Here is a 60963-nt window from a genome sequence, read left to right on the forward strand (position 1 = left end):
GAAGTGCATATGTGCCTGAAAGACTGCCTGTTTTTTTCCAAGTATAACAGTGAATCTAATAAAAGACTTCACCTCTCATGACAAACTTTGCTTCATTTTCATTACAGTACACAGTTTTCTTTCTTTCTGCTAGGCTCTCTTACACTAAAGAAACTACTGTTTGTGTACAACATCTATTTAAAATTGTTTTAATATTATCCTAAGGTGGGGGGAAAGGGAGGGGCTCCTCTACTATAACATCTTTCTCTCCCAGAAAACCATGACAAGTCATTAATTAGCAATGGATTTGTCTGGACCGAAACTGTGCTGGAAACAAATTAAAACAATAGATTCAGAGTACAACATGTTGTTCATGTGCTTGCCATACGCTCATGTTGCAAGAGCTGCCAGGTCTACACGCAGTTATTCAATATTAAAAGAATATTATTCAACTTTTACTGAAATCCTCTGTGATTTCATCAGCAAGATGGGTTTCTGTAATCCAGATGGGATCAGTGACATGGTTTAATAACAGAGGCAGCTCTGGAAATCAAGGTGATTATCAGTGTACAGGCCACTCACTCTGTGCCATTCATTCGGCTCTGCCAAACAGAACAGGAAGAGAAACTGGCATCTACTGTGTACCAGCAGCAGAGATATTTTGTTACTTTATTTATTGACCTATTTATTGATTTATGATGGGGGGGGGGGCTTTAGGGGAAGAAAACTGTCTTTTAAAGCCTGGATCTATAAAATCAACATGTGAGGATAGTTAGACACTGTTCTGCGAACATTTGTGTCAGACAGCAAGAGCTTCTGCTGTTTCTTTGTCTGTAATACGTCTTTAAACACGGCCCTTTTCAAAACTGTCACTGCTCTGGAAATACAGCAGAATGTGCTTTGTTTACCCACTCTGAGCAACTCATATACTGTATTTGGGTGCAAGTGGTTAAGAGTGATATACATAAAATGTCTTCCGAATCAGAAGAGTCTGGAGAACTTTCTTACCAAGAAATTACAAGTTTTAATTAAAAACAAGGGCTGTGCTACATTGTCCTGGAGGAAAATAGCCCCAGAAAAGTGACAGAAAGAAATACATTTAGAAGCAAGGTGGGGTTAGCACAAACTATCAAAATTAGAAGACAGAATTAAACATGAAACTGCCCTAATGCTATCAGAGCTGTACATCCAAACAGCTCATTTCAATGGCTCAGATGAATAGACTTATTTTAAAAGGGAAAGGCTCTCAAAGCAGTAAGTATTTCTCAAAGTGCATCATCACAACAGTTGTCATGCCATGGAGGAACATGCTGAGAGCAACAGGGGCCACATGCTTCCAGTCCTTTTCCACCATGTGACTGAAGTCATGTTTGCGACATACACCAAAACTGCAGATAAAGAAGAAAGGGGACGGACCTGTGCTTTTGGCCACATGATGGACATACACTTCAAACCATGCAACAGGGAGGAGTTTCAGGACCCTAGGGAAAAAGAGAGCCCATGAGTGAGTTGCTATAAGAACTCAACCAGCCTGCAGCCTGCTCTGAACCATGGAGGCTTTGCAAAAGCATGACACTAAAAAATGCAGTAAGTGAACAAAATAAAGAGAGGCTACAGGACAGGCAGCAATAACTGAAATGTTTACAGATTTTGTTTGTTCTTAAAGCACAGGAGCCAGAAACAAATGTTCTTCCTTGCTGCTGCTTCTCCAATCTCTCCTCTAGGAGAAACTCCATCCCTTTGCCCTTGGGCATTAACATTGATGCAAATGAATGAAGCTATTTCCCATCTTTATGCCTATTTCTTTTCCTCTCTTTATCTCCTTGTTCTAGTCCCTCAGCTGTGACACATTCTCCATCCTTCTGTCCACAGCCCTCAACCTTAGGTTATCCCATCTTAGGCTGTGTCCACACCTCTCATCTTCCATGCATCTGTCCAAGCCTCTTTTGCACCCAGGTCCACTCCTTACCCTTCTCCTACTTTAAGTCTCTCATTCCTCTCCCCAACCACCTCTTGCCTCCAGATTCCCTCCCTCTCCATTGGACGCCTTCCTACCATGCACATCTTTCTTCAGCAGAAGGCCCCCTATCCAGACAACCAAGACACTTAGCTGTTGGAAAATACAGGAGAGAAGAGAGAAACTAACTAAACACGGGACCTCAATTAAAGGTAAGAAGTGTTGGGCTCTTGTTAGGAAAAGAAGATTTAATTTAACTTCCTCTCAAAGGGGCTTTCATTTTCCAAGATATTGGTCCCATCCAAGGAGCAAGACAAATTATGGAATTCAAGAAGCCATTTCCCAGAATGATCCACCTCAGTTCAAGGAAGCACAAGAGAAGAAGCAGGCATAGCCCCAGCTGCAGCAAACCTTCCCTGCCTCTAGGTCCATTGGGATGGGACCCTGTAGTTGGATAAGCTGACTTGGATGTTTTACACCAAAATACTAGGGAACCAGGTCCTACACATTTAAAACAGATATTACGTCTTCAAATGGCTTAAACCAACTCATGTTACAAGTTTTGCTTGTCTTGTAACTCTCACAGGGACTCAGAACTCCATTTACATTTTTAGAAAGTCAGCCCTGGGCTTTTCAGTTCAAAGTTATTTAGAATCAAGTGGTTTAAAACTGATGCTGAGAGGTTTGTTTGTGACTGTTCAGCTTTGCTGGTGAGGGCAGTGTGAAACCTTGCTCCAAGGCCTTTGTTGCCCTGCCTCTGCTTAGAAAAGCCTCCAGGCAACTTTGCAGTTTGCGGAGTACCTGGGGAACTCCACTCTCCCTCTGGCTGCTTCTGCAAAGTTCAATTCCTTTTTCAACCTATTTCTTGTCTCTGCTTCTCTTTCTCCCACTCGCACTTGGATTCCTTTGGTGCTGTCCCCCAGTGCAGGAGGATGAATGCTGTTCTGATAGCATCTAAGGGATTTCTATTCTGTTTCAAGTGAAATGTTTAATATGAAATCACCAGTGTTGCTCCACTGATATCCACAGGCTGGTGGGGAGGGAACGGAATGGATTAAAAAGGAGATGCAGGTGAAACCCCAGACTAGAATAAAAAAGGAGAGTAAACACTCAGTTACACTTTCACACTAAACGTTACTGGTCAAGGCAGAAGTTAAACCATAGCCAGAGAAAATAGGAAATCTGAGAGACAGATTAAAGCAGCCTTACATGCTGTAGGTATTAGATGAATACAATAACTCTGTATCTGTAACAAAAAGGGCAATATAACTACCTTTGATCAGCAAGATGGTATACAACATTCTTTCATGTTCTTCAAAGGCAAAAAGATATTTTATTTACCTAACATCACTTATACCATTGTTTGCTCTCCCAGAGCAAGATCTAGAAGCACTTCTGCTTGTGTGGAGCACAGTGAAAGATAAGAGCCCATAAAATAGTCAGATGATCTGTCTCCTAGCCATATGTTAGCCTGTAGATAGGAACAGAACAACAGAGGGGATTTAGACCAAAGTCTGCAAGCAGAGCAGACATAAACCAGAACCAGGTGTGCCCCTATGGGCTGATCTCCTGTAGTGTTGATCCTTCTTCAATACTGTGTTGACATCAGTGGGCTTTTTGTGTGAGCATGCCCAGTTGGCTCTTTTGGAAGTTATTAATGTGGACAGCACGCTGTTGAGAGGTGTATGAAAGACAGGACTTTCTGCTGGATTTTTGGACTTTTCAGCTCTGCATGGAGCTGAAATTTGCTGTGTTCTGTGTACAGCTGGATTCAGAACAAAGATCACAAACTCTGATGTCCTTACTTGGGCTTAACTCAGCTCTTGCCCATGCAAAACACTCAGGATTTGGTTTTGTGGGTTTTTTTTTAATAAAATGTATTTACTCTTGGAGAGATAAGTTAAATGAATGTATGAAGCTTACTATGACATACCAGGATGATAGCAAAAAAAAGGTAAAATAATAGGGAAATCTGTCAGGGATTTATTTTGAGAACATAGTGCCCCCCTGTGGTAGTGTGTGTGTTCAGATGTCTGCATGGCTCGCCATCACTTTTAAATGATTTTATTTATGCAGTAGTGCACATAAAACCTAAAGATCTAACTTGTCCTCCTAACCCTGACTTGTTCTGCTTTTTGTGGGATTAAGTCAGGTTTTCGGTGTACTCCTTAATAATTTTAGTTTCTGCAGATTTTAAAAACAATGCAATTTGTATTTTCTGTACACAAGCTGCAGTTATGTTGCCACATGTGTTTCAATTACATGCTCTTGTAGCACCCCTTAGTGGTGAAACCACCTCTTGATTTATGGCTGCACGAGATGGAATTTCAATCACCAGACAATGTTTCTATTTTTCAGTGTGACACAGCAAAAGGAACATGCCTTGAAACACCTGCACAACGACATCCCTGTAGCACTCATCAGCTTCACCTGCTCGATTCCCAGCAGAACACATCCCTGCCACGCTCAGGTCCGTCCCAAGGGGGAGGCCAATCTACACCTCGCTCTCATGGATCCCAAAAAGGATCAGCAGCTCTGGCCTACATTAGCATTTAAGATTTGATTTTGTTCTCTTAGTTTCAGTAACAGCAGTTCAATATACAGCAAGAAACATCAATTGGCCTGATTAAAGCTTTCATTCACTTCCCTACCAGAAATCTGTGCTATCTCAAATGCCCTATTAACACTGAGTAACTAAGTAACCTGCATTATCATGCTGTACTTATGGTTGAAATCCAACAAACAGATTTGGCAAAAGAGGTCTCTTTTTCTGCAAACAGTCATTCTGTTTCACTATGGATCCAGTCAAAGCCCACCGAAGTCAATGGGAATCTTTCCCCCATCTTGCTTTGCATGATGACAGTTCATTACTTTTTAGAGCACACTAGCAGAAGTCAGATTAACTTCCTTAAGGAAACTGAAGCAGTTTTAATACTACTTTATGATGCATCTTTCTTTTTCAAGCAATTATATTAGCCTGTACATCCTTGAAGGCAAGAATTACATTTTCCAGCACTTGCAGTGTTACCATATTCTCAGTTACTCAGCAGTGATAATACTAACCAGCATTCTTTACACTTGTGTTAATAAGCCTTCCAAGAAAGAGGCTTCACATCTTACTATCTCTGATGTGGGGTGAATATTCTTATCTGTGCAGCTGGACACAGATCCCCAGAGACCCACATGATCACCTCTGATCACATAATGAATCTGTGCAGCATCAGAACGCAGCCTAAATCACTTCACTCCTCATCGTCCAGCTCAGGCACAGTCACTCTCGCTCATCCTTAAGTAGTATTTTGTCTACCTCAGGCAATTCTGCCTTTGGACTTCTTCTTTTAACAAGCATTTTTGCATGAATATGCTTTCACCATTGTTTCTTTCCCCAGGCCACCTGTTTGTTTGAAGGTAGTGAACAGAGCACTGACATCTATTTATTTGGTTTTCATGTAGCTATTCACTAAGGACATTTCCCCAGCACAAGCTCATGCTGTGCTCACAATGCAGCAAGGTTTTGCATCAGGAAAATGGCTCCTTCTATGTCACAGCAGCATTTCAGCAAAGTCTCTGTTTGCACTGAAACAGGTCTGCCCTTATCATCTCTGACAATGGAAAGAGTCATTATTGGGCCCCACAGAACTTTGCCATCCTCAACATTGAGAAAGGCTCCCTGGGAAAGCCCAGCAGATCTTTAAGAAGTTCACAGGGAGTAACAACCCTGAAGGTCCCTTGGTACTTCAGGGAGGTACAAACTGCACTAGGTCTACCTCTGCTAGATTTTACACTCCCCTTGTGCTAGCAAGGCTATCCAGCTGGGACCTTGGTGTGTAAAGCCACATTTGACCTTGCCTCCCATGCCTTCTCTCTGTACCATTCACTTTCAAAGTGCACAGAGTGGCAGAGGGAAGAGAAGGAGCTAGAGGAATGTAATAGTCCTCCTGGGCCAGCTGCCTTTCCTGTGCTTTCCTTCACTGTGCGAGTAGGCAGTAACACTAGCCAAAAATGTTTTCATTCAGCATTCTTTCTTGGCAACCAAAAAATAACATTTTGGGGAAGTAGAACTATTTCGCAGGTTGTTTCTTTTTTGGTCCATTTGCTATAGTTTTTCATGACAAATGTCCAAATTCCCTCAGATTTGAAACGTCAGAAGTTTAGACAGTTTTGGTTTGAAATACTATACATATATAAAAAATATATATGTTTATATATATACATTACAGTTACCCTTGTTTTTGTTAATTTCTGAAAGCTAAAGTGCACCCACATCAAAGCAGGAAATTTTGATTATTTGTTATCATTCTCCTTTCTCAAGTTGCTGAGTAAGCTGGCCAGTGATTTGACTGTAAATCACACATACTGCTCTAAAATGGGCACATAAGTGTGTAGGTGTGGATTTAGGTACTTAGCTTTAATATCCAAGACTGAAAATGAGGTTTAGAAAGCTCTCATTGTCTCACGGCTGTCCCAGGAGATGCAGGGGGATGTCAAGGGGCAGCTTATTCCAGATGTCTGCCATGCTTCTGCTGCAGCCACAGACAGTGACTGATGTCTGCCTCACTCTGGAAAAATCCTAGATGTAATACTGAACTCTGCCTTCACCCCCAGAAACCCAAATATATGAAGAAATATGCTATCATGGCTTAAGGACCATGCATAGGCTCTGCAAGAATGTTCATATCCAAGAAGGTTCCTTGCAAAAAACCAGCCAGTTGGCCCTTTGCACACAGATGATGATTCATCCATGATCCTTGAACTGGGAAGACACAAGGACACAGCAGAATATCCTGGGAGACCATCTGCAGTCTCGCTGCCCTTCTGCTGTGTTTTAGAGGACTGACATTTTCTGACGTGCGTACTGCAGTCTCTGTCAAGGCCAATCCCATCAGCTGCTCCCTCAGCAAAGCACTCCTCGCTCCTACAGCTCCTTCATGCTGTTACCACATACCAGCAATAAATTTTTCAGGCAAGCTGCCACATCAAATTCTTTCTCTTGTGGGTGGTCCTTGAGAACAGTAGGGCCCTGTCTGTATTACCAGTCTTGATAACAGACTGTTTACAACATTAGGATTCAATGGTTTAGATTTTTTTTCCATGCTGTAAATTGCTTGTCTAGACAGATTTGCAGCTCCAATCTTTTTAAAAGTAAGACTTTGACTCAATTACTGATGTAATCCACTGATGGAGTACATCATATTGTTAAAAGCAGCCTTGCACTGCATAGTTCCCATTTTCCTTAATCTAGTAGTCTTGCAAACAGACTAACTGCATTTTTTCCTAAAAGACTGTCTCCTTTGCCTGAACATGGGACTAGTTCAATAACTGAAATCTGTGTAAATCAAAAATGTGCTGTTTGCATTTCAAGACTGTAAATTGTTTTAGCTCAGAATCTGTTTATCCAATAAGCAGAAATATTAAAAAAAGTGAGGAGTCATAATAAAAAAATAACCCACAGCTGTGTCCTGGCCTACCTGTTCCAAAGCCCTTAGCAAGTGGTCATACTGACATACCTAAAAGAGGCCTGAAGAAATTTTCTGTAAGCTGGGGCCCTTTACTGAATCTCATATTGTTCAGGCAGAATTTCCAGGCAGTCCAAATCACCTATCCCTTTAATTTAATGCCACATGTGAGTGACTGCACGCATGCAGAGTGGCAAAGCAAAAGAACAAAATGCAAGCGAGCGTGTGAAAAGAAGAAAATGAGACGGTTAAAATGCTTTGTGTACCATCCTGCGCTTACACCACTTGGAGCAGCCCACTCTGAGATCCCGCTTGCTTCTTGCCACCGACACGACCCCTGGTTAAGTGCTTTTCTTTCTGACGCCCGCTCCACACGCTGATCGCTCTGAAAAACAGGGGGCCGCTTGGTTCCCCGAAGCCTTGCAGGTGAAACCTCTCCCGAACGAGCCCTTCCTGAGGACAACTGCGGCACGAGGCGCGCCCCACCACCCGCCATGTCGCCGCTTCCTCTCGACGCCCCGGCGACGCGGCCGTTGGGCGGCGGCCCCGCACAAAATGGCCGCTGCTGGCCCTCCATGGCGGCCGGCCCCGCGGCGGCCTCGCTAGGGGGAGCGCTTCTGCCGGGAGAGGCCAGCGCGGGGCAGCGAAGTTTCCCGGGGAGGACCTGCGCCGCGGGGACAGCTTTCTCTCCGTCTCTCCCGGTTGGAGCCGGGGCATGAACATAGAAACCCGACAGGATTGCTCTCTTGGTGCTTAGCAGTTATTCTGCTATTAATAAATTAATCGGGCGGTAGCACAGCCTCCCCGGCCTGGAGGCGCGCTGGTGGGTCAAGCGAGGGGCGGTGGGGGTTGCAGCACCCTGCGCGGTTTTGCCCTCAGCGAGCGGCTCAGGTCGGGCGCTTCACCTCAGCTTCCCCATCGGTGAAACAGGGCCAGCGCTGCATCCTTTTGCAAAGCCTTGGGAGCGTCCCCGTGCTGCGGGAAGAGCGGCATGTTTGCACTGCTGCCAGCAATGTTTCAGTGCTGTGAGGAAATGCATCCCGTCCCCATGCCGAACAAAATAACGAGCCCCAAGGTCAAAACATGGCTTCTCTAAGGGGGTGACCAGGCGAGAGCAGCGAGTAACAAGATCCTCCTGTGCTCCAAGGGAAGCAAATCTGCGCTGAGCCGATTGCTCAACTTCAGTAACAGCCTGCTTGGCTCACGCGGCATGCCCAAGCATAAACAAACGTGAGACAAGAAATATGGTAATGTCGCTTGTCATAGATTATGAGACTTTTAAACCTTGGAAGGGGGGTCTCCTTTGCTCACTAACCTCTGCTCGTGCCAACACGGCGTCTGCGTGCCTGGGGTCCCTGCATATCAGGTAAGCCGGTGTTCATCTCCAGTGGCAAACATTTAGATATTTTATCGTTGCAGGGAGGGTGAAAGGGTGCTCTTTAACCTGAGGTAGGTAACTCAGGTGAAAATCTAAGGGAAAGCAAGTAATGTGAGCCCGAGTTGCAGAGAGGAGAGGGCTCTGGGGGTGCTGCTGCTGCTTCGCCCAGCTGCAGCTACTCACATGTGTAAATCAAACATATAAAGAGCTGCTCACTGGCAAGGTCTCAGCACGTGTTTAGAGGGCAAAGGCAAGTGTGCTGCATTTCATGTCATAGCTGCAAAGGTACTGCTTGAAAATACACATTCACGGAGAAACGTGCAGTTACACCAATGGCCAAGGCAAACCCTGCCTTCCACACCTAGGCCTGGTATTGAATGAGTTTTTCCCCCATGGACTTCAGCTTTTGTAATATTTGTCATATATTATATCCCGAGTTATTTGTTGAACAGCTGCACAAATATCACATTTAAGAGAATATAATCACTCGAAAACACAGTCTTTACGAAATGATGAACGAACCATTCCTATTCCTTGTTTTCCAAATCAGCAGTGTTAAAATGTCCAGCAGAGATGTCTCATTTTCACTTGCAGATGTTTTCTACATTGGGTGGTAATAATCAGTAGTAGTTTTATTTTAAAGGTATTTTATATAAGGCTACGAAATACAAGCAATATGTAGAGGCCATTTAATTAAAAAGGCTATGAAATGCAATGAGCATATAGCACAACAGAGTTTTTCAGGTATTTTTACAAGCATGGAAAGAAATATTTTCCTGTTCCAAAGTGGACAATGCAATGGTTTTGTGACTAGACACAACCTAAGAGAAGTGAGTTAGACAACATTTTGAAAGGACTGAACTGATTTCATGCTCTAAGAGCCAATGAAACTTTTGCTCCTGAACCACAGAACTTTGCCCACTGCTTTTATTTCTAATGATGATTAAGAACACCCAAAAGAAACATCTTCCTTGGTTCTTCCTTAAAAGACAGCAGAATGATCTTGAAATACACATGCTTCCACATGCACAAAGTGGATGTTAAAAATTCCACTTACAGACAGTTAAAAATAAATTTCTTCTGGGTGCCAGAAGTGACATTTATTAAGCTTTATCTCCTGCAGATGTAATTGCAGGGGATAATCTCAGGGGAATTTTGGAGAAAGGTCCCGAACAGGGCTTGCCTCCCATGTGCTCGCTGCCAGTGCTGCACTACAGTGCTCCCACCTCTCAGTGCTTTTGCTACCACCCTTCAGGAGTCTGGCTCCGATATTATTTCTCTCCAAAGACAGTATTTCATTTTTTAGCAGTTAAAAGGCACAAATAAAATCCCATCTTGAGAGAGAAATGATAATGCTGCCAGTGACATAATTGTACCAAGATCCATATTTGTTTCTGTTTCCCTTAAAACACCAAATTCCAAAATCTTGTCATTATGTAAGAACTGGAGCTTATGCTGTTAAATATTTATAAAATAAATGCTAGATTTTTGTGCCTATAGAGAAAGCATTGAACATGCAAATTTCAAAGGTTCAGAAAACAAACAAAAAAGTACTTGCTATATATTAAAATCTCATGATTTTAGCAGTGAGGCAGGCCTTTTTAATGCTGGGGTTTAGCAATGCTTGCCTGCAAGTGACCTATTTCTCCCTTCCTCCCCAATTCTGACATGAATAAATATAAGTGTATGAGCAGCCTCACTGTATTTAATGGAAGGACTGGGTGGCCCATGTGATTAAGGTGATTGTCTGCAGACTTGGACCAAATCTGCTTGTATAATAGGAAAAGCAGATATTCTTTTACAATCATTTTCATGATTTTAGTTCGGAGATCTCAGCACAGTCCTTAATTGTTCCTTGTACGAATTACAATAACAAGTATAAGAGACAGGTGGAGAAAGTTGGGACTTATGATCCTGTGTTATAAGTCTATGTGGTGTCACCTATATTTGTTACTAGATTCAGTACAGCACACAGGAATTTCTGGAGTCAGTAGACTATGTTTAGTGATTCACATCCATTACATGTAGCAAATATTACAGAGACTTTGCCAGGTCATATCTGGTCAACCAATATATACTTTTTTGAGTAAGGCCTTTGCTATCTTAATGCAGCTTTACAAAAAAGCTTTTTGGAATGCAGAAATAAAATAAGCCTGCAAAATGCTTACATTAAAATTAGATACATTAAACTTCCTAATTTGTAACAAACTGAAGTACAGCTGAATAGTTATCTACCGTTGTCTTCTGGTTTCATCCAGGAAAAGAGAATTACTGCCTACCTTTTGCTGATTCTCCTGCCTCCTCCAGCTCATATCAAATACTGTAGAGGAAGAAGGCAATCATAGGATCTTGACAGTAATGCATTTTTTATAGCTGCAGACTTCCAAAACCTCAGTGTGTACATTACCCTCCTCTTTGTCTCTTTGTCTTTTCAGAAGAAACCAAAGACAAAATACTTTCTGAAAACAAAAATACACTATGAACAAGTTTGGAAATAAAGCATATGGTTGTTTTATTTGTGAACATCAAATAAGTGCAGGTATCTGTAGCCTCCAAGCTTATGTTAGAATAGTAACAGCAGCAGCAGCAGCATTTCTTAAAACCTATCTAGAGCCCGTAGAAGTCACTGGAATATCTCTTGCAGATTTTATGGTCTTTGGAGAGGGATGCTAATAGATTCAGTAGATTCACTGGATCAAATTATCCTTGGTAAGTGATCTGGACAGAGTTATACCTCAAACTGATTTGGTTCCTTACACACACATGCACAGAGGCATTGCAAAATGCATTCCACTGGGGTTGTCAATTGCACGCCTTCCCAAAAAATGACTCTCTTAGGGGTTCCTCCACCTCTTCTTCAGATACCTGGTAAATGCATGCAGGACTGTTTCTTGAAGTCTGTCACTGTGGAATACCCATAAAGGGATGAGCTGCAGGATGCATGCCTTCAAAACAATCAAGCAAAAACAATACAAAGACAAAAGGTTACAGAAGCCTCTTGAAAGAAATTAACTCAGGGTCCACAAGGTCATAGAAAATAGTAAATGCAAAAGCTTCTACTTTATACTTTTAGTGTGAATGTTTCTCTTAGAAGAAAATGTTCATTTTTCTCAGTTTTCAGCAGATTTGTTCTCTTCCCAATACTTTTATTTAGTGCTCATCACAGCTGCCATATATAAATATTCTATTTTCTTAGCTTGGTTTCCTAAGAAAATGAAGTTCATGTGACAGCACAGTCCTTTTTTTACTTTGTGCTTTCTTTTCCCCACTAACTTTCCCTCACTAATAGCTTGAATCTGCTGGCCAATTTCTGTAAAGGAGTAGGGGTCTCAAATGTATTTCCTAACAGGGTCATGAAAACAGGCAGCTGGAGAAAGGAGAAAGACTAACCAGAGAACAGACTTGAGCTCGGCTCAAGATGCAAAAGCATAGTAAGCCACACTTCGCTGAGGGCCAGTGCATGTTACTTGCATCTTCATAGTTTCTTGGTGCCTTATTAGCCTTAACAATTTATTCAACATTTCTCATTTGAAGCCTAATCTTAAGGTCTTTGAAGTTAGTGAATAGACCCCTACTGCCAGTCAGCCTTGGTCCAGCCTTGGGGACCTATTTACAAACTATCAAATTCAATTACCAATATTTCATGGGCTAAGCATCCAAAAATCTCATCTCCAAAGGTGACATAATCCAGTGATTCACTAACAAACTCTTCTGCCGTCTTTGTGATAAGACTGGGTTTTTGGTACATTGTCATTGGAGTAGAAACACCATAAGGAGCCACTACCTAAAATAAGAAATCAAAAGAATAGTGTAATGGGATCAAACATTTTCATAAGGGCTTTCATTTCACTGTGCAGAATACCCCAGCATCTGACAAATTATAATAGGCACTTGCAGTGAAATGGTACTGCAGTAGAATAAGAAAGAAAACCTATAGTTCCACACAGGGAGAAGAGAAAGCTTTGGCACGGGCACCCTTCACTAAGGGTGGCTACACACTACAGGTTTGAGCATCCCAGACCGTATTCAAGGATTCATTAAAATGAAAGCAAATATGGTAAGATATAGTATCACCTGTATGATAATTCCCTTTCTCTTATATTCTGCTTGTAGTGCTTTGGAAAAAGTGCATATAAAAGCCTAGAACAAAAAAAAAAAAAGGAATTTTGTTAGCACAGGAACCTGTAAGTACTTGTACATATAGTCACAAGTATGTGCATAGGTGGTCCTTACCAAAAATGACCAAGCATCAAAAAACCTAAGTCACAGTGCAGTGGTGAAAAATCTATAAATGATCTTTTCAAGACACATCTCTGCTGTTCTGCATTAGCAATGACAGGATTGACTCTATCTGCACTAGAAAAGACATAGCCCAACACTAGCTCAAGGCAGACTTGAAACAACTACTATGCAGGTTGTACTGAAAACTTTGTCACATTTCATGAAAATCCAGAAATATAAATACCAGAGTCCTCTTTATACTAGATCTTGGCACTGTTGCATGTGGCTCTCTTCTTTGGCTGAAACATACCCTCCCAATCCAAGGTTTATGCTGCTGTTTTCTCTTGCAGTAAAAAGGAGCGAAACCCAACTCAAGCCTTAAGTGTATACCTATTAGCATAGCCTACAAATAAGATTTTTAAAGTAATGTATTTGAGGATTTTGGTACATTGTCATTGGGGTAGAAACACCATAAGGAGCTTGTTTGTTTTCTCCATCTTCAGCCTTTAAGGTTCATGTTTCCAAGTTTTTTCTCCATACCATGAAGAGCGACATATACTAATTCTTTTGTGTAAAAGTTGAGTTTCTGATATAATGAGTCATTTTAGAAGCTAGACCTTTGAGAAATATTCAGGAACTTGACAACCTTGAATCAAACCTCAGTAATCAGATGTACAAAAGCCATATTAAGGAGAAAACCTGATGGCATTTCATAGCCATCATTTGCGAGGTCTTACAATTTTAAACACCAATAGTCTCATGATATGACATGAAACAATAATATGCTGATAAGTTAAATAGCTTCCTTTCAGGGCACTGTAAAATGAAGTATGTTTTAAAAGTGCTCAGAAACAGATACCCAAGAAAAAGAAAAGTCAGAAGATGACAACCAATATAGCATATCATTTTGAAATTAAGAAACTAAAATTGCATGGTTTGAATGTAGTTTTGAGTACTATGAGAAACTTATTTTAAAAAGAGAAAAGGGAAATGGGAAACTAGGAATTTTATCTTTTTCTTTCCTTTTTTTTTTTTTTTTTTTTTAATTAACCAAGCTGAGTTCTAGCTATGTTCAAGCAAATATCATTCCTTAAGAGTTTTTCATTTGAAACAAATCTGAGCTGAGTGGAACATTCTAGGAGTTTCAGTGAAAGGCAGTAACTCCCTATTTTGATAAGCTCTCAGGTTTTAATTCAGAATAGTATCTCAAAATGAAATCTTAGGAGTCAGGCAACTCACCACCCACCAGACAGTGATTCTTCTCTTCATTCCATAACTAAAATCTATCAACAGTCTTGTGCATCTACAGTTTTGAGTAAGCCAGATAAGTCAGCCCAGTAAAAGTCATCATTGCCCTGAATCAAGACATATTATGAGCATTGGTATAATACTGTTAAATTACAGGCAAAAATCTTCTCATTATGAGCTATACCTTCAGCTGGATTTCAGTGGTATAGCTTCACTAATTCCTGGTCCTCAGCTAGTGCAAATTCACATTGCTCCATTATTTCAATGGAGCAACGTTGATTCATGCCATCTGAGAACCTGGCCATATGCTGCTGATATAAACATTTTAGTGAACATTTGACTGACATTTCTTTATAAAGCAATGTGAAAGCCTTACCTTAGAAGCTGAGTACATTGTGTATAATGGACAAGGGAAAGTACCCAGACCAGAGGACAGATTCAGAATAAGACCTTTCTGTCTGAAATTTAATTTAAATATGGTTACATTCAATTATACTTGATGGCATTGCAGTAAAAACCAATGCAAGTTGAAAACAACTTTTTCCCTCAGAAGACAGAGCTCTCTTATTATCTAGTAGACTACATTCTCAAAAAGCCTAATCTTTATAGTTTAGTTAAGTGCAATTAAGTCCAAAACAGCTTGGAGTAATGTCATAAGTGAAATTTAAATGCCTAGTGCAGCCAGAACCATGGGAACATTGTACATGCTATTGTACATCTAACAGAGCAAAATCTGCCATCAGAAGAAAGATTTTATGCTCCTATGTAATTGGTAGGTCTCCTTTGCTTTTTAACCAGCACATTCTTTTTCCTGCTTCTTGCATCTGTTGCTTCAGTTTCCCTATTCACAGCTCCCCGTACAAATCAGTAAAAACAATTCATTCAGCAACAACCAGGAAAAACAACCCAAACAAATAGTAAAAGCTTATTTTGTTGCCCAGACAAAAAGCACATACTGTCCTCTAACATGCAGTAGTAACAATGTTTTCTAGAAACTCCATACGAAGACCTTAACTTCTGGTTTAATAACCTCCATGTCTAAAATACACATTGTATTAAACAGAGAAAAGAAATCCACATTTACATAGCTGAACTAATCTCTCAGAGGAAGTACAGGTATCTCCAGTACTTGAATTTTATTACTCTGAGCATAGCTACCACAAAATATTACAATATTTTCAAATGCAATTACTTGCCTAACTAGGCCCATCCCATGCAATTTTATTTCTGCAACACACGCATGTTTTTCCTGGAAACAGGCTCCAGTATTTTATATTTTCTGTCTTGTTCTACAGTGACTGGTGGTTTGTAGCAGTTCCTATCATTCATTCACACAGCACTAACATCATCAGAAATAAATCTCACCAAGTAACATAAAGTGGAGAAGTTAAACATGAAAAAGCATAGCTAGCACTGAACAAACTGAAGGTAGCAGCTAAAACCTATTGAAAGTTATAGGGGAAAAAAAATTGTTTTTAAAAGAGATTTTTACCGTGGTTCCATTTGTTTCAAAATTATTTGTGTCATCTGTAAGACAAGTAAGTTAAGAATTATATGTAATCTCACTGCTTCTGAATGTATTTTTTGACTCATCATGTTTTTCCACAAGATTTTCTATTTGCTCAAGCCCCAGCCATATGTATGCAATTCAAACAACTAAAATATGGCACCTTGAAACTTTTGGGAAAGATTTAGAAATATTCATGGCCTGCCAATTGGCTGAATTGTTGTCAAAAAATTCCAAAGGTTAATCTGCTAAGCAGTGAAAATCTAATGTTTATCCAAAAGCTTTTCAAGAGTATCTGAATTTCCTGAATCTTCAATATTTGATCAGAAACCTAATGAAAAAGTAGGTTTCACAGTGTTTTTGTGTTTTCACTTCTGGCTCTACCTGGATCAGAAACAGCAGAAAATCATGAAAAGACAACTTTTTTTTCTGCTAGCAAAATAGCTTTAGGATCATATTTATGCTAATTATTTAATCATCCATTCTTATTTTAACAATGGACTTAATCATGTTTATAATTTTTAGAGCATAATTAAATCCATTTTTAGGTATGAAGTCTGCTGCTGGTTGTTTTACTTGAGGGGTATTCTTGACATTAAGCCTAAGCCCTTTGGGAATTTATACTCAGACTATTGACTTGTTATAAACACACATAGTGTATAAATCTTCGCAGAATAAGAGTATGACCTAAATTGTAAAGGGCAGTAATGAAAAGCAGTGCAAATGAATGATGCTGCTTAATTCAACCCTTGTTAATTCCCTCTATTTTTTAGAAGTGCAATTGTGCACAAGGGATGAGTAGGAGCAGGGTTGGGTTCACAAGCTTCATTTTCAGAAAGGATGTTAAAAAAAGAGAGGATGGAGGTGGGTCATGCCAGCTTGGGTAGAGGGGAATTAACAAAATGGTGGAAAACATGGGAAAAGGTTCTATTCTGCCTCTGCTAACCAAAATGCTGTAAGTCCCACTGACTTGTGGGAGCCAAAAACACCTGGAGGTTGGGTATCTGAATGGAGCAGGGAGCAGTGGGCAGGATCCTTCCAGGAATCATGCCAGGAAGAGGAAGCCAACAGAAGATTTCAAGATAACTTGGAGCTAGCCATTAGAAATGCTGGCTAGGAGCATGATTTCATCTCAGTATTTTGGAGGAAAGTGAATATTGTAAAAGGCCAAAAATGAAGTGGTTGCAATAGCAAGGGAAAGGAAGCCCAGATCACAGTGAAGTGGAAGGGGCTGATTTTGTGGCATGTGTAAAGTATGAAATGACACAAAGGGAAAAACCCTTTTGTGTCCAGACTGTGTTGGTACAAAGTGTTTGTTACAGGCCTGTTTGTGTGGGATATGTATGTTTAGTACTTAAGTATTGCAGATGTTTCTGTTCTTTTGATATATAAATAGAATAAAACCTGGGATCAGAAAGTTCACCAAAAAAACATTTTATAAAAAAAATGTGTTTTAATTGACAGATATTCCATGATTTATTATCTGAAGTCATTAAGCAGCAGTACAAATTTGGGAGGTAAAGTTTGCTAGACAAGGAAAGAGGAACATCTGCTGATAATTTTTATACCGTGTTTAGAAAGACATTAGCCAAGGTTATGATGAACTATAAAGTGTTCTGCTCTTGTTCATGTTAACATGCTGCTTGCAAACAGCACAGCAATACGAATCTTAATCAGAGGTGGAAAACATGAAACATTAACTGTTCTTGTAAGCAAGTAGTCAACCAACATGAACGCTGAGGGGTAACAATAGAGAATTGGGATTCAACTCCTTTAGCTTCTGGCCTGCATTGATGCAAAAACATTTTTGCAAAACAGAAACGTGTCAAAAAGTGTTCTTCCAGTACAAAACGCCAGACTGAGTATCTTCTATAGATTTTGATTCTGTAACAGATGTTCCTGTTTACTGAAATCAACATGTTTTCGAAAAATGTTTCAGCTGCAGTGTAACAATGTGTCTTGACAAAGCAACTGTGTCAAACAGTTTCCAGTCAGTGCTGATCGGAATGTTTCACAGGCGGTAGAACCAGACCTACTAAATAAGTACCTAAAATAATGCTGACGTCCCTGGCGTAAATGACTATCTGGGAATAAATGAAATGAAAATACACAGGAAAGCTAACTGGTCACTCTTGCATGGAGATACATTTTTTTTCCAATAAAAATGTTATGGATTAGATGTGTGTGTGGCACATACCTTTGTAACAGAAATAATGTTGCAGTTGATGAGGTTCTGCGGGAAGAAAGAAAATAATAAGTACATAGTTAACTTAAGAGTGGGTAGCTTATCTAGATAATATACATAAAAATTCCAATTGAAAAACTGTATTTAGCAAAGCAGTTGCTTTTGCAGCTGCTAAGTTTGCCTTGGATTTTCACTAACTGTGCCTAAAATTTGAGTTACTCAAAGGTAGGTTAGCCCTGGATTCAATTTTCTATCCATGACATTCAACACCCCCCCCCCAATTTTATATTCCTTTGACTCTGTGCACACAAGTTTGGCCCAGCCAAGTCTTTGCACGTGGCAAAACCTGGAAGCCTGGTGGCCAAGCAGTGCAGGCAGCAGAGAATGAAGCCAGATGGATACAGAGAACAAACTAAATGGTGCCTGGCAGACACTGGATGTCTCCCAGTGATGGACGCTGCAACATGTTTTATAGCCTGTCAATGCAGTATAAGCTGCTGTGTAGGGATACCCTCTTAAGACCAGCAAGTGAACCCAAGTCATAGCTTCCGCATAGCTGCCATCATATGGCACTGTATCCATGGCAATTAGTGTGAGGAGAGCCCCTCTCTCATATGATTATATTGCTTCTGGGGCTGCAGCTCTAAAGGAAGAAGCCTGCTTGAGGACCCCTAATTTGTACCAGATTAGGGTGTATAGATGGCATGAATCTGGTGGCAGGTGCCAGCAAGAAAGATGTTCAGAAAATTTGCTTTTTCCACAACTAATATTATATAGGTAAACAACAATAAGGCAAAGAGAATCTTGATCAGGTCCTTAATCCTCTAAAACTATTCTACATGTACAATCTACTTTCCAAAATAGTGAATTTCATTTAAACTGGTCTTATTTTTTCAGTTTTCGCATACTTAAGTAACAGTGTTTCAAATAAAGGAAGTTCTAATAATATTAATAAGAACCCAACACTTCAGTTGTGGCTGTGACCAGGCTGGACCACAGTACATTACATATGATCAGTGAGCCAGAGAGGCTGCTGATCTCTGCTGCACCCTGGCCAACTGTGCTCTCTGATCTGTTGCTAAGTGTCTGCACCAATTTACCTGAAATCTACCATTCTTTTTCTTTTGCAAGCTCTTCTGAACATTAAAAATGAAACAAAACAAACTATGCTCCTTCAGGCCCAGTTCTTTTCCCACACAATTGAACAGTTAAACATGCACTGATTGTAGTAGAGGGCAGAATCTGTGCCTTGTTAAGTGGAATTACAGTTCCTAATTGTTATAGTGCAAGTAGAAAACTACAGAGTAATCCTACCTCATCTATGTCTGGTCCATTAAGGAAACGGCATGGAAGAGGATTATGAAGCATTCCAACATTGTTAACTAATCAAAGGAAACATAATGATAAGAACCACATCTAGACAAAGTACATAGTTCAGCTAGTTAAACAAACGGGTTCTCCGTAAGACTCAGAAGTTTTTAAGCTGTATGTGAAGAGAGATGCCATCTAGCATTGAGTCTTGTTCTTACTGAAGTCATCTGTACTGACTTCAGAGAATGGAAAAACAGTCTGTTTCTATAGTTTGGGTTTGGGGTTTTTGTTTGGCTGGGGTTTTTTGTTTGTTTCACTATTGAAAGGATGGTTTTCTTTACCAAAAACAAAAAAGTTTTCATTGTTCCTRTGTGGTTCATACCAATTAGGGTTAGCCACAGGCTCATTTCAGACTGAATATAAAAATTGCACACAGCTGTAAAACAACCAATAGTAAAAATTAATTCCCTGAGGCTAGACAGGGGAAGAAGTCACCCCACAAGCTGGATGCTGCTTATAAAGTGGCAGAGAAGCTTTCATAGGAAAGAAGTCACTGTACAGGGCAGAGAAATGGGAAGCTCTTGGAGAATTTTAATTCACTTTTAGAATTTGTTCATAATAACTAATGCTCAAATGCACTAGGCATTCTTGGTTTTAGCAGTGTCTGCTAAGTATAACAAGTTGTTATGACATGCATCATTTTATACAGTTGTCCGTATAATACACTGCAGCCACAAAACACCCTTCAGTTAACAGGCTTTAATGACTCACCCAAAACACCAATTTCCAAGCCTTCAAGACTTTCTTCAATATTCTCATATACTGAATCTTTAGTGAAGTCAGCTTGTATAATCTTCACCTTTTGACCTGTGGCCTGCTCTGTAATTAAGAAAAAGGAGAAAATCCCTTTGCATCTACACAAAGGGAGGGAGAACTGCAACTGAGTAATGAGAGAAATAATCAGATGTCCCATGTAATAATGTCCACTGTAGAATAAGTAACTGTTTCAACTTTCTAGCTTTGAGAAGGATCACAACACAAGCAAAATATTCTCATTGTAACCAGTTGTTTTCAGGGAAATGGCCTGACAAATATAGGATCAATTTATGCCCTGAAATCAATGGAAATTCCCTCACGAAACCTGAACATTTGGTCCTCAAGTAAGAAAAAAACAGAAATAAACAGTACAGGATTTCTTCCCCCAGTTATCATAATATTTACAAAAGAGCACTGTCAGCATATGTTAGATAAGTGAATGTGTGTGCCAGATCTTCCGCCTAAGCTCAGTTTTGCAGAATTGTTTCAAAGTGTTTTCCTGTACAAGATGACCATTTTAATAAGCAGAGCTTATCTTTTCATGTAGGAGGAGAGGGAAACAGGCATTGTGATGCAGTATTTTCTGCCTCCTTTTCAAACTACTCCTCTGCCTTTGAGTCCTGCTTGGGAAACTGCCTGTGGTTGTTCAGAGCTTGATTTTATATCTAATTTCATACAGGCAGGAGAGCACATTGCACCAGGTGTGAATCAGACACACTGATTTCTACCCAGAAATCTTGCCTTGTATCTCCTGGTGTACATTCAGATTTAGGAAGAGGACAGTTATTCCTTGCGTCAGCTCCTGCATGATGGTGAGGCTGGCAGGAAGCCAACTGCAGTTTCAGGTCCAGTGGGCCAGTTTGCAGCAAAACAGGGCCCAAGAGTGGCAGATCTCCAAGCTGTTCCCTCCTTGTCTCACAATACACTGCAAGTCTCCACTGCCTCACGCTAGTCAAGTAACACAAGCAGCCTGAGGAACAGCAGACTCTCTGGCTCCAGGTCTGAAAAGTGGGCTGCATCTTATGTGCAATTTTAGAGGACATCTGTCTCCATGACAGGGGTGAGGGGGAAGAAGTGCCCTTTTTCTTGCCTCTTTCCAGGCTGTGGTTATGTGTATGAAAGGGACGAAACATACCCTTTGAACCTTCAACCTATAAAAGCAACTCTAGTGGCAAATGACCCCCTAGTGGTCCCAGACTGGGGGAATGGTATCACTACAAAGAATAAGGCCATTGTGAGCGTAAATGCAAGGAAGGAAAAGAACAGAGCAACAGCTGGAGCAGGCGCCTGTAATGACCTTCGGATTCGAAGAGCTCTATAAACAAAATGAGATGGTCTTAAAAAGTGTAGTGATGTTGTGACCATCTTTCTTGCGGGCAATCAGAAGGGCAGCCAAAACTACAGTAACATAAAAATTAGGATCAAACAAACCATTTGGCCTTCCTCTGCATCCCCTCGTCTGCACAGAACTGTACTGCTGCAACCAGCTCTGCCAGCCAACAAACAAGTACTCCAGATGGCTTTACTCTGTCTCATTTAAGAATGAAACAATATATTAAAAAACAATAAAACTATCATGCTGATAAATGAATTATTCAGGGATAGCTCTTTAGAAAATGATAATAATTCCATAAAGGAGAGAGCCAAAAAAACCCTTTCCAATGTTTCCCTCTCTGTGACATAGATTTATGACAGTCTTTGAAGACACAAGCCATTCCAACCTTTTAAAAAAGTCCTAAGTGTGCCAGAAGCAAAGGGCCTAGGTTTTCAAACATGAGCACAGGTTATACACTTCTTTTTAATGAAGGAAAGATTAATCTAAAGAAAATTTAAAACTTGAATTGAGTTGTTTAATCTGATGTGTTATAAAATGCATCATTAAGAAGGATACATCTAACTCCTTCTGACCTCAGACCACTTGGGAATCCTGCTTGTCAGATAGGATAATATGCTGCCTTTTGAAATTTACCAAGAAGAGAGTAAATCAGGCTGAAGCATGAAGTTGGTTAGAACAGGCACTCTGCCAGAAACTCTTCCTTTAGGCTTAGAGAGTTACAAAGGTTATCCAAAAACTTGAGGTAGCAAAATATTGAAGGCTGGAGTGGCACAAGAACTGGTCTTTGTAGGAATAAGAGACCCTTCTGAAGTAACTATAGCAGAATTTGAATATGAAGAGAAGAGCATTCAGACTAAAATGGCATTCATATTCAGAGGAATTTCACAGAGAGCAGGGCAAAATAAGAAGCTGAGTAAGCTATTTTAACAACAGAAGGAGATAAAAACGAAATTTAAGACTGGGGATACATGTAAAAAGTTCTATAATATTATAAAGCACAAGTTCCAGCTCTAGCTTTTCAAGAAATATATCCTCTCAGAAATATAGAGTAAAAACACTTCAGAAATAACAGGAAAATAGGGAAAAACTAAAGAAAGATGGTAAAAACATAAAACAGAAGATGATAGAAAATACCAGATAACACAAACTCAGTGAGAAAAAAAAACATGGAAAATACTGTTAACCACCAGAGCACTCGGAAACATTGGTCAAGGCCCTAAACCTCTTGGTTCTGTAGTTGTATTTATTGAAAAAACAACCCTGAGCAATAATGCCTCATCAATAGGCATCAGCAATAGGCAGTAGCTACAATTTAACAGTAGGTAACTTAACAACTTTGGAGGGAAAAGGAAGGATGTGTCAAGTGTTTTAAGTTATGCAGTCATCTCAGCTTGCTATCTGCTCAGCTCTGGGAGCTAGGTCTTCTGGGGGGATGAGGGATGGAAGAACAAGTAAAACAGATTGGAAACTGAACTTCTAGGAATAAGGGCAGCTAAATGAATTAGCACCTTTACAGGTCTTAGTGGAAATAAACCACATTTGGTTCTAGACCACTCTGTAGGGTGATTTTTGTAGGATGTAGGGTGATTCATTCTATCGTTTCATATTAATGGACATGATTTCAGCAGCAGAGGTTTATAAACTAGTTATTGTATTACCAAACCCAAATTCATGAGCCACACACTCAGCTGGTCTAAACCAAAGTATCTGCACTATTTCTACTACCTTCTGAGGATCAGACACCTTACCTTTCCTTAAATACAGATTTGTTTCTTCTTAGAAACAAAAAGCTTACTGTGAATAACTTCAGTGTCTTACAGAAGTGGCATTTTCTCATCTGTTTGGTGTAATAATGTAACAGCTAAACAGTACAGACCTTGATTACATCAACACATCCTAGCATGCAACTTTTCAATCAGGATCAACCCCCTCTGTATAGCTTGCTTAGGAGGTGTAGGCAGAAGAAATTAAGGGAGTGCAGTTAATAGCATAACTCCATTGCTAATCTCCTGTTTTTATGGCTTGATCAATGTTTCACCAGAATACAAAATGTGTTAAATGAGCAGTATACCAGATGCAACAGTTCTATTTGTCTGCTCGCCGCAGGACTTATTTTGTTACCTTTTGTCTCACATTCTGAAAAAGCCTTCCTGTCTGAATGGGTGGAAATCTTGCTTTCAATTCGAACACTTCTTTAGAGAAATGTTTTTCTTATTGTGGATTTCTGCCCACTCCAAATTCCAGTTCTGAAAGATGTTCTCTGGAACACCTATGATTCACAGGACTGTTTGAAAGCCAAATACTGAGATCTCTGGACTTATCCACAATTTAATCTCCTTTCATTTATATTCTTCAGTATCAAAATTGAATGTAACACTATGATTAGGCAAATAATATTGTCAGGTTGAAGAGAGAGGTGACTCTCTTAGTTATGATGTCCAACCCATTGAAAAAAGATACATGGTATAGCAGTTAAGGAAGAGGAAACGTGAATAACTGCCCAGTCCTACAACTTATTTATGTAGCCTAAAACAAACTTTTTGTCTAGATCTCCCTATGCCTTAATCTCCTTGCATGTCATTTAGGGATAATGATAACTGCTCAGGCTGAGACACTGCTTGTTTAAGCAGTTTAGAAAGAAAAAAATCAGTAAGAGTTAGAAAATTTAGAAAATAGTAAAATCATTCTGGTTAAATTTCTGCTTCAGCTTTGGTTTCCAGTGTATTTACTCACATAAAATCACAGTAAGTTTAACCTTTCTCCTTTTCTGATGACTGCTTAGCTTAACTACGATGAAGTTTGCAAGCTGAAATCAGGGGAACATTTCCAAAGCTTTAACATAAGCACACATTTAAAAGCCTGATCCAGAGCTCCCTGCTGATTTAATGGCCTCCAGATCATACACACTGTGCTTTTCTTCACTCTCTCTTCCTCTCCTTCCTTTTGTTTGTGCCATCTACTTGTTATGTACTCATTTCCAACCTGACACAATAAATAACACATGAGTCACTCTAGGCTTCAGCCAAAACCCGCGGAAGACAATGGAAAGATCTCGCTGGGATTTGCCACCAATTTCAGCAGACTTTGGGGAAAACTCTTTGCCCACAACCCAGCTGAATATAGTGCAGATACCTAATCAGCATAGACTGAGCTCCTAGGGTCAAACTGTCCGCCTCCCCACAACAGAGACTACATGAATAATGCTGCTGCAGTCAGCAAGGTTTCCTCACATGCAAAAAGTGATAGGCTGCTCTTGCAGGACATGCAGGAGTGTTTGCAGGACAGGCCATTTGAGCAATACCTTTCAGGACAGGACCAGGCTCCTGTTATGTGTTTCTACAGAACTCAGCACAGGAGGGCCTCAGTTAGGAAAGGGGCCACTGGATGGCCTTAAATAAATCATAGTACAGAGGAATTTACAGTATGTTATCTTTCCAGCCCTCCACCACTTCTTCTCTTTACTTAGCTATGTCAGTCTCATGAATCTTCTTGTTTTTATTCTTTGGTTCTGATTATAATTTACAACACAAAGAAACTATAAAAACTCCTTAGCCTTTTTTAAGGATTCTGTTATTTCAATTCTTTAATATTTAGCTGGAAAGAAATGCAACAATGACAGTGGAGCTGGCCTAATTCCCATGGAAGTTAATTTTTTATGACTGTTTACTTAAGAGGAGCTAATGTAGGCTATAGTCACATTGGCCTTATGGATATGGCTGCTTATAGAGACTGCTCACAGGGAGCTGGTGCTTTCCTCCACTGAAACTCCTTGCTTCTCAAGGGAAAACAGGTCTATCCCTAGCACTGAGGGAGGGAAATGGGCAGGAAATTTAGGAGCTCAGTTCTTGACTTCAGTAGCTTCAGGTTCAGAAGCTACAGATTTCTTTACCCACTTAAAGTCTGTCATATCCCTGAGAGATGCACTGCTCTCTCTGAAGATAAGTATCCTTGACCTGATACTCTGTTGGAGCCAGCTGCCAAGCCTATTTAAAGGCAAGTCTTTCTGACAGAGGTGTAATCTTGGAGTGACACACATTTAACACAGGAATCTGTAAATCAAACACTCTGTGTGGATAGAAGGAGAGACAGTGGGAAGAATAGCCTTGATTACAGCAATCTTTAAAGTCAGTGGAGGATATAAACTCCTTTGACTCCTATAGGAATCCCAACCTTGGATCTCAATGTATTTAAACAAGCCATTCCTTAAACTAATTTCCTTTGAAGAAAAGAAAGGGAACGTTAATTCTAAAGACACTCTATTTAACTGCTTTACCAAATGCTCAATATAACTTGTAAACCTTAGAGAGAAAAAGCTAGCAAATACATTCATTTGATTTTTACTCCTACTTTGCTGCATTCCATTTATGTTAATTTTCTTAGGTGAGTTACTTTTTTTAGATTAAAAGAACTAGCCTAAAGGTAACCTTTCTTTACCAGTCACAAACTGATTAGTAGATTCTTTAGACAAAGCTTGTATTACATCTCATTTGCCTATAGTTACAGTTTTTAAGGTCAGGTGAAGCCAGTAGAGAATCTGCATCCATTTTTGCATCTAACCCATTCCACTGTTTGAATTCCAACATGTATTTTCAAAGCTATCCATGACTCGTTTGGAAAGGTTCAAGTAAGGGAGTATTACCACAAATAATTTGTAGCATTGCAGTCATACCTGGGGCTATTTCTGTAGCTATATCTGGGGCCCCACTGTGCTAGATACTGTGCCAGATCCCTGTGAAGCCAGCCTGCTAACCTGAAGATAAGTTTGAGACAAACACTTACCAACTTCAGTGGCTACTCTCTGAAGTTTTTCAAGAGTTCTGCTTATCATAACTATATTTAGTCCGCGTTTTGCCAGCTGCAATAGAGGAACATAAAAGTTGTTAGAGAAGACAGTGAGGTGACAAAGAATCTTTATATGATAATGACAAACAAAGAATCTTTATAAATTTTCCCAGTTTTACAATAAAAACAATTATGGATTTTTTTGTAATTGCTTTCATTCACCCATCACCTGCCTATTGGGTAACCAACAAATATTAAAACCAGGCCAAACATTAATCAGAGTTCTTACAGTCTGCCTAAACATCTCCTTTACTACATAGTCTTGGACCTTTACAAGAAGAGTACACTGGACTGTTGTCCAAAACCCCCAAAATATGACCCAAAATAAATAATCTAAACACTTTTCAAATGAATGAATGTCTACAGGGAGTGAAGACAATCTGACATTTCCCAGAAAAAGGATTTTTGCTTGGAAAGGGAAAGCCAAATATGTTGATGACCTCCTAGTCATTTTACAAGACTGCTCTCCATCCTTACCTTTCTTCTTTTTTCTTTTTTTTCCTCTGAGGAGGAATCTCTGAGGAGATTAAATACATTGAACTGAAGTCTCAAAAGAGTTTGAAAGGATTTGGACTTTACTTATGTGTTTTATAGAAATAAAATCTCATGCAGATCAGATAGCTAAATTTCAAGTGCTTGTTTCATTAGATGCAAAGTGAAAAAATGAAGGAAAAAAGATGAAGAAGTCCATGCATAAAAATTCAAAATACAGTCACACAAAGATACATCCACAAAGATGTTGGCAAGAGTTGCAGTTTACAGCTGTGAACATTATTTAACACAGCACTCCATTTGTAGTCAGTTTCTTATTACCATGTGCAGAACAAATGCAGAACAAACAGAGAAGGGTATTCTCCCTTTTTCCTTGGGCCTTCCATTCCCATCAGTTTGAGTTTTAGGCAGGGCTTGAGAGAGAAATATGCCCCCAACTTGTGAAACTAGGTTATTAACAAGCAGCAGCCGAACTGAGTTGTGCACACAAAGAAAAGAAAGACAGAGCTGAAACTAGAAAAATGCCCATGGGAGCAAAGAGAAAGAGAGTTAAATTAGTTAGCACAAAGGATAAAGCCAACTTCATCTGAAAGTACCAAGTTTGCTTAGAACAAGAAACGAACTGGTGAAGCCCACACACTGGACACCCATTCATTGCTGTCGCTGACTCCCTGTAACGCTTTCTCCTTAAACCTATTTGAGGGAAACAGTTTGTCCTATTGAGCTCTTCTGAAACAATGAAAAGAATGTTAAGAAATAAGGACCTTTGTTTAAAAATTCGCTACATCGAGAGTATGAGGGGCAGACTGTCTATTAAATGTATTGGCCACAACCATTTGCATTTTCAGCACAAAGACCATACTCACAATTCTCGGCTTTTGGAGACCCTCTTACATAATTGTCCAGTGCTCCAAAGAGACATGCAAACACTTAGACACTCTGGAGTTTCAAAAGCTCATTTTAAGGGCTGCATTTGAAGTACTCAGGAAGAGAACTCTAATTGTCTACATACTGGCAAATTTCCCTTTGTCCACAATGAGCTTGACTCAAGCTGTTTCAAATCCATTTGGAAAGCAATGGAGACATGGTCTCTGTTTCCATGGTCACTTATTCCTACTTCTAACTTAGGGATGTTCAGATAGGGATTATTTTAATTTTTTAGCATGCAGACCCAAGACCAAATATCAGCCATGTTAAAAAACAAAACAAAAGCAGCAATCTATTTTTCCGGGCTTCTTAATATCATTTCAACTATATTTTTGTGTCATTTGGTAGAAAAATCACCTTCTAAAAAACTAAGTAAATTTCCTACTGCTAAGACCTAATGAGTTGTCTCTTAGTTAAAAGCAAATGTTTGTGGCAATTTTATAAAATTGTTAATTGTCAGGTGAGAGAAGCAGACTTTCCTTTGCTGCTGTATACCAGGCTAACCAGAACTATAAGGTTGTAGCAGCCATTTCTTAAGGCAAAAGAAGCTACACTTGTCTACTCTTTTGCTTGCTCACCCACATAGAAAACATGCATCCTTTTCAGAAACAGATTTCACAGGACATTTTAACTACCAGGAGATTCAAATGCATCTTCAAGGTAAGCAAAAAGCATTGTGATTTCCTGGCCATCCACACTAATGATTAAATCGGCTTTAACACTACTGCATTCCAGATAAAAGTAACTTTTAGTCTAGATGTCTTTAGCACAAAGCATTTTGCTACCAAACAAAAGCTTTGACATTAGGGGATGGAATTTCCCATCACAGATAAGAGTAAGCACTGCCTCCAAGCATTGTACAGTGTGAACCCGCATGTATTAGGAAATCCTGACTCCCAGCGGCAAAGGATTAAAATGCTTCTGAACTTCTGAGACTACTAAAATGTAAGATTATTACTGCCTCCAGTCATAACAAATAATAACTTAGCATTTAGAAGCTGGGTTAATAAAAAAAAGGTCAAGCAGGTCTACTTTCTAGAATCTTGCAAAGCCACTGTTTAAAAGCTTAAATCCACATTAAACTAATGAAAAAAAAAAACACTGTGCAACTTCTAGTGCATTTTTGCAGCTCAGTCTGAGACAAATTTTCAAACAACAGAAGTTACACGCAAGACAAGACACACATTTTTGGATTAAAACCATGCATGTAACCACTGCAATTTCACTCACAAATTGGTGATACTCTACACAGACCATTAAGATTTAATAACTTAAAACCCCTAATAATGTTTTATGGAAGCTGTAGTTCTACATTTCTACCCATCGTGGGACTTTTCTGTCTTCTCCAGAATTGCGCTGATATCATCTCAGTGCTTCTTTCATTTTCTTTCCCTGAGGTTCAGACCTGCAGGGTCTCTGTGATTCAAACCTCTCACATCTTTCTGGTCCAGCAGACCAGGACTGGACCACAGAGCAGTAGGATTCTGCATACTTTGTGCTAGCCCTGCACCTGCGCAACAGTACTAGGATAGCAATATCTGCAGGAATAAATCCAGGATCAAGTGGATAAATTATAATATGGATGCAACTGGAGCAGGATAACCCAAATCACATTTAGCTTGCATTAGACTGCTGGTAATACTGTGTCTCATTTCCTGAAATTGTGCAAAGATTTGAGATTTGAGAAAATGTTGTATTAATAAATGAATGCAGTGCCTGTCTCAACAAGGTCTGCTGAAACATTGATTTTAACATAAGCAGTGGCTTGATTTGTAAGAAAGTTATGCACTATTAATAATAACAAAAATAGTGATCCAAATGTTCATTAAACCAGCCAGCTAGGTGAAGATGTGAGTGACCAATGTCCTGCTTGTGCCTCGACATCAAATGAGATGTCTGCAGGTGATAAACTGTAAATCTTGGAGTATGGTATGGCCTCTTCCATAAGACCACTAAGCTTGAGGTGCTAAGCCAGTGACAGTCAGTAAAGCAGATCTGTGGTTATTACCTCAGAAAAAAACAACTGTCAAGACTGCAGCAGTTCCGTGAAATGCTAACAGCTTAGTAGAGATGTCAAAGAGCTCTGAGATGTGACAGCCTAGCAGCACACTCACAGATGACATATTTTTGTGCCTTGTTAGAAGTCTGGAGAGTTTGAATCCCATCAGTCCAAGAACTAATGGACCAAATCTAACAGAAACCTGGCTTTTGAAATAGGTATAGCAAATCAGAGCCAACATCTCAGTACCCTGAGATCACAGCTGGTTTAAGGAAATGAGTCTATGTGCTCAAGAAGGCCAGACCTTTAAAATCACCCTGATGTGCTAGAAATACTGACACTGCCTTCATAGAAGCCTGGACTTTCCTGTAGAAGAGAATAAGCTCAAGGTGTTTGTGTGCCTGCCTGTCAACAGAAGCTCAGGAAACTAAAGGGACAATAATTTGCTCTGAAAAATCTGTGTCCTGAAAGCAACAATGTAATGTGCATATATTGTCTGGAACACCTCACAGCTATCTGGCTCTTCATACAAGCTCAGACAGCTACTGAGCTCCATAAGCTTTGCAGAAAGCTTTATTAGCTATAAACCTTGGAAAGAAGGGTACTGAACCAGTAAATATTGTAATGTTCTTTGCCTGGACCTCTGCCAGCTGTACCTAATGAGCCACCTACTGGGATTTCCACATAAAACACTGAACAGAAAAAGCCACGTTGCACTGGCCTTCCAAAAGCCAAGAACTGTTCTCCTTAGTATGAAGTCCTATACACTACCAACAAGTGTGGAGCCCCTACATTAGTCTGTGAATTATCAGCCCTTTTCTGAGCTCAGGATATCACAGAAATCCATCGCTTAGTGTCAGAGCACAGACTCTAGAGGAACTGGCATTACCTGCAGCCTTATGGCCAACAAACAAAAGCTGTGGGGAAGACGCACATCACAAGGTCTGCCTTCACAGCAGCCCCTGACACCAGAGGGACCTACGCCAGAAGAACATCAGAGCATTTTGTGCCCTGACATCAGACCAGCAAGACAGCAGAGCTGAGCCAGAAACTCCAAAGGCATGCAGACATTAAAACAGCAGGGTCAGATTTATTTACCCATGAGCCACACACAAGTGTGTGCTTTGACCTCCGCCAACAAGATGAAGGTGCCAAGCTATGATCTCATGTGATGTGGGCTTGGGATCTGCCCCCACAGTGCGGTAGCTGAGCAAAGCTTAAATCAAAGAGACCACCTGGGGAGGAAGGTGCGTCTCAGCATACATAAAGGATGGCTCTCCACCATCCCACAAAGCCAAAAATAATTAACAAATGTTCCACAAAAACTTGCCAGTTCCAGCCAAGTTTTTCAAGAAAACATAGTAGTTGTTTTATTCTTTCTCATGGTGTAAAGCAGCCATTCTGTAATAACTGGCTTTTAATGGGAGTTACTGTTGAACCACCCAAATAGCATGAAGGAAGCAGAACAATGACAGAGATTCTGATCCAGACATTCATAGGTGCCTGCAAACTTCACCTGGATGAAATATCACCAGGTGCTCACTTAAAAAGTTAGTTCAGCAACCTGCATGTGCAGGTGGCTACACCCAGAGGTGTGGCTTTAAAGATACAATTAAGCACTTATACTAAATCCTCTCTCACCCATCCCATCTTTCCCCAACCTCTTCATTCCTCAAGTCCTTTCCATTTGCTGATCACTGGAGCAATTCAGTGAAAAAACAGAAGGCAATGTTTGTTTTCCCTTTTCTCCCACAGAAGAGCTTGTGATCTTTATCACAGCTATGACGAATGTTGAATGTTAAGCTATAATACTTGGCATTTGTCCTTGTGCTTTCTACATTCAACGCACTTCCACAAGTACTTATCATATTGCCACTCCCAGGAATCAAAATCATGAGGTAGGTGCTTAAAGTAAATAATGCATATGCTTAAAAAGATTGGCTTTAAAATTCCTGTCAATTAATTCAAAAGTAAACTCATTTTCCTTTCTTCTGAGATTTATTTTATATATAACTTATGATCAGAAGGGATCACATCTAATCTAAATGCTACCATATTAGAGGCTGCTAATTTTCACCTGGACATCTCAGCACTGAAGGCAATAACTCATGTTTCACTGATGTGCAGCTTCTAGAAAGAAAGCCACTTTTGAATGAAGACATCAAAGACAAAATCTACCACTCAGTTGCTATCACTACTAGCAAGGATGATCCAAGAGGGCACCCTGCCCTGGATGTTGATTAGGGGTATAGAAAGGGGCTGCCCTAGTGACTCTGCACAGCAGCAGCGACGGATCACCACAGAGCCAATGGCAGCTCTCAGCTTCACTGTTCCTCCCTTCACTTTCTTCCTGCTCTTAGAGATACTGATTCTTCCTTACGCTTTTAGCTTTTGTTATAATTTTCATAACTTGAAGTTGTTTTTCATTTACATAGATTTCTCTTTTATTTGTGGTTTCAGACACATCTATCGAGCTTTTCTCTGCAACTGTGAGGGCTACAAAATGACTCTACATTTTGTAGGCTTAATGCTAGACAACCGCACTGAAAGACACGCAGCAGAGCAGCAGCAAAACTAGGAAAAAAAGCCAACTCAGGAAACTTCCTGCTCTGGACAGACAACATAAAATCTTTTGGAGTACTCAGTGTTTCCATCTGATTTTCTTGGTCTGACGTGAGTGTTGGGGCCTGAACGATTTTCCTCTGAAAAGCAATACCGCGTTCCTTTCAGAAATTGATTACTGTTACTCTGCACATGCAGAGGAGAAGGATTAGTACCATGTTTTTCATATCTGCTCTTAATCCTAGAATAACCTTACTAACTTTCAGAGTTTGGTGGAGGGGCAGCAATTGCCATTTAGTTAAAATAAATCAAAGGGTAAGTAATCTATCTTACCTCAAAGGAATATGCTTTTCCAAGCCCATCTCCTGCTCCTGTGACCACTGGAGAAAGTAAAAAGGAAAAAAAAAAAGAGGGATTACATTTGTTGTTCTGCTTTAGCTCGTTTTTTCCTGGATTCGTTAATCGTCATCTTCTGAGTTTCTTGACCATTGCTACCTAAATGGTACTCCTAAAGCACAGAATCAACCTTTTCTTAAAATTTATTTCCTTGTGAATTTTTCATCTAACAATCTTTGTCATGTAATTTAGCAGTTTTCCTCTTCAAAGCATTTTACTAATATTAGCAAATTCCTCCCAACTGTAACCCAGCTAGTACAGCAGGTAATTATTTTTCTCATTTTCAGTAGGGAGAAACACAGCAACAAACCAATTGTCTACAGGGTGGTAGAAATTTCTTCCATATGCATATTTTTACAAGTTTTGCTTTGCAAGTTTTTTACTTATATTTTGGTGATAGAATGGCAGGAGATAAGCACTAATTGGTCCCTGAAGCAGATGTAACATCTTTCTTTCACAAGAAATCTGTCTGTAAGGAAACACCACAGCAAATTTACCACCATCTATGAAATGCTCTTCTTCCAGAGTTTTCCTACTCACAGTCTACTTCTGGATTTAGTATCACTGGGAAAGTAACCAAGTATTGGCATATGTAAAGCACCCTGAACTTTAGAAGTTATGCAAACAAATACCAAAGAGGAAATAGAGAAAGAAAGCATTATTTATCATGATAAGGAAGAAATACAGTAGGAAAACACTAAGACAATTCCAAGGTAAACCTGGTAAGTTTTCAGAGCAAAATGGATTATTAGTCAGTATCTGAAAAATGCTTCTGTGCTGCAGATGTTTTTTTTAATGTTCCTAGCAGACTAGCAGATACAAAGCAAATGTCTATTGGGAAACAAGTTTCCACCTGCCAACTTTAATTATCGTGAATCTCAGCATCTCATGTGCCATGTGATAGAGCAAATCATTCAAACCTATGAATTTCACTGCATCCAGAAGATGCTTTTTAAAAAGGGCAGAGCATAAAAGGTGAGTCCACTGAAAGAAGCAATAGTCTCTCAAACTTCAGTGGAAACAAGGTTTTTGTATAGAAACTTCTACTCAGTGACCCTCTCCTTATGCACAGATCTGAGGCCCATGCCTCACTTAAATCAAAATGGGGCCTACATGTTATTTCAGAAATACTTGATCATTAGGCACCTCTTCTGCAAAGGAGTGAATTTCACTCTTCATTATTCCACTGTGAAATGTGCTTATTAAATGCTTATTAAATCCAGTGAGTTCAATGCCCTAATGTGGGGGCAAGAAGGAAGTACAAGAGTATTGATAAAGGTCCCTTGTTAGCAAGATGCCACCATCGATGGTGGCAGAAAATGCAGTAACTTTTCATTCCTTCTTCATTCCAATAATCTAACAAGCCTAAGAAAAATATCGACATTCAGTAGGAAGAAGGTATTTTAATAAGTATTTCTGTTATTTTTATGAGAACTTGTAATATCTCTAAAATAGAACTGCCAAGTGGCAGCCTTTGAAGTTTTTAGGCAAAAGTAGATTTGGTACATTAATGATACAATTAAGGATAGGCCACCAGTTCAGGAAAAACAGACAGGAGCAAAGTCAACAGGAACAAAGAAAAGCTGCTTTGAAGAGTGGAGGCCATATGCTAAACAAACTAGTCGCTTCACATATCAGGAAACTGAGGATATAGGCAATGTTATTAAAACTAAAGCATTTCCAGTAGAGAAAAAACATCAGAAGTAGGAATGGGGAAGGAATTCACATCTATTCACCATGTGTGTGAGCTTTTATCAGTTTGGTTATTTTCCTTCTCTCTCTAAGTGTGCAGAACTTTCTGGTTCTTAAACCGAAGTTACTAGGAGAGACAAAAAAAGAAGAAAAAAAGAAAAAAAAAGAAAAAGAAATGAAGGAAACCACACTTACTGGAAGGTGTGTTTTGTTCTGAAAGGATGGGGTAAGAAAATGCAAGGAAAACCTCTCCCAATTAGTAACACAACAGTTCATCACTTGGTTACAAGAAGAAAAATGTGAGGAAATTTCCTTTACCTGCCCATTCTCCCAGCGACCGAAAGAAAGCCTGAGGCAAGGCATTCCAAGTATGTGGGAAAATATATTTCAGAAATCGGATGCATTTTACCAGAGTATAGAAACAGATCAGAGCCCCAAAAACAGTGAGTAGCTGATGCTGGAACTCCTCCATGGCGAAGGCAAAGCCAGGGAGCTGAGATGAAACAGTCCTTATCTCCCTGAGAAATGCCTCTTAGTGCACTGCTGGTCTCTGAGCGCTGGCCTAGAAGTGAGGCATCTAATCAAATCATGTGATTTTTTTTTTTCCCTTCTAGGAGTGTCCGGAATTTAGATTAGAATAACATCTGTACAATACACCCAAATTTGTAAACTACTGAAAAATCCAAACTAAACAATGATTTCTGGTGCTTGCTTTAGAGGCACGGTTTTGCTCCTTTTCTGGAAACTATCCAAGAAAAAAAAAGAAGAAAAATATTTTTATTGTAGTTGTTTAAGATTCATAGAGACTAGACAGGTCTAAACCAAAACCTCAGATAAGAATACTCCAAACCTTGGGGTTAATACACATCAGCGCTATGTCTTACAGTGCTGAGGACTTAAACTCCCTAGTCCGGATACTTCCAGGGCAATTTCACACTGAACTTGTGCTAAGGTCAAAAAAATGGATTTATCTTCAAATTTTAAGAGTAATGACAATACCTAATTCTTTCTATACAGAGAAAGCAATATCATATAACTTTTCAAAGAGCTTTTGGAAAAGAGATTAATACTATTATACCCATTTTACAAAGGGGGAAATTATGGCATGAGGAGGTACAGTAATATATTTAAGGAGGAATAGGACTTTCAACTCTTTTGAAAAAATCTGCTTGAACTAGTATCAAAGCCGAGGACAGGTACCAAAATCCTAAGCGGAAAAACCATTTACAAGAATGCCTACTGCAAGAAAAATAGTCTGAAATTAATGAAACTCAGAAAAAAAGTGAATTAAAAAGAAAAATCAAAAAAAGTTAACATATAGAAATTCTCAGGGAAGACACAGAAGCAACCTAAACTCTTCTTTGTAGTAATCTGAAAGAGTTTTCATTCTTCAAAGATCAGTTTAAACTGGAGCAGAAACATACTGATGCTTATATATGCACTTAATATAAAGCAAGATAAAAGTAGTGTGTATGCTTTAATGATATTCCTCTATCTTTAACACATGGGGCATCTTTAAAATTTAATCTCAACTTCTGACACCCAGTAACCTTCAACTGAGGAGAAGCAGCACATGTCACACGTCAGGCAGAAAACCACAATATGCAGATGCATTGCAGAGAAAATATCAGGACTGAGTCACAAGGAATGTAGCACTAAGTCTATCTGTAACAAGATATAAAAAACAATACTATTTAGCCTAACAAGAACTCAGTTTCTTCATACATAAGATTTCAGTATACTTATAAATTTCAACACCCTAGCAGCTCTTGTTTTACTCCATAAGTAAGGTCAGTCAGAAAATAAAAAAGGTCTGAGTATTAAATTTCCCAAAGTATTTACAAACAATCACAAATTCTCTAGAGAATCATTCACTATTCAAGGAATATTTTAAATTTGGATAAGATGCACTGTATTTTTCACATGCAACAAGGATGCTGAATACCTCCTTTAATTGAAAAAAATCCCTTCTGTTTGACTATGGAGCCACAACCCAAACTTCTGTAACTGTCAGCCTCCTCTGCTGCACTTCTAGCTCTGCCTGTGCTCCCAAGCCACCCTGGCCATCTTCTTTTCCAGAGACTTTGGTCTTTCAATACTTCCTGTGCCTAATATTCTTAAAACAGGCTGAGATACCAAGAGAAACAACCAATAAATTCTTATGAATGTGAAGTATTAGTTGTTGAGCCCAGTCCAAGTTTTCCCCTGAGGTATTGCTTCTCTAACTTTCACAGGAATCATTTCAAGAACTTTACACATTGCATGGCTAGAAAGCTGCTTGTGATAGTCTCTGTATTTTTTTTCACTTAATCCCCTCCCATTACTGCTAGTCAGCTGCTAAGCAATCCTTATAATATTACAGTTTGTACAGATTATTGTACAGATTAATATTCCTTTCCAAAACAATTACTGTTTAACTGGAACCCGTTTGCAGGTTTTTGTAAAGCTTCTTCTTATGTTCCCTTACATAAGATACCTGTTACCATCTGTAGGACTTTTCAAGTTTTAAAAACATTAGACTGACTTATGAAAATCAAGTTCTATGGCTAGCAACATGTATCTACATGACCTTTAAGTAAGGGAACATGATTTTCTGAAGTCAATCCAATATTTTTAGAAGTAGCCCACTTATTAATGCCTAAATATGCATTTTGAAGGCTAATGCTTCTTTGTAATGCTTTATTTTTTCCTCCATTCAAAAAGAAAAGAAAATAAGGCTTCACACAGCAACTAAGTCATGCAATTTTACAATTTAGCATATGATTAAGCTAACATGAAGTCTGTAGAAAACTAAAATCAGGACTATCTACAGATATTTCCTAAGACGAATCAGTTTTAAATTACTGTACTACTTTATTTGCTGAAAGACATAATTACTCTACAAGAGGTTCTGAATGGACATTTCAATCATTGCTTAAATTGTAACACGAGAATTATGTCTGAATGAGCCCGTATAATCAGAGTTTCAACCAGCTAATTCAGAAGAATGAATATTTTCTCTGTAGATAAGGAGGAAGAATACTAACAGATTGAAGTCGAGTTGCTCTTTGAAAGGATGGACAGGAAATTTTTTTTCTTCCTTGGCCCATTTTGACACTCAACATTAAGTTCACTTGAAAGCTCTTTTTGTTAGTACCTATTTTGGGTTATTTCTAAATTATATTTTAAACCATTCTGAGTAATATTATCATAAAGACTATCATAATGAGGTCTGTATTTTAGCTAAGAAGTCCAGGCCAGAAGGACTTCAGAAACATGACATAAACAATGAATTCAATCAAATTACTTCCACTACAATACAGAATGAACAAAACTACTTCAACTATAGTAGAGAAGCTCATTGTACACAACACATTTATGCTATACAGGTGTGCTTGAAAGCATTTTTCCTTGTCCATACCCACAGAAATAAAAAGCAAGTTAAAAAAACATACTTTGCATCTATTTATTTATAAAAGGTACAGCAAAATAATAATCAATTAAAATGCATTTGGTAGCTGTTCCTTTGCAGGAACTACATCTTTTATTTAGTAGGTGCCATTAGGTTGTTCGTAAGTATTGCAATCAAACCGCTCTGATAATCTTTTAGTAACTGATGAAAACTTTCCTATTGCCTTGTTCCACTACTGAGAGTTGAGGCTCAGTATTTAAGATTTTGGAGGTAGAGGTGACTGGGAGAAAGAGGAGTCTTACGAAAGAATACACTCAAAAATATTGGAGGCTTTTTGATTACAAAGGAAATAGTTTTAAACCAAAGATCTCTCCAAAATATTTACAGACCCTCACCCTCCCATCCCCCTAATAGTTAAAAAAAATGGAAGTCACATCTCTTATCCAGCTCTGGGCAGCTGGAAAATCCAGACTTTTGTTTCCATTTCTAGGATCTTCCACTTCCAATAATCTGCAGTCACTCCTCCTTTTGCCATTTAAATCCGTGGACAGCCCAGCAGTCCACCAGAACCCAGTCCTTTCTTTGAGGTTGGTCAGAGCTCTGACTTCTAGTGGCTGGAAGCAGAAGCAACCCCCAAATCTTCTTTTTTCTTAAGGAATGCAGCTTGTACAAATACTAAAGAGCCAGGATATGGTTACAGAGACATCAGGACATTGCTGTTACAGGGCCAGATCCAAATCCATCAAAATCAGTGCAAGCATCCACTAACATTGACTAATGTCAATTCTACATAGAAACTGATGATCAGTGGCTTAAATGCACATCACAAGCAAGCAACCTGGTTTGAGGTTTTTAAAATTACGTTATATAATGTAGTGAGCAGATCTGAGCTTAAACAACACACCTAGTCTATAGAAGGGCTCTTGAAAGCCAAACCTGGATTGCAAACAGCTTCCACTGTTCTCCTGGGCTGAAACAGCCACATCATCTCCCACAGTCTAAGATTTCAGCAGTCAGTTCCAAAAGAGGAATTGTTTCTAAAAGCATGAGACAAATGGGGTGTTTGAGCATCATAACGATGCAACTGTCCTATTTTTCCAAAGAGTTTTTAATGGTTTGTAGCAGGGAATAGATGGAAGCCACATACTGATTTCTGCATCAGGTCTTGGCAATACGAAGACATTCACCTCAGTAGATGTATGCCTATAAAATTATTCCAGTATAGCTAAGCTGTGAAGTATCCTGTTTAAAGAAGGTAGCTCCTAGTACTTTTCAAAACACAGTGGTTTCATTTTACAAGGTTTTACAAACTATGCAGATTTTAGAAAGGAGATGAATAGAAGGAGGCATGAAATAATGGTACACCTAAGTAGATCAGGAGCTTCTGTCCCTTCTCAGTAATAACAGAAGAAAGCAATACTGTAAGAATGTTAAAAAAAGAGAAGGAAATGCAGCATCACTACATGAAATCTTTTTGCATACATGACCATACTGTGAAATCATTGCCACAGGAGGCCATGAAACCAAGAACTCAAGTCTGCTAGAAGCTGGTTATTCCACTGAAGCTTCTGGTATGAGCTACTCACATGCTTCTTAGATTTAATCCAGTCTGACCATTCACACGTTACACATAGAATAACACTTTTCAGGTTTTGCTGTATTTTAACCCAACTCAGACAAAACAAGTCATGACATACACCCAGTTCCATGTCAAAGTCTTCCAAAATCTCATTCTTCTTTTAATTTGATTATTTAGAAAAAATCTTGGCTCATGCCTGCCTGGAATTAAAAACTTCAGCAAGATGAATTACTCTGCTGTCCTCCAGCAATGCAATACTTCTAAGGTGCTTTCAAAGACTAATGCTTTATACTCAGGGATAATGTATCAATCAGCTGTACTTGCAGTGAAGGAAATAAAGATACAGTGCAGTGCCACTACTGTTGCCCAAAATAACCCAGCCCACCAGATCCCCATATCTTGTTTTTTAACCATGAGATTAGATTAGCCTTGCCCACTGTAGCAACCCCTTGGGCTTGTAATGACTCCTTGTTCTGAATTTAGCACATAAAATAGTACCAGATCAGCTTTCACTGCATATATTAAGACACAACAGGACACTGATCCTTTTTCCTCAACTAAACACAACAGTCAGTCTCCCACACATCAGTCACTTCCCCTCTTGTAATTTGTACATCATAGTGTCACTTCTGTGCAGTGTTAAGAAACTAATTATAGACAAAATGTCAGAGGAGGGGACTGATATCAAAAGGTGAATGTACCTGAACAGAAATAAATTTACCTTTATTACCTCTCCTAACTACCCGTATGGTACTGGCTCAGGAAAAAAACAAAAAACAAAAACAAAAACTTTTTAAGCATTAAAATGCCTCTCTCAGTCTCTTTCTTCCTTTGATCCTGCAGCAAAGTTATAAGGATCCACTTATAACAACAGTGACAACTGCAGCAGAAGACCATGATGTTACTGAGGATAAGAAAAGGACTGAGAGAATGACTACCCAATGCATACAAAACACCCAAGGCCATATCCCGTGTTCTTCAGTCAAAACATACACAGGGAACGATCTCGGGGTACAGCTCCTCTTTGACCTGTGCATTCTACGGTCACTTATACACAGGCAAATGTGTATGTGAAATCATTCTGAGTCACTAGTGTCTTTCATCTCTTCACTGATATCAAAGACCACATATGGTATAAGGCAGTGATAAACCAAGCTTCATGATCTTTATAGAGAGTTTTGCCTCAGAAACAGAACTATTTTGTTGAGTATAAATAGCTCCAAAGTCTAGAAGAATAAAGACATTCACAACTTGAGAACTGCTCATGGCATTTCTTCCTGTAAATTAGCTTGTGGTGTAAAAACAGCTAAAATGAAACTTGTTCACATGTGAAAAACCACAGTGTGCAAGAATATTTCTGAGCTGATGAGATGTGTTCACATCTATGGTAACTGAGGTAGATTTTTTTTTCTTGCTTCAAATATGTTCCAGCATACACTTGTTTAAGTTCTCAGCAGCGCTAAACAAACTTGCATCTTCAGTCTTTTTCAAGGCAGGCATTTTTGCTAACTCTTTGACTCAAGAAGTGCATTCTCTTCATCTCCAGGTTGCTTAGGCTTGCTGTTTCCTCTTAAGGTTAAAAATGAGTATCTCAGTCCTCCTGCCATACTAAAGAAAAAAGAATTAACACAGATGTCAGATACACCTGATATGGTATACCCGTCGTCATTTTATGGGTACATAACTTTCCTTCCAAAGGATCAAGGAATGCCAACCGGCATAAATTAGAGCATCTTAGAGCTGTGTAGATGTAAGCCATCTGAGAAACTAGCCCTGAGTGCACAAGGGTCAATAATCAGTTGCTCCAATGGATTCATATGAGCAGGTGCAACAGTTCATCCAAACACAAAATATAACAGTTCAGAAAAAATAACTCATATAGAAGAGCATAATTCATTGAATCAGTGTTCTCACTTCCCACACCACTTGGCTTTTGGAAGCCTCTGAGTTCAGAACTAATCAGATCCAACACTGCTAATAAAAAAAAAAAAAAAGGATGAACTCACAACCCCAATTAGTAAATCCAAAGGCATATTTCCATAGTTAAGATCCTACCATGATAACACTCAATATACATAAACAGACATTACTAATGGTAATGAATTTTACATCCTGAGGCAGTACATAGTGCTTCCTCAGGCTAGTAGTTTCAAAACTGCATCAGCCAAATGGGCCAAATCAAACAAAAGATAAAACTATATCTCACTGAGAAATCTTCAGCTTTAACAAATAAAGGCCAAGTTCAAGTTGCACTCACCAAATATTAAGCCCTATAAAGTTTAACACGGAGAATATGTAATCTCCACCAACCAACATTCCAATGTAAGCAATGGATATATTCTGAAAAAGAAGTAAAAGTCATGCAGTTATTTCATCTCCAAGAATATAAATGATACCAATTAATTCATTTTTCTAAGCAAATAGCTATACTCAGTTGTTGGCCTCTCTAAAATTAGTGTTTGAATTAGTTTCATGGCATGTCAACTTTATGGGTAACGCAACAGCAAAATAAAATCAACATGTTTTCTAAACATGAGCAATGCATTGAGAGTTACTTTTTGAAGAAACAAAGAAGAAAATTAGCTATTTGGCATTAGGCACAAATGGAACTAAGGCCACCTTCTGAAAATGCATTTCTTTTCAAGATTTTGGAAAACTCATTCCAAATCCCATTTCCTAAAAGCAGGCTTTGGTTTCTCCAAGCATAAAAGAGTATGTTGTAAAGTTACAATAAAAGCTCTTTATTATTGCTCTAAAAGGGTTACCTCCTTGTTTTGCCACCTAAAAGTGCAGTGAAAGCACTTGGCTCAAGTTCAATGCCGGCAGAGTTTTGAGTCAAAAATTTTTTTTTTCCCCTGCCATCAAGTTTCAGAAAATGAAAATTGCTTCCTGTAGACAGACTGAAAGCTATAGAACTGCATGCTCATTCTACCAACACTTTGTTGACTTCATATGTTTTAGCAGCTAGCATGGTCAATGACATCATTTCTTTGGGGACTACTGAGTCATAAAGTGCTTCTCAACTTTAAAGTAATCCAAAACCTCTCAAAAGTAATTATTGTTCAGAAAAATAGAAATAGCATTGCTCTATCTTAATGGTTCAATGCAGACATACAAAATTTAAAAGAACACCTTCAGGGCCACAGAAGAAAGGCTACTACATCAATCTTGCCAGCTTGCAAAAAGACAACTGTGAAAAGAGAACTGCTATCTTACTTTTGCAGATTTTGCCATGTTGGAGGTACTGTTTTCCTGTCATCTATGCAAGGGAGCACCCTGAGGACTCTTACTTCTGTACCTGAACTAGTTTGGGTGACACAACTGTCAGCATCCACAGCAGCAAAAGATAAATCTTTTAGTAAAACGCCTCCAGCTTACAACTCTGTGCTCCTCCCCAGACTGGTCTACAAAATGCTTGTGCAGTCAGTGATCCTCCCAGCTTGGAAGCTCTGGCCTCATCAACACAAAGGAAGTTGCACTGGTTTTATTTTAAGTTGGGCTACAGAAAGAAAACAAACTGCAAGGGCAACAGCTTCAATTTTTAAGAGAGGCTTGTTTTAGTGATCATCAAATTGATCAGAATTCACATAAATGAAAATGAAATAGTCCATTCAGCGAGAATGCAAGTTCCCACACAGAGGCAGAAGCAAGTTACCACAAAGCAATAAACTTCCTACTACAGTTTAGCCATTATTTTGTATCGATGAATGCCCTCTTGATCAGCAGCAATGAAAATAAGTAAAGAGGGTTAATCTGCATCAGTTTGCCATGCATTTGCCTAGGCTAACTCAGCTAACTGGCAGTAACTTGTTAAAGAACAATAGCAGGTGACAGTACAATAGAGATAAATGTGGTTGAATGTACAAGTTTTATTTAAAACTGGTACAAGTGTCTCTTGTAGGAAAAAATCAAGTCCCATTTCTTTCTAGAGTACATCTGAGTTTCAATGAAAAGAAAACAAAATCCTTTTGTAGTGTAGATCTCCATAATGCAAAATGCAACTATGGCATGATCAGTGTCACAGGATCAGTCCTCATTTTGAGTTTCCAGCTCAAAACATAATCAGGATGCTTGCTGAGGCAATGCTTTTTCCTGCCCACTTCAGTGTTCCCTTCTCCTTCTTCTGCTCTGTAACTTACCTTGATGGCACCAACTACTGTTGTTGTAAGCGCAGAATTGTAATGACTGCATAGGACAGTAGAATACATCAGGAGAAACCTAAAGTAAAGCAACAAATTTTTGAAGTACCTCCCATAGGAACTAACAAGTTTATCAGCACTTTGAAATAAACAACATTTTTCAGGATCAATATTTTACTGGGATCTTCAATCCTACCTGTTCCAAACCCTAAAAAAGATATTGTGGACCGGAATTTAAGTCTATGATGTGCATGTACAGATTATTCAAAATTCAGCCTAAAAAGGAAGTCTTTCTGTATGTTGCTAGAGTTCTAGCAGAGAGTTATATGTGTTCTCTGTGCTTCTTTAATCACTACTAGCAATAGAAACATCCATATTTGAAGTTAGTTTGACCCCTTGGTCGATGACGTGTGAAAGAGAATAGAATAGGAACCAACTCACTTTTCTATTCTTCTTTTGGCACTGCAGTGCCAACAGGAACAAAGCTTTGTTTCATTACTTATGTCCCCCATACTATTCCAGGTACTTCAAAGAACAAATACATTGAAACAGTTCCTACACTAACAGCCTTACACTCTTTGAACTGCAAAGAAAGTCAGATAATCAGAAGAGACAGCTAGCAGAGACAGACATACTGAGTACAGAAGGTGAAAAGCTAAATGTCATGTTGTTGACCACTGCACTTGTGAGGACAACAACACAGATAGTATTGGAAGAATTACTTATATTACTAGAAATCATTAAAAGATAAGACAGAAGCATGGGAGAGAAATTCTCACACAACTTGTCAGTAAGCCTTACATTTGAGATTTGAAATATGATCATTGAAACTTCTTACTTGAACATTCTGTGTCTTACCCCAAAAAACAGGAAAGAAGAAATTGAAAGATGAACAAAAAATTTGTCCAGTGCTGGAAATCTGTTGCCTATTAAAAAACAATAGAGAGAATTATATGCTATATAATCAACTGTAAACACAGCTAAAGTGAAAGCGTGCAAAATTACAAAAGAGACTAGAGTCCTATTAGAAAGGTTTATATTACTACTAGAAGCAGTTTGATGCATTTAGCTTCAGAAACAGCAGGATAACAACATCCATGATACCTAGACACATTTTTAAACTGTCTTAAGGTATAGCAGGGTAGACATAAGACTGCACACTGCAAGCAATGAATACAAATATGTATTTTATACAGGATTTGTACTTTTTATTTATTGATGGAGATATCAGCACTGCAATTAACATTATATTACAAATAGTCATGACATGAGAAGAGAGAAAAGCAAATAAAAAGACATTTGATATTAACCTGGTCCATTTAGGTCACCTATATCAACACAAAGCTCAGCAGAGGCTGAAAAATTACCTGAGAAACAGGGTAAGTGCTAAGGCTGCTGGTCCACACTGAGCTGCAGCTAGCTCAGCCTCCAGCACCTGAGCTATTAGATCTGAGGTACTCTGGGCACCTCTGACCTGCTCACCCTGCTGGAACCGCGCTGGTGTGCAGCAACAAACTGCAAAGTGTTGCAGAGGGATATTGTGGGGTTCATTTCTGTTCCATTACCTCATGCTTTCCTGTCCTCCTAGCCAGCCAGCTGGCAAAGGACAAGTGAGTAACTGAGACGGTCACAACCGCAGCCTTTACAAGACATAGTAGCTACTGCTCCAGAACTAGCTAAAGGAGCAGACACAATCTTCCCATCACATAGACAGGATACAAATATTTTTTGACAGGAACATGCTGTGCATTGTCTGTGATGGATTTAAGGCAAAAAGCTCTTCTAGGCTAGAAGCAAGCCAACTCCTATGGCCTGAAAATTTGCTAAATAGAGGTGTTATCTAAAATTATTTGTTTATTATTCAATAGCATTTTTCTGTTTTCTCCTTTTTTTTCTGTGATTGAATTGATATATGTCACATCGACACCAGTCATCCATATCATGTAATGGGACTTCCTAATATTAAGTGAGCAAGCCAATACATGTACGCAATAGGCACTACACATTTCTTTGATATTTATTTATTCTTTCTTTTCAGGTAATTGAGCATTAAATTCTTTGTGCCAAATCAACAGGTGGGCACAATGCAATCTTTATTTTTTCCCACAGAATAAACCTAGCAACAAAGTAAACTTCCTTGTCCAGTCTTCCCAAAATGCCTCCAATCCTGTTTGGTCGGAAAATAGTTGAAACCTTACAACCCTATAAATTTGGCCTATGCTGAGTCCCAACAAGGGCACCAGCTGCATTGTCCTGAGCTGGCACAAGGTCATACTGGACTGACGTCACAGGAAGGCATTTCCCATACATAAAAAACACATCATTTTTTCAGGGACTGACAGTTTTTCCATGTAAAATAGACTTTTAAGAACACAACAACAAAGCATCATGTGAATTAAGGACACAACAACATACAGTGAAGGACACTGGAATGATTTATGACACCTACCAGCTCTGCAGTGATTTTCAGCAGCAAATATTAAGTATTTCAAAGGAAGAATAAAAATCATTAGCCTCATTTTAGAGATAAGAAAAATGTGACTTAACAAGTCTGTGAGGGGGCAGCAAAAGAACACAAATCTCCTGGTCTGATACTTTATCTGCCAGAATATATTACTCACAGTATTATACTGTATTATGGTTACCTATGGAGGGTCATATGGTAGTTCTATGAGGACATGAAATGTAGGTTACTAAACTACTGAGACTAAATAGGAATCTCTTTTGTATATCAGAATGAGAGAAGGACTGCAAACTGCCTGTTTTTTGGTATTTGTAGCCTCACTTTGGAGCATGTGGCAAATCTCATGGTGCAGCTGGATTCTCAACCACTCTAGCTGAGAGTCCTCACTCATTTGTTAGTTCTACACAATGACTGATGTTATGGCTATCACACAGCTTCAGCTTCTCCTTAGAGAGAATAATTACAGGTTCTTTCCTTTGAAGGGAAAGTCCAAGTCACATAATTACAAATAGTAGCCTCTAACATGGAAGATTACCTCATAAAAAAAAAAATCACAAAGAACAACAATAAAAAAAACCAAAACAACTCAACAAATACCACTACCAATCTGAGATACGGAATATTGCTTCTTACCTGTTGAAAGTCTCCAGTAGAAAAACTAATAATAACTGTTGGAACCACCATAAAACAAGCATTATAGAAAAGGACGCCGTATTTTCCCAACTCCTGTAAAAAATGGAAGAGTGTTTGGAAATATGAGCCATCTGAGAGCAACAAACTAAACACCGCTCTGGCAGTCCTTCTGACATCTTTGTCAATGAACAGGCAAAACATAATGCACTACAATTTAAAAGACAAGCTCGTGACAATTGGGTTCAGTGTTTAATACCGAGCTGAGCTTCTTTTTCAGTCACTGTCTGCATGCTCAGCAAATTATTACCGCTCTGCTATACTTTCAAAAATTTCTATAGAGCAGCAGCTAGTCAGAAAGTTCCCCAGACACAGGTCCAGAACTGCTTTGTGTTAGACTGCAGCAGAGCCTGGCCAAGGGATTACCTGTTCTAAATACCTCATATCCACCCCAAAAGCGTAGAGCAGGGGGGTGCTCCCTAGGGCCACTGTAGTAGGAAAATGAGTAAGGCCTGGCTCCTAAACAGAGCATCTGGAGTCATCAGTAACTGATGCCACTTTAAGCAGCTTGAAGGACCCTCTACACCCTGTTGGTTATCTTGCTTGATGCAAAGGCAGAGGGGGATTAGGAGAATGCAAAAGCAGCCTTTCCTTACTCCAGATTCAGCCGTGCTACTTAGCAAACCCCTGGGGCTTAGCTTTTCCTTTAAAATGAAAGCCTATACTTTCCAGAAACCTATGGAGCCATTAAGTATTGCTCATAAAGCAAAGTACAGAGTCTGGATTCAGTGTGATTCTGAGATTATTAGAAGATATATATTTTCACTGTACAGACTGACCCTCTAAAGTCAGTGACAAAACCTCAGTCAAAGACTGCTCTTTGCTACAGCTTGCTATGTTTTCTTGGCATTGTATTTGAAAAGCAGCCTGTTCAACATTTAAATTATAATGGATGAGGTATCATCTATTTCTTTGGCATATCAGTGTATAGTGTAGATTTGCTTTTAGATAGCCAACGAAGGTATCAGTTGTTGTGGCTGTGATGATATTAATACTTGTTGACTCAAACTTGAGAGGTCACAATTCCTCACCTTAAGTTTATTTTACATAAACCTCACTTAAAGTGTATGTCTGGTCAAAAAGTTGCAATCTCAGTTATATATCATGCTTAGAGGCAAATAATTTGCTTTTGTTTGGGGGATATATATATATTTTTAAACAAAAGCAACAATTTAAAGCCACTATAATCCCTGCCTCAAAGACTTGGGAGAAAATAAAATACACTGTTAGCCAAGCCTAGCCTGAGATACTCATAAGAAGTTTTCCCCAGACTGTTCCATATTAATGATGCATATATCAAGTGAAATATGAAAGCAAATTAAACAATTCATTAGGTCACAGCAGTACATTCATAAAGTCATAAAATAAGTAACTGGTTACCATATTTTCATAATGCTAAATTCAACCCAATCACCCCACAGTTACCTTTGGATCAATTTTCTGCTTTGTGTAAACTCCATTTGCTGCTGTGAAGATATCATTTAGCAATACAAAGGTGTAGCCCTCCAGATTAAAAGCTAGATCAGACCTTGAAAATAAATAATATACTGTAAATAAACAAACAGTATACAGTACATTGCACTACCTTGTTTACCTACAAAAATAACATAGATGAGGAAAAGCAAATTCTAAGAACTCCAGCAAGTTACAGGCTTTGCCTGAAGTCTTTTTTGTATATCAAGATACTTCACATTTCTCCACTCACATCAAAATAACAAACAAGTCATCAGAGAGTTCCCAGAACGCAGTATGGTGAAAAGAAATGTTTGATTCTCATTTGGTGAAAATTTTCATGTCTCAATCCTGACAAGTTGTCCAATTATTACTGAATATATTTATCTATTTCTTTTAACACGAAAAGTAGGAAATAAAAATCTGACTACTTGTTTTTCATAGTCAGACCAGACATATTGTCATCTTTTCTGTTTTGACTTAGTTACCTCATGGACATAGGGTAATTTATTTAATAGGAAGTGGCTCTGTCCAAGTCACATCACATGGAAATTATTTACCTTCGTACATAGCAAAGCCAAAAATATAAAAATAACGTTACATTTTCATTTAAGTAAAGGAATTCTCAAATAGAAAAAGCAGAAGAAACAGATGAGTATTTTGTGAACTTATCTCATATTTGAACTTGTTCAAAGTGATAAAGAAGTAGACATTGCCTAACTCAAAACAGTATCTGACAACTAAAAGATCCCTCTTTCTACCCAGAACAAGAATATATTTTTCTAAGATCATTAAAATATACTGACACTGTAAAAGGAAAGCAGTAGTTCTCACATAGTTCTAACTTGCTTCATTTATATTTCTGCAAACATGGAATATCTAGGGAGAAAAAAAGAAGCTCCAAAATATTTCCAGCTGGTGTTTGATTTTTCCCTTTGTGTAACTGCATCTCCCAGTGATGTCAGTAGAGAGGTTTTCCAAATCAGCTTCACCCGGAGTAACTGAACTCAATTTAGGGCCACTTGGCCCTTAGCAAGCAAGAAAACCCTCCTGTCATTATACTTAGTATAAACAAATGAAAGCCTTACCCAGCTGCTATGAAGGCCCCGAGAATGATAGCTAATACGCTGACTATAATACTTAGTGGATATCTTTTCCTGTAGACGAAAATTGGACAGTTCACATTTTTGTTATTAAAAAAGGAGATTAAATGGTGGTCTGCTTGAAAAGTTTCAATGCAATCATTAATCACAGAACATTTAATGGAAGGACACAGCCTTGACAGCCTTACAGAAGCGACATTACTGACTAAGGGAAGTTCTGTCTCTTTTACACTGTCAGACTTTGGCCCTGAGAACAGAGACTGATAAAGCGCCACAAACATTCTGCTATGAAATAATTTTCAGAATAAAGATTAAGGTTTAAAATATGAGTGCTGGAACAAATTGCCATCTACCCTATATTAGTACTTATAACAGACATATTTCAGTGTCTTCCAGTAATTCACTAAAGGAAAATCACTACATATCTCTTGGGTGGTTTGTCATCTCATCCTTTCCTGGGGAAGATGCTATATAGCGCAGCATCTGGGGTATTTCTAAAATATATACTTATTTTGAAGTCAAATGGAAACCCTGCGCCTGGGGTGGAAAGCATTGACATTTATGATGCTCTTCAGTATGTCTACATTAGCCCTGCTGCAAAGTAGGGCAAAGCATATCTTTATACTGCTTCTTATACCTATGCTACTTTATTTAGAAATGTCATAAGCATTTTTATACCATACTGCAATGGTCCATACAGGCATTCTCCTAGTTCCTTAACAATAGCTCTGGTCTGGCCCGAGAGAAAAAAAATCCATCAAAAATGAGTGTTTACTGCTCTCGAAGAAATCCTGTGTGTCAAAGGAGGACAGCTGTGGACCACTGTCTCAACAACAAAGTTGTGGGCAACCTTCAGATATACCAGACTCTGATCATAATCAACCTTGAAGGTAACAACCCAAACCATGACTGCTTTTGAAATCCTGAGGTAAGCTGGTATAGACTCTCCAGTGTCCTCTTGTTTCCAGTCCTGAGAAAATACACTGTGGCATTTTGCACGAGCACAGCATCCTGCTCTTAAACCTCCCTTAGGTTAGGAATTTGCCTGCACTCATGCACCACACTGCTGCAGTCCACCTGAGAACTGAGGACAGCTTTGCTGAGAGACATTTTCCTCCCTTGCTAGGGCATCCTTGGGCCAAGAGGAGGAGATGGCAACTTCTGCTTTTCCTATGAAAACTTATACTCAGCAAAGAATCCAGGAGCATCCTGAAATAAGAATCAAATTGACCATTTGCTGCTTCAAGTGAAAGGAGATGGCAATCTAATGGGGGCTTTTCAGAAAGCTTTTCCTCTGACCATTGCTCTCATCTTGCTTGGGTTCAGCTTCAGCAAGCTGTTTTTCCCCTTGTGACCTGATTTTATCCAAGCACAAGCCACCTGGATAGAGCTATGCTGGTAACAGAAAGTGTTACATATTCATATATCTGTTCTTGCAAGCCATAGTACAACTGAAACTAATGATCCCAAGTTGCAATATTTTAAAAATCTTAATTTCTCATAAAAAATAAACTGATGTATTTATAATTAAAGATTTTTTGAAGGAACCTAAGCACACATTTTGTTTCATTAAACTGGCCTGTGTTAAGACCTTGACCCAGAAAGCTGCTCTGTATATGCAGACTGCCATACTATCATCATTGGTTTGAGATATAAGGATCTGGCTGCTTGAAGCAGTTTGCAGCACAGGGGCCTCCAAGACTAAAACCAGCAAACGGCAACCCCTAAAAGAAGACTATCTGAGTCACATTCTGCTTACCTTATTCCTGTGCAACAGTCAAGAGACTGATTTGTGTAAATGAGAGCAAGCAGAATTTTTTTCCTGTATTCACTAAAGTACATGCATCTGTGCCTTCAAAAAAAAGCTGTATAAAACCACTTTGCTTCTCTCTATCTGACAATAAAAGTCAGTCATCCAATAACCTGATGAGATGCCACAAGTACACAATTTGATATGATCTAAAATAAAGGTATCGTAAAAATGGAAAAAAAAAGATCACCCAAGTATGATGATTTCCAGCAGTAATGTAAGTGGAATGGTAAACTTCCTGAGCACTGTAAACATCGGCAAACYGTMAAAAAAAAAAAAAAAAAAAAAAAAAAAAATCCAAGTGCAGGGTCAGGTTAATGGCATTCACACGTTCTAATTCTTATTTAATTTTACTAAGCAGAGGATGAAAATATTAGTCTAGCAATAAGCAATCAAAACAAATTCCCAGCCTCTTACCATACATAAAAATGTCAGTCTGACACTACAGGAAGATTAGTTAACCAAATCATTGAAAAGAATGAGATTTGCCAATTTTTAAAACAACCATAACTGGCTACCTCCTAAAAAGTCCCTTCATATCAGAAAAAGGGAACAAATGCTATTTTCTGCCTATCACAACCCAAGTGAAATAATTCTTTCTGCAGAAATCCTGGACAAAGTAATGAAGATCTCTATTGTAAACTTAAAGGACAAGCAATAAACCTCTCTCTGAAAACATATACCAGAAATAAAATACAAAGCAAATACACTTAGCAAACAAGCTGTACTTTAGAAAACGTAAAATAAATCCACAAGAAGAAAATAAAGAATATACTAAATACATGAAAGGTGGGACCAACTGCAACTATGAAACAAATAGCTACATTTGTACAACATATTGTTGGTCTGCTCAAAGTTGGAAACCTTTTGGATCAATTTGAGAAAACGCTTGCATCTAATACTTTGGAAAACTGAAAGCATGGACAGCTGGAAAAATTAATCCTCCATTATAAGATAACTATTAGTAGTTGCATTAATATATGATACAAATCATAACATTGAGTTTAATTACAACAAATTGCCATTTTGAACTTACACAGAGATCATCTACACCTTGTAGATGCTTCAGACAAGGTGGAAAATTTCATAACGTAAACAATCATCATATAATGTAACAAAATGTTAATGATAGAAACACTGCAGCCATTCCTATTTTTTGTTATGAAAAATCAGTTATGAATAGTAAATCTAACACAATTATATCAGCTGTAGAAGGAGGAGATTCAGCATTTATATTTAAAATAATCTAATATTGGCTAAAGTGCTATTTACAACAACACTGCTGAACACAAGCTTTTATCTGCTTAAAAAGTCATTTCAGTGCGGTGATTTGTGAATGTGTAAGTCAAAGATGTGCAGAACCAGGTGCCTCATGTCGCTAGTCAGAGAAAATTCATTTGTTAGATAAAAAGCAATGTATTTTCTCTTCCAGCCTCTCAAAGTTATGAAGTATTGAAAACCTACAAAATTCCCAATTTTGATTTAGTTTACTATCAAATCCTCAGGAGTCTGTAATAATGTACAAGAAATTGCCCCAACGGTCTCTGATACTGCTATAGTCATCATGCTTCTGCATTCCTCTTCCATGGAGAATTTGGTCATTTGATCAATTATAGCAGGTCCTCTACAAAATGCATACGTTTACAGCGCATTTACAGTGTGAGAGCAGCTTACAGGGAAGAGCCCACCAGCCCATCAGCAGTCTCTGCCCCTGGTAGGGCTACACCACTGCCACCACCCCACTGCACAGGACTTCTTCCATCACTCAGACTGTCCTCAATAACTTGTGCCAATATCACAGCATGAATCTTTTACATATTCTTCTTCCTTCAAAAAAAAGTCTTTCTTACAGCTTTAATCCCTCTGCTTAGGTCACCCAGGAAAAGCTGGGCACGCGGATAAGAGGGGAAAAGAAGTTGGAAAAAATGGAAAGCACTTCCATTGTAGCACAGTTTTGATTTTCTCTCGGTACAGGCCATGCTCAACCCCCCCAAGAGAAGCATGTAACTTGTAAACAGATCAAATGTCTAGGTAAGAGTTTCATAGTAGTATCAGGGGTTTGGACAGACATCATCCATTGAAATTATTATGTGTTTAAGTTCTTATGCAATGCTTCTTTTAAGTGTTTATTTTGTACTCCCCTTCCCCAAAAAAGGGTGAAAGCCAAAGAGTCTACTTATAACTTCTGTTTACTGTACCTGAGTCTGCCGGTACTTGATAATCCACTTATGTGGTTTCCAACATAAATCAGAGGCAGAGGAAATAACTGTGATAAAATTAAAAGCACAACTCAGATTAGATCTATGTTTTGAAGCACTGTTGAGAAGCTTTATTTGACAGAATTTGGTATCTGTAATATTAGATATACTTTCAGCAAAAAGAGGGAGGTGTTAAAAGAAAAAAAACTGTGGTGCAAACTGATCTGCAGCCCTTGGTCATGGGCCATTTATGACCCTATCTTCACTGATTTCAGTGGAAAAACAGTGATTTACCTCTAATGAGACTTAGAGTCTATTTAGATTAAATTATATATTTTATTTTAATTACTTTAACCCTCAGATTAATACCCTAATGTTTGGATTTAGGTTTAAAAGTAATATTAATAACAGTAATAAAACAAGCAAGAGAACAGGAAGAGTAAAAGAATGAATAAGCTGCAAGTATGCTATGCTTCTCTGGATACTCCACATATGTTAGTATGCCTGGAAGAGATATCATTTTAAATCTATCTAATGAATTACGCTATCTGAGATAGTCAAAAGGACAGATAAGTATTTAGGGCTAGATAAAACTTTAGCATTCCCAGCTTCTAGCACAATGACACTGACTTTCACAGGAATATATGGGCCCTAACACAATACAGATAAACAATAATAGAACTTCACAGCCTTAAGAAAATGCCCAAGAAGACAGGGATCCCCCGCAAGAGTCAACTACAGTTCCGAGTCCATATTCTTCCACTACAGAAAAGCTACAGAAGATTAAAATCAACCAAGGTAAGTAACAGGGACAAAGGTGGCACGTGCATGTATTCCCATTCAATATCAGCCAGTGGAGCTGGCAGAAAGACAAAACACACCCTATACCCCAACGTGTGCAATAGCTGGGGTTGCTGTACCTGTATGTCCTCAGGAGACACCGTGCTTGTTAGAGGCTAGGTTCTTTCAAAGCTTTGTGTGCTGCAAAAGCATAATGAGGAGTGGGCTGCTTTTCACCTACCTGAAAAAATTATGCCACTCTTTCACAGCAAAGAGGAGAGAGGGGAGAAGGAACAGCAACAAATACGCAGCCTAAAAACATGAGCTTGCAACAATATAGTACACTGCCTCTTCCTTCTGCAGACTAAAATAGTGTTCATATATAGGATGAAAACAGAGCTGATACTATATTCTCTTTCCTTTAAAATTCATCTGTTGTGAAGGCAAAATTACAATCACCTGCCCTTCATCTAGCACAACCTCAGAGATCACTGAAATATTTACTTAAAATGGGTCAAAAACTCCAAAGCTTTTTCACTAAAATAAGCGTTTTAAAACTCTAGCTGAAAACATTGAGGCTGTAAAGCAGTCTGGGAATCAACAGGGATGATAACCCTAACGCCAGTGAAGGCAGGACATTGTGGTTATTTATTACAGTGAAAGAGTACTTTACAAAGTAAAGAAATCAAAGAGCAATGCAGCTGATTCACTGTGACTAGCCAAATCCTGCACTACAAGCCATATGCAATTGCTGAATGCTGCAGTGCTGATTACTCCCAGTATAACCTGTAAAGTCTTTCAAAGGATAGATATTATTAGGAAAAAGAAAATGGGTGCCACATTTTTTAATGCCTTTGTATTTAGGTTAGGGTGAAGTCTCCAGTAGGAAGTGTAACAGGATTAGGGAGGATGTGGGGGCTTAGACAAGTTTTTTTTATGTGGAATTCAAAACTACCAACTGGGACAACCTCCTCATTCATATTAAGGAAAAAATAAGAATTGTCCATGTTTATAATTGACAATTAGATATTCCTACAAGACTACTACAAGCAGAGATCCCAGGAATTTCAACATGCATTAAAAAATACACAGCATTCACCAAATCAGGCACCTAGGTTGCAACTTGCTCATAGTAAAACTCACACTGATAGAAAAAAAAGATTCTGCAGTGAAGATTCTGGCCTGAAACGCTGGGAGACCTGAGCTCTGCAGCAGAGCTGGGAACTAACTGCCTCCATATCCTGGAGCAAAACACTGGCCAATATCCTGCAACAAGACATACACATGCAGGCTTATGCACCACAGCAAACCATCAGCAACGTTGCACATGGATGCAAAAATCTACTTACGTGCAGGGTCAGGGCTGCAGTGAATTCAGACCTGTCTCCAGTCTGAGATACAAAAAGACCCTCTCTTGTACTCTCTCAGTCCTGCCCAGTTACACTGTACATGCTTAGTGATGAGGGCTGTTTCTTCCTATATGCAATGTAAAGTATCTGACATACTAGAATCCTGATTTTGGTTTGGGTGTCCTTGCATACAGTAATATCCACATAGTATACATGTTTCTGTCTATAAAATTCAGCTAGCCCCTACCTAATGCCTTTCAGTAGGCATTATTTTAGCCCCTTCTATGGAGCTGAAATAGTACCTTTGGAGTGAAGTGCTGCTTGGGGTTTTAATCAATGATTTATTCTTTTTCTACTGGTTTTTCACAATGCCCATTCACATTTCCAAGCAGCACCTCTCTTCATCCTATGAATCTGACCAAAATTCTCTCTTAAACACAGATCTCACATCAACCCCACAGGGAGCTGTATAAATGCTGAAAAATACTTCAGCTATCTGAAAAAGTTCATCCTGCTATCTGAAAATACAGTGTCTAAAGCATCTTTTTCCATGTACTACATAACCAAGCAACACTAGATGTCTCYACAGACAGACAGCAAGAATATTACAGTGAAATTAAAATGATTCAATCCAATATGGAAATGAAACAAAGATACAGACAATAACATTGCTAAACAAATCAAAAGTTATATTCTGGTTTTCTTTTATATACTGTTTCCATTAGAAATTTTTTTTAAAAGCCCGCAGAAAGAACACCATCATAAGAGTTAACATTTTCTTATTAACATGAAGACCTAAGTAATCCTTACCTTCACAGGTATACTTTTGTCAAAATCAGGGAAATGAATAATTTTATTCAATTTTGACACATACAAGATAAGTATGGTGGCTGTCATCTAAACAAAAAGAAAAAGAACTCATATAAGAGCAAAATCCTAATGTATATATGAAAAAACTGCTTCAGAGACAAAATCATTATATGTGTCTGACAAATGCTAGATATTACGTGTTTCAAAGAATGATACAGCATGCAATGAATAAACTGGGATAATCTTTTTGTCTTACCAATTTTGCCTGTTATTTATTTAAAAGTGCAATATAAATATGATATTTTTTACTGCCTTGAGAAAATAAGTGGCACCTTGTGAAACAACACAGGCTCATTAAGTAGCTGAGAAAATGAAATGGGACTCAACCCCAGAATAATCTTGCTAGTTTCACGCGAAGTGTTATGTCATGTCTGTGGAATCACTCTTGCGGCTTTTTTGGTAATGTGAGAGGAGATCAGGCATGGATCAGTCTGTTGGCAAGTGGGCAAAAAACAATAAGCATACAATCAGAATGAAGGAGAGTATCTGAGCAAATATATGCCACCAGAGTTTAATGTTGGCCATGAGAAGGAAAAAATTATTACTTTTTCCTTATATAAAAATACAATAATTGTAAATCTGCAAGGAGTGGGTAAAACAGTGCTCTAGAGACTATATCTAGAGATTAAATCATCTCATATGTTCTTTTCAAAGTGTTTAGGGAAATCTGGGACAGGTCAGTGAAAAAGCATGGAAATGTCATTGAGTCTTAGGTTCTGCAAAGAAACAAGGCTGTATCATTGCCTGCAGTATGAATTATTATCATATTTTCCACTCTGCCTTCCACCGAAACATGAGCTCCCCAAAGATGTGTGGTTCCCTGAGTCATCCTAAAGTACACCCTGATATACCAACCCCTTTTTCTCTCCACCTTTCACAGCAAAGATATGACATTTTATTCCCTTCAACACCATACAGCAGAGATATCAGAATTGCAGTAGCCTGTTTTCTTCTCTTCCTCCCTGTTCATTATCATGTCACCTTGACAAAAAATAAATCCTTTCTTTTACATGTATTTGTCTAAACAATATTTGCTTCAAGGCTCCAGCTTTCCTAGCCATCCCTTTGCAGAGTTGCTCATTCTTTTTTTTTTATGGGCCATGTGCACAAATGTTTGAACCTTTGTTTTACAATGATATCTACCAACAAACATCTTACTTCTGTTGCAGCACTGTAAATTGCTTACAGGCAAATAAGGCAACAAAGAACCAAAACTGTGTGGCAGTCCTAACAGAAAACTGCAATGGAACGAAGAAGAAGATTTATTAGGAAATACATAGGCAGTTTGTCTACTGCCTCTACAGAGGCACTGCCTCTTCACATATTTCACAAATGCTCAAGGACTTTCCCAGGACCTGTGCACTTCCTGGGAAGCTTGATAGTTTTGAAGGCCAGATTTCTCAATTACTGAATTCTACAAGTGAAGATTAATAGCATTTCCAGTCCTTTATGTGACTTTTCCTAGGCAATAGTTTTGACTTGAAGTTTCCTCCATCTCATTAAAACAAATCACTCTTCCTTACAGTGTGACTAATTCAGAAGAGTAGCAGTGCATTATAACAGGGATCTATCCTTCTAAAATATATCTCTATGCTAAAGGAATTTAATTTACAACATAATCAACAAACTTAGTATGCTTTATTTGGGAACATACCTGTCCAATTCCAAGAAATATTGGTGATGGGAAGCTGAAAAATATAAACAGACATTTAACACAGAGGGGAAAAAAAAAAAAAGACCAGTTCAAAATTAGCACTGAAGTGAGCAACCGGGCATATGGACGACTGGCCAGAATTTCAGAAAAGCTGAAGAACTGCAACACTTACTGGAGTCCTAGTATTTTACAGTTGCAGCAAGATACAAACCACATCAAAATAATACAGCATACACATTGTTGACCAATTTTAAAGAGTCAATTGTTTCTGGTATATTTATAAGTAAAGGTTTCATACTTGGAAAACTGTAAAAAAGCATAATTTTTGAGAGGCCTCACATACTCAAAACATCCTAAAACTGCACGATCAGTTAAATCTCTTGCACTTGTCTTCACTTGGAAGCTTATCTTCACAGCCGAACCAGGTTAACAGTATGTTTTCATAAAAGGAAAGCACCTATGGAAATGTTGTAGAAACACTTAATGGCTCCTAAAAAGGCTAAACACCTACCATACCCTTTCAGTTAGCTTTAGCTGTAAGCACAGATGCAGGAGCTTTAGCAGGATGCTGGAAGAATCTGAGAGCCTCCAGGATGGCTTTTTTTCCCTAAATCCACATCAAGTTAAAACAACAAGAATGCTGTGGCAGTAAGTGCTAATTCTCTGTGTGCCTACTGAGATACAAGCAAAGAAATTATTTAGTATGGATAACCAGTAGAGTTTAGAACCTCTCTGACCAAAAGCTTTAGGTGTCGAGGAGCTCCCTAAACATAACAGTTGCTACCTTCCAGGAATCAGGTAGCATTTTGCTGAACTGTGTTCTCATGGATGGTCACGCATGAACTTACAAGCAGGGAATCTGAAATAAAAAACTATTTTATTCTCCTCCCATGACTGTAAAAAGGAATACCTTAAGAAGTTCCTGCCTTCTTGACAAACTGTAATTTTCCATTACCACAAACTCCTTGAGGCTGTGGCTCTGTATTGCAGAGATCACCAAGAACTGCTGAAATGCTGCTTGGTGTGCTGAGAACTGTACTTGAAGAGTGACACTAGAATGGGAACATAGTATTAGCAAAAGAAAAAAACACTCCAAACCACGGCAGGAAGGTCATAAGGACACTGGAGCCATAACACAGACATGGGGTTAGGAAAGGCCAGCAGTAAAAAAGATCCCAGGAAATACAGATATTAGGAAAAAGAGGAGCAGAAGAAGCGGAGCTTCCATTTATTATCATGTTACACCTAACCTGTGTTTTAGCTTGTACTTATACTTACACAACATAAATACGGAGTTTTTATTCACCTATACTAGACAGTTGTTTCCACATTTTTTGATTTGCAGATCCCTAAAAATTCCCAACAGTGCTGCAGGCTCTTTATATAAAGTTTAGGCTTACTGATGGTCTGGCTTTCCTTGATTGTCTTTCACGGACATGGTAGAAGTATGACAGGGACTTATAGAGATCTGCAGACCATAAGATGAAAAACACTATAAAACAAAAACAAAACTTGCCTCATATATCATATTTAGGAGACAGGTGACAGAATACTTACTTGTTCAAATAGCATTGAATATTAGAAAAGAACAGCAAAGTTTGCTTTTGTTTGCATTCCCCCCCTCCTTTTGCTAAGTACTAGGAACTCATAATGAGCTAAAATGCAGCAAAACATAGGAAATCTTAACTCAAGAATATAGTTTAAAAAATCCTGAGATCACAGCTGCAGGGCTATGATTCCATACGGGACTCCACATCAAGTCAATGATGTAGCACCTTCAGTGTTTTTATGATTAGAGAGGTTTTCTCAATTTCACTTTTCAGCTACCTTGAACAGAAAGGTTCTTGCAAGAAGATATCAAGATTGTCAGCGTCAGCAGCAGGAGCTGATACAATCAGAAACTGCCAACCTAAATGCAGGTCTACACTCTTCAGTGGAGTATACAGTGAGCCTGAAGTTGCCATTGACTGACCTTGTGGAACTGGAAGCCACATACTGCGACTGGGCCCAGGTTAATTACTTTAGAGTGCAGCAGCATGCTTAAAATTTGAATTTACTCCTTGGAATTTTGCACATAGTTGTGACCCATGATTGAAGAAAATTCCTATTATGCAAGTGACTGCCCATCCAGCCTATCAGTAAGTAAACATTAACTAGCTTTTAACAAACATGTAGCTATTAGGAAAGAACTACTTTTACATCTGACTGAGCAGAGGTTTTGCCCGTGCGATCTGCAGGCTCTCTAAATCAAGGAGCTAATCCTTCCTTTCCATATATGAGGAAGAAGGTAACAGCTTCGATGATCTTCCTGTGTTATGACTGGCGACAAGATCACTGCACTAATAAATACACTAACTTCACAGCACTGCCGAGGTCGGGAGGCACCTCCGGAGGTTGCCCAGTCCAGCCACTCTGTTCAAAGCGGGGTCGGCTGCAGCAGGTCGCCTGGGGCCACACTCAGCCAAACTCACTCTGTATCAGATTATTTTACTCAAGTTAGACCTATTTACTTCCACATTTGACCTTGCTTTCCAAATAAATCGGTATGCCTGGGGTCCACGTTACTGAGCTTCTACCTAGGAGTAGGAGCTCCAGCCTGGCCTGGAGTGATGGCACAGGGAGCCAGAGAGTCCTGCAGTCCAGGACACGGGCCAGAAGTTGGGGCATTAAGGGAGGTCGAGCTTCTCCACTGACAACAAATTCTCTCCTGAGACCTTAAGCACATTATTTCGTCAGGAATTGTTAGCGGTACCTTCGCTTCGCTAAAGGGATTTAAGCGTTTGGTCAGCAAAATATCGGTCTCAACATTCAAAATAATAAAAGAAGTTAAGAAAAGAGATTTACGTATTTCAAAAATATTGTGGCAAAGAACACTGCTATCAGCCTGTTTTTCAGAAGTAGTGTATATTAGACATAAACCAGATCTTAAATTGAAGAGCCTGACCCCACTCTCAACACATTTCTTGAAATTACCCATTTTAAGAAGTCTGTGCCAGTTTATCGGCTGATTACCCCACCACAGCTCTCTCCACAAGCGCTTTAGGCTGCTGACACCGCCAACGACAGCACTTCTCGGGCGCAGGGCACCCCGCTTTCCTTCGGGGACCCAGGAAACGCCCCGCGGCGCGGCAGCGCGGCTGCGCAGCGCCCTCGCCTCCGCGGGCCGGCGCCGCCGCTCCG

General features: G+C 38.9%; 1 protein-coding gene across 4 annotated transcripts; it reads right to left on the reverse strand.

Annotated features, from left to right (window-relative positions):
* Nucleotides 1-11271: 11271 nt before the first annotated feature.
* Nucleotides 11272-60740, reverse strand: SLC35D2 (solute carrier family 35 member D2). Of its 4 annotated transcripts, none has more exons than XM_026088468.1 (12): nucleotides 59184-60740; nucleotides 57784-57817; nucleotides 56070-56156; nucleotides 26174-26249; nucleotides 20014-20121; nucleotides 19246-19313; nucleotides 17944-17979; nucleotides 15732-15766; nucleotides 14616-14697; nucleotides 12845-12910; nucleotides 12405-12554; nucleotides 11272-11715 (listed from the first exon to the last, which is right to left on the reverse strand). In XM_026088468.1, exons 1-12 carry the CDS (start codon nucleotides 59219-59221, stop codon nucleotides 11605-11607), a joined length of 891 nt encoding a protein of 296 aa, XP_025944253.1. In that variant the 5' UTR covers nucleotides 59222-60740; the 3' UTR covers nucleotides 11272-11604. The 4 variants fall into 4 exon arrangements, with proteins under 4 accessions (XP_025944253.1, XP_025944252.1, XP_025944254.1 ...); XM_026088467.1 differs by lacking the exons at nucleotides 11272-11715; nucleotides 12405-12554; nucleotides 12845-12910; ... (4 more) ...; nucleotides 20014-20121; nucleotides 26174-26249 and adding exons at nucleotides 37736-40882; nucleotides 41532-41614; nucleotides 43414-43492; ... (4 more) ...; nucleotides 51123-51195; nucleotides 53132-53198; XM_026088469.1 differs by lacking the exons at nucleotides 11272-11715; nucleotides 12405-12554; nucleotides 12845-12910; ... (4 more) ...; nucleotides 20014-20121; nucleotides 26174-26249 and adding exons at nucleotides 37736-40882; nucleotides 41532-41614; nucleotides 43414-43492; ... (3 more) ...; nucleotides 53131-53198; nucleotides 55260-55301.
* Nucleotides 60741-60963: the final 223 nt, after the last annotated feature.

This window comes from Apteryx rowi, unplaced genomic scaffold, assembly GCF_003343035.1.
Source record: "Apteryx rowi isolate R43461 unplaced genomic scaffold, aptRow1 scaffold_77, whole genome shotgun sequence".
NCBI lineage: Eukaryota > Metazoa > Chordata > Aves > Apterygiformes > Apterygidae > Apteryx > Apteryx rowi.

Coding starts and splice junctions, on each gene's coding strand:
- SLC35D2 (XM_026088467.1), bottom strand. CDS start 59,221: ATGTCCGTGAAAGACAATCAAGGAAAGCCAGACCATCA. Junction 53,199..56,069: donor ACAAAAGTATACCTGTGAAG/GTAAGGATTACT, acceptor ATTTTATCACAG/TTATTTCCTCTGCCTCTGAT. Junction 46,604..47,992: donor AGCAGAAAATTGATCCAAAG/GTAACTGTGGGG, acceptor CATTTTTTACAG/GAGTTGGGAAAATACGGCGT.